Below are 72,089 nucleotides of genomic sequence, written 5' to 3'. Positions count from 1 at the left end.
TGTGTGTGTGAGTGCGTGAGTGTGTGTTTTCGTATGTGTGTGTGTCGACTTGCCCACGCACATCCCCACGTGTGTGTGTGCTTCCATGTGTGTCATATGTTACATGGGAGAGCTTAGCACTTCACAAAGTGGGCACCTTGTTCCACTCTCTGAGTGATTCTCCTCCCGAAGAAACAGGAAATTACACAAATCAATGTAGCTTTGAAAGAGTACAAGAGAATGTTATATAATAGCAAAATCCAATTTTGTTGTTTTTGTTCCAAATAAATGTGTTAGATAGATGTGCTATAGGGTGGAGAGATGTACAGTATTTTGTAAACATGGCACAAAGGAGGATGGCTCTGTTTTCAAAAAGGGAGGAAATGGAAGGACACGAGAAGGGAAATGAATTTGTAATTTGTACTGAGTGCAAAGAAAAAAGGCAGAGAGGAAGGAGGGGTCACCTCAGGAAAAATGGGACTTACAGCTGGGGACTGCCCCCCTCCCAGTGCGCTCACATTAATGTCCCTGTCGAACAACGTCCACCCACATTACTTCCCCCGCAGATCACTCAGTTACACACAAACACACAAACACACACCACACACAAGTATAGAAACATATACGATAAACAGGAAATTGGACACACGCCAGTAGCCATGCTGTATGGACATGGACTGATTGACAGACACGCAAACACACAAAAACAAACAAACGCTGCAATCAGAAGTAACCGTGCCGTCGGGGCAGAGCTACGCTGTTGCCAAGCAACCAGGTGATTCCTCTAAAGAGCCTCTCCATGGGAGATTCCCTCGTTTGTGTGAGGGCATTCACACGCCTGTGTGTGTGTGTGTGTGTGTGTGTGTGTGTGTGTGTGTGTGTGTGTGTGTGTGTGTGTGGTGTGTGTGTGTGTGTGTGTGTGTGTGTGTGTGTGTGTGTGAGTGTGTGAGTGTCCACTAAGTTGTGCTGACACAGTTAGTGTACCATGGTAACAACCCAGCAGGGTACAGAGGAGTTTTGTTTATGGCATTTGTAGTTTTTTTTCTTACTCTTTTCCTCTTGGTGTACATTTTATTTATTCAGCAATTATGAATTCATATTTTATAGAGTACACAGAGTGCTGACGTTGGCAAATACGGACATGCATACTAGACAAGCGCACAGCGACACACGCATGCAGAGGAACACACACACACTCACACACCCAGTCATAAGCAGTGGAAAATGTTCAATTTGGAGAGGCTTGACAAATCCCTGAGGTGTTGCTGACGTTTATGCATGCTTCGGAGTATTCATAGCTACTCACACACACAGCAATCCAGCGCTGATAACAGACTTACACACACTCACACCTTCACGTCATCAGCAGATGTGGATAGAGGCTGAGACGGAGAGTGAGAGACAGGGAGGGGAATGGGAGGCGAGATGATGAAGACAGAAGCAGAGCAAGGTTTGGGAGGTGATGCGAGTTCTTACTCTGTTGTGACTCTTTCTGCTGTATTAACGGAGGCCGGTAACAATGCTACTGACAGGCGACTGTAACCCTGGAGATTCATTAGGGCTTGTTACTATGGAAACCTCCAATCAGGGACAAATGTTACCCATATTTTCCTACAGCTAATGGGTCCAAGGAAATAACTGAGGTCTTCCATCACACACACACACACACACACACACACACACACACACACACACACACACACACACACACACACACACACACACACACACACACACACACACACACACACACACACACACACACACACACACACACGCACACACACGCACGCATACATATACACACACTCACAGAGCTGCACAATTCAGACCTTCTTCCTGTCTCTCCTGTGTTTAAAAGTAAAGTAAACATCTCAGCGCTGGGGCCTTGTAGGTACAACGGCTTTGAGAAAGGACAGAGCCGAAACACAAACAGACAATGTCTCTCTCACGTTATAAACAGAGTCTCACACTGACACACACACACATGTTTGCAGTGCTTTAGGTGAAGGATATGGGTGGCAGACAGCTCGGAGGCACCAGGAGCGGGGTGGGCTGGTTTGGGTCAGAGCCAAAAGAACCACTGGTGCTAGAGTGGGGTACGGCAGCTCCTCTTTTTCCTCCTCCTCCTCCTCCTCTTCCTCTTCTTCCTGCTCCCTCTCATCTCCCTCAACTGACACATGCACCTTCTCCCCCTCCTCCTCCTCCTCATCCCCCTCCTCCTGCGTTGGTCCTCTGTGCTGCTCATGCAGGTCTGGGTCATGGGTGCCCGTCATGGCCGTGCTGTGAACAGCCTGAACCTGAAAGAGGGCACAGGGGCAACGGCAAACTGCTCAGGACACGACAACATAATTGATGCATCATGTGTGTGTGTTACCGTGTGACTGTGTGTGTGTGTGTGTGTTTGCTGTTTTTGCCTTGTGGCTGGCAATGCAGCTACTCAAAATAAACCCGAACTGCGCTCACTGTCAAGCCTGCCATCCTGTCCACGAGACCCTTTACCCTCTAGCGAAGCAGCAGCATAACAAAAAAAAGATCCTTCTCTGTGTTTTCTCTGAAACAATAGGCGACCTTCAGGAGAAGACTCACAGCCAGCAAGCAAACCTGTACAGGAAACATAAATCTAGCTAAAGGTGAAAGCACAATCAGTGCAAACAACAGGATGCACTTAGTCCACTTCATTATAATCCTACAGTTGTACAATTCATGACAACTGACCATTACTGCTGATGCTTTTAATCCATACAGGCTTTAAGCAATCTGGACATTCAGAGAGAGAGAGAGAGAGAGAGAGTAGCTTAGACTGCTATTCCATATTGCAATAAACAGATTAAAGCGTTTTTTCATTTGCAATCAATTCCCACTCATGGTGATTAATGTAACTTATAGCTCTTGGAAATATAATTTTTCCTTAAGCTCTAATTTAACAGAAAACCTCACGACATTGTCGAGTTACATCAGACTGTGGTTTATTTTTATAAGCTCTGACTGGAATTTCTCGCAGCATGGACATCATGTAGGAAATGTCAAATTGTATGATAATCTCAGTTTTAATTAACAACGTGATCACAAGAGCAGATTCACTTATTGGCTTTTCATTTGTTTTTACTTTAATTTCTTCACATGTACTGCTGTAAAGGGCAGTATGCAGTGGAGTTTGGCAGGAAGGGAGTTGGAGCATGTGACACAGTCCACATTGTCTCGAGTGCACAGCAAACACTCTTCCCTCTGGTCCACCGTGTGCTCATCACATTGGTTATTGATCCCCAGAGATTCTAATAAATGTATTCCAAAGATACCAATTTCTTAGGAAGAAACTGATTATTTGGAAAACAATCATAAAGAAGGATGAGGATAATTGTGTTGGCAAATCATGTGTCTTTGCATGCATATACATATATATAATAATACATTGCCTACAGTGTGACAGGACAAGAGGAGAGCTGGCACACAAGTTCACAGCGTGGAGAGGAGTGTTTGTGTGTGTGTGTGCATTTGATGAAAATAATGAGATTGAATCAGCCAGCATCTTTCTTTCTTTTGTATTTCCAATATGGGCACACAGCCTGGATTGTGTGAGGAGTCCAGGGCCGAACAGTTTAGGCTTTTTGTTGTGATTCAATAGTAGCTGATGGGCGGACATCAATCAGTCATTGAAAAAAAGAAAGGCATTCTTCTGCAAAACCTGCTGATGAATCCTTTCAAAACACTTAAAAAACTCATTATGAGACTCCCTTGCTGACAACCAGGCCATGCATGTGGAAATTACATCATCCTACCAAATATCAGTAACCTGAAGAACATATATATATTTATAAGACCTCTGAAACCCATTAAGTTGTTAACCCTCATCACAAATTCATAAATTGCCTCCAATCTTAAACATGAATGGACTACGGTGGCAAGCACAATAAAAGCAGAAGAAAAAACTAATATCCAGAAATTGCAACATTTTCCTTTAACTCTAAGTGTTATAAATGTATATTCATCATCCTTCTGAAGGCCAACAAATGGCATATCAACGTCGTCTATGAGGATACAGCATTTCCAAACATCAATCTGGTTTAGAAAGCTCAAAAGAGAACCAGTGTTATTAATCCTATGATTAATTGCAGAATAATATAAATCCAAACATCTCAAAATGAGTCTTATCCTTGAAGTGATAATGTATGATGTAAATATATAGGCCTACAATGAAGTACTCTAAGGTCACTCAGAGTACCACACTTTATAACTGCCTATGGAAATATTATTTTAATTTCTTCCTTTTTTTGAGGAAGACACCGCCATTGACAGAGAAAGCGTCATCATAGGTTCTGGACATTTTCTTTTGTGCCACGGACACTCACCAAGCGCAGTGCATGGGACAGGAGAGCAAATGTAAAAAGTATATTATAGCAAAAAATCCCAAAACTTTGTCTGCATTCCTTACCGGGGAGCAGCGTCCATCCACCGGTGTCATTCACTCCGGGTCCGCCGTGCGCCCTGAGCTCCCGGAGCCCTGGTGCTCCATCTGAGAGCAGCCCGCTGGTCCTCTGCCTCCTCTCCCCCCTGCCGATATCCTAACTCAGTCCGTCAGTCAGGGGGATCAAAACGAGGAAAAATAGAGAGGAATGTGGCGCAGAAGTTTTAATAACCGGGAAAAGTAAAGTTAAATATAACAAAGCGACTCCCCGTGCGTCTGCGTCCCCTCAGCCGCCGGACGCGCTCTGCGGTGTTCAGGTACCGGAGTTCAGGCGCACCGGGAGAGGCAGAGCCGCGTCAAGCCAGCCGGGGAGAGGCGGTGCGGAGATACTCGTCTCTTACCTTCAAAATAAGACAGGGTAGTCCCGGAAGCCACACTATACGGTGTAATACAGTATTGAACGTGACATTCGTATAATATCGGTAGAATAAAATACTTTAGTTTACTTTTTAGGCACGTGTGCCGGATTGCAATACAACTTTGGCACATGCAAAGCCTAAAGTCTGTAAGAAAACAAATAATGTTACGCTGTTAAGTAGGCTAGTATGGCATTCTTTGGGGTTTTAGCTTGTCATTTGGTGGTAGTAAACATGGTAACTTGTAAATGATAAGAACATTAATAAACATTAAACAAAAAACACAAGAATGGTTGGCTCTAAAAAAAAAAGCATTAGCAAAGTAATCTTTTGTTCCCGTAGAAGCAATTTGTCTTTTCTAATATGTATTTTATTTTGAAAGATTTGGCTGGTGTTATCTATTCTTAATACCGGATAACTTGACACTGACAGAGCAAGTCAAAGCATGTGACTGTTCCCTCTCCTCCGCCTCACAGTGCACCCCCATCCCAATATCCCCCTGTCTCTATCTCACCAGCCAGCGAGCCCGGACACTGTGTGTGGGTTTGGGGGGGCGAATCCTAGGGTGCTGCTGACATAAAAGAATGATGCTTCCAGTCACCCTCAGCAGGGAACTCCATTCACTGAATTCAAAGGTGTGGCAGAGCTCCAACAACTTATATCATATTTAGCTATTTCAGGTTTTAGAGAAAAATGTTTGACTCCAGAGCCTTTATGTAAGTAAAGTAGCAACACTCCTGGGTCCTGCCGAGGTGCCCTTGAGCAAGGCACCAAACCCCCAACTGCTCCCAGGCGCCGGCGAGACTGGCAGCCTCTTCACACTGGCCCTCTCCAGATGCATGTGCATGTGTATTCTGTATAGTGTGTAACTGTATGTGTATTGCATGTGCATGTGTGCACCTACCTGTATACTGCGTGTGTATATTAAACAAAAACAAAAAAATGCAAGCCAGAGTGAAAAACTGAATTGTCCCCTAGGGGCATTAATAAAGGTTCATCTTCTTCTAAAAGGTAAAATTACTCCATTACAAAGTTAATGTGTTGAGATTTTTGAGAAGTAAAATTGCAAAGGTTGAGCAAAATGAGCAAAATATCAGAGGACTTTGGAATTTGAGCCTTTCCAGACCATTTACATGCACACAAACCTACAGTATACAAGACACTACAGGAAAGGAAAAACCCCAAAAATCATATTGGGCCTCTTTAAAAACACCAAAATCCCCCTTCTTTTCAGGACATACTTAGCCTACAGTGTTTCGCCAACGGAGCCCCGCGCCCCCCCTGAAATTCAAGGTGTTTAAAAAAATTTAAAAAAATATTATAATTCTTTTTTTTTATTTCTTTTTTTTATATATATAAATAGCACCAAATTGCAACTAATCTATATCTACAGTCACTTTTCACATTGAACATGTGCTCTTTTATTAAATAAACTAAACGCTTTCATTTTAAGTTGTGAGTTTAGTGTTTTTGACCAAACACTGATGCATTAATCAATAACAATAATCCACAGCTCCTCTCTCTGCTCCAGAGGATTTAAAAAATATATATCCCAATGATCCCTGTTAGCCCTGAAATAATTTCCTCCAAGCAAATAATATTTTGTATATGGACAGCCTATATAAGCAGGATCCAACTTCTATTTTGTTATGTTTGCTATGTTTGTTATGAAGTCTCATCAGTTAACGGACTAAAGTAGTATACAGTTTGTGATACTGAGTGAAAAAGGCAGAATAGGCATATTCAACGTCTTTAAATAGAAATGAAACTCAACTACAGCTCCTTTTTCCGGGGGCTACATCCAATTCCCAGAGGCTCCCTGGCAGTCCCAGGATCCCACTTTGGGAACTAATATTAGATCTCAGTGTGCAGCAGGTCTAAGCAAACAGCTTACAGGGAGCACTTGTCTTAAACGCTCTCCTGCTAATTTTTTAATTTTCACATATGGCCTCCAAATAATTTTCTGGGGGTGTTTGTTTGAGGTTTACACTCCATTAGACAGAAAACAAGAGTCCCGCAGCAGCAGCTCTGAGGGGCAATAATGCTCTATACACGCTAGAAAACATGGATGTATTAAAAATAGAAGGACAACTTTTCTATTCTTAGGCTCAATCAGCCGTGACTGTAGTAATGCAAATCTTTAAGCTGACATGTCACATGTCATGTGTTATTATCATAGTAATATGGTATCCAAGCTTGTATAGCAGGAAGTTGTATTAATAATGTGAGCTTATCAGCCTGCTGTTGTAAATGTTGGCATGTTAGCATGATAACTTGCTAATATTAAGCATGTAAGTGTAACATGCTAAGCATTAAGTTGTTAGCATGCTCACTTTGGTATGTCAAACATTTTCAAAATCAGTCAAACCTTTTGGTTGTCCACATGGGACTGCTGTTTTCATATATATGTTAAATTATATATGGAAAAAACTAGTCCCATGTGGCCAAATACTTAAAGTATGAAAAGAAAATGTCTGTATCTCAAAAACGACAAGGCGTACAATCGAGGGTTTATCTATGAACTCATAACAAGTTGAATATCAAAAATATGCACACATAAGCAGAGTAAAGGTGTTATTTCGACTTGTTTTTACATTTTAGATTGAACTCATAGATATTTTCATAATCAGATTTATGAATCAGATTTCAAGACAATACCCTTTTTCAATATTTCCTTAACATACTAAATATAGTCTCTGGGCATAAATGGGTAATAAACCCAAGGCTGAGGGGAATGTGGTCATTAGTTTACAGTGCAGAAATGTCACGAATAACTATCCTATATAACCGTTCGGAGAACCATACGTTTTCTCTTACAGGGCGCAAGGGGTCACTAAAAGGTTAAATGAGAATGAAAAGGGTTTTGCTTTGTTTTTAACAATTTTATAACATGTTAAATACCAAAATCTGTAACTTATTTATCACTAAAATAACAAGGAGATGATGAGATAATGAAAGTAATTGGTGGTGACAGCTCTACTTTGTAATTCAACTATTGCACAACAGTATTCCTTTAGAATAAATAGAGACGTCTAATCCATAGTGAACAAGTGGAAATTGTTATCACTGTTAGGCTTTAGAAATAAAGTCAGGAGATCACCTTAATCATCATGATTGCAGAATGTCTTCAACAAACTGTGCAGGACTTTTGCTCTGACCCAATGTGTAGGATTCTCAGACCCACGGATTCACAACAAGTGTGTCTATAAACTAAGATTAGATCTTCACTCAGAGGAGGGAAACACAGTGCTATACCCAATCGACGCCCACAGCAGACAAGACTCCTTGAAGCTATCATAACTGTTACAGCAGCAGCATGAATCAAACATTAAGTGTATCGCAACAACACAGTTAAAGATAACCAGGACACATCAAAGCACACAAACACTCAATAAGACTTATACGGCTAACATCTTCCTCTCCCCGAGAAGGACACTGATGAGCATGGTAGGAAGCCTCTGTGTGTGTGTTTTGAGTGTGTTTGTGTGTGTAAGGTAATCGGTTGTTATTGGTTCTCTGTGGCTGTGTCTCCACTCCCACTCCCCATCGCTTTCCCTCTCCTTCCAGCTCGTCTCATCCTCCTCACACTTACTGTCGTGTAACTCATGCAAGACTCTTTCTGCTCCACAGGATCATTTCATGCATTTTTTACTTCAGCTCCGTCACTGTGGTGTGTTCAAATTATGCTTTACATTAGTCACTGAAATACACACACACATACCCACACACACGGGCTGAAATACATTCCCTCTGCTATCGGTTGAGGATGGGTATCTAGGCCAAACATTATTATCAGTGAGCGGTAGGAGCCCCTTGGGTGTGTTTCCATGGTGACCATCACATAACATTATATACGGGGAAGTGTTTTTATTGTATGCCATTGTCACAAATGCAAACACACACACACACACACACACACATCCACATGCACTGTCCGTGGGAATTCGATTAGGGATCAATAATCCTGATCAATCACTGAAATTGCCATGACAACCACCTGAGGGCACATCCTGATACAGAGCACAACGGCACACACACTGTACATGTGCACAAACACACACAGCAGTGTGACACTTAGCAGATACTGCACAGTTTGACCTGCTAACAGTGGTAGTGTATGAAGAGGTTAAAAGATCACACACCATGGTCAGTGGTGTCGATGTCATCTTCCTAAAGTTTCAGTTTTCACAGCAGCGGTTTGAAGAAGACAACCATAATTATCCGTCTGTTGTGTAAACATGGCTTTTCTGCCTCTTTACCTAAATATGTATAATACGCAGTATATCTTAATGTTACAGTCGACACATGACAGTGTCAAATATTTAGTTCATAAAGATATCAATAAACAACTTATGAAGGATCACAGCAAATACGGGTCAAACATTTGCATTCAGGAGGAACCTTGAAATAAATTAAAATTGAATGTGCCTGGCACATATGAAGGTAGAAAAGTGCACTCACTAGTGCAGATCTCCACCAGATGTGTTTCTCTCTCCTCCCAAAGAGTTGAATCTATAGCTTGATTGTCACGCCGGGCTCCCTCACAGTCAAGATGGCAGTGGAGAACACGAAAACAGGGATTTATTTATCTTGTATTGTGCATTACTTTGGTGAATCATACATGATTGGGTAAAGAATTAATCTGCAGATGCTGCAGTTCAGAATGAGAGGTCAGAGGTCTTTGAGCAAACTGTCATAAATGAGCACAAAATGATTGGGTAGATGGGTCAGGCAGAGTGCCAAATTAACTGCGGAGTGACAGACGGTTACAGAAGAACAAAAACACACACACACGACCAAGTACATTATCTCCCCACAGGCTCAGCCCCGCAGATAGAATAATGACAGGATACATAGCAGGGATCAACAGGACGTGTAGAAAGAGCAGGTTGATAGCACTTATATTATAAGGAAGTGGTAATGGTATATATATAATTTTAAAATAGGCCTATTTGTAAAAAACGTACACTATAACACGTTTTTAAATATAAGATGCTTAAAAACTACACTCTTCTTGGGGTTCATGTGGTGTTTGGGGATGGCAATGATGGTCTTTGGGCACACATTTGTGTCAAGACTGAGAAAAGACTTTCGTTGTGCCCATATAAATGTCTCAACAACTAGCAAGAGAGCTTTCACCTTTCACTTCTCAGTAAAGTACATCACCATTTTTTCATATTTAAAAAGATAAGTGATAGTGCACACATGCATTATCTTTAGATCTGTACATCTCACTTAAATATGGAGTTATGAATGGTTGTGTAGGGAACATGCATTAGTGACAAGTTGCCCCATCACTGGGTAATTCATCACACTCTGTGGGCTGCTCAGATATTTTGCTGTATAATTTAGAAAAACAACTGGAGGGATCCTGCCATGCATTAACAAAATTCACTTTCCCTTTTTACAAAAATCTATCAGACGATACATTTGCACATTTCCACATCCCACTGTCTCCTCTCTCCTCAGCTTGTTCTGTACCGTGTTTGCAAAGCAGAAATGCACAGTGGTCCATACAAACGCATGGGCAGCCAAGCACACTCAGCCAGCATCTTGCTCAGACATTACATTTATGACAGCATAAGAGAGAGTTAGGTTGTGAGCCAGTCAGCGGAGAAGCATCTTTTCTGACAATCGGCAGGAGTGAAGTTGCTTAGCAACCTTTAGCCTTGATGACAGGAAACGATGTCATGCTATAAGGCAACAACACAAGCAGCAGACACACAAATACACAAGCAGCAGACACACAAATACACAAGCGGGTAACAGATGCACACACACACACGCAGACACACACATTAAGCTTGCAGGACAGTAAATGAGAAGAACAACGTGTTGAGATGATTATCTGGGCAGGGGTTAAAACAAATACAATATTAATCTCCTCTAATGGTCCCATCTGAGTCCATTAAGGATAACCTTAAATATATAATCACACACACTTGCGCGCGCACACACACAAAAGACATGCACTAAGCTGAGAAGGTGCTCTTATGTGCAGCTGATTATGAGGAAATACATCTGCTGCTGTCTCATTTCTCTCTGTTCTCTCTTCAGTCTGTGATCCAACAGTTACGCCATCTCTCTGACCCTTTCAACGTGCACTAACAAAAACATAATGAACCTTATTGCCGTGTGCTCTTTGAGCGTCATGTGGGGTTGTATTTTGGAGCTGAGAGAAGATTTGTATTGTTAATCTGTTTCCCTCCTATGTGAAAAGTTGCAGGACTCACAGCTCCACATAGTGTTCAATCTGTGTCACTGCACTATCTCCTCATGGGACGTTTACTTTAATTATTCATGTTTGCAAAGGGATGAGCTGCCAGAAACTCACCATTGTGTTTGAGGAACTGCTTTCGAGGACATACTTCATCCTCTCTGCAAAATCTACTTATTTCCAAATATATCTGATACTCCATGTGCTGCAATAAGTCTTCTTTTTATTGCCTATATTAAGAAACTCCATGAATCAGCCTGACATAATAGCATTTATAAAGGCTGGATAAAACATTTCCACTGACCCCAACCATGTCCTGAACAGTGAATACAACATCATACATTGTCAACATCAAATCAGAGAAACATGGTTCTTCAATTTAACAGAGGCAGACTGAAGCACTCTTTGTGCACCAATCAATCTTAAAATAAATATGGAGCCATTGAAGGGTCTTGAATAAACAGTGATTGTATGTGTTCTTGTTTCTTGTTGGGGGTTTTCAGTATGTTTGTGTCTTTGTTGGCGTTGTTTCTCGTCTTGCTTCTTTTTCTTATATTTATTTTTGGTGTTGAAACTAAGGCTCCAGAGATGCAATATAAATGTAAGACTTGATCTGACAATAAGGAGTGGTCCATGGGGCTTAAACTGCATGGGAAATCAAGAGAAAAGTATATAAAAACTATTTTATTATTTCATGTAGTTTCTAGAAGCCTTCTTTTGAATATTTGACTTCTTAATGAACCCAAGTAAATAGATATTACATTTTAAATAGAGCAATACACTGGTTTACATATTCTTAGATGATAGGAGCACAGGGGAACCAAAAGGAAAGCAGGTAACAGTTTTAGTTTGATCTCCACACAAGCCCAACCAATTAAATGTACGTCTCAGCTAGTAGCAGTATTCTTCTTCTTTTAAGTAAACGGAACTTTTCTTTTTAAATTTAGGTCAATTCGATTTGGATCTTGCGAACTATCAAGTCAATGCTGAGGTTGGGAAGTGGAACAATTAACATAAACTCAAATTAGAGTAAAGTAATCCCTTTCAATCAACGTAAATCCCTTTTGATTGACAGATCAGTGCAATGCTTGTTTTCATTTAACTGTTGTGGCCTGTTTGTTGTATAACTCGTGGATGTATACGGTAACCTTTGATTACTTGTGTTATATCTACTGTATTTAGAGTCCTTGTAAAGTGGGTTTGATCTCAATGCCATCCGCTGTATAAGATGTTATTTATTTCGGTAAGAGTAATTCCACATTATTCATTCATTGACACCAACAGCACTATATTGTACCGTGCAATGTTTAAGTTTAAGCACATGGTTAGCTATATACGTTTTTTTACTGAATTCATTTTTTATATTATTGTGGTTTTTGCACTTTTTAATAAGAAATTGATAAAAAAACCTCCTTGTACCTTATCATTTTTTTTTAAACACCTAAAATATTCAGTTGGTGTTCCTAATAGTTCAAATGTTGTGAACGTCGTACAACAAAGAACAGGTGACCTCCATCTGTGTGGTCATCACACAAAAAGGGGTTCAATGATTGATAAAATACCACTGACACATTTTCTTCAGGTCAAAACATTTTAATAAAAAAAAGAAAAGTAACAACTCGTCTGTAAGAACACCTGTCCTCCACTTCGCCTCACTTCTGTCACATTTCACTTTCACACCGACACATTCACTCACTCAAGACGAATAATGTACAGCTACTGCACCTTTGGAACAAAAACATGCCGACCGATTTGACATTATTAATAAACACATCCTAGATTCAAACAATCCACTGTGGCATGGCCACATAATGATTTGTTTTAACTTAAAAAAGGACCATACCGGCGATTCTGCCGGCTTTCGCACATCAATAACAAATAAATGCTAACCATTTCCAAAGAATTACTGGATTTCTTTCTTATTACGTTTGGTAAGAAATGTTAACCTTGCAAGAAGGTTTTGTTGCCTCCCTTTTACATCTGTTAAGTACCAAAAGAAAAACTACTACAATGATTGAAACCAACGGCTGCCTGAAAATGAGATAAGGCTTGAAAATGGTTAGCAGTCATGAAAAGCATAAACGATTTTGAACTTAATCTGCTATAACAGACAAAACCAAAGTACAGTCCCTAAACAAAGAGCGGCCCTCATTACAATGAAGGTCATTCAGTAAGTTAACCTTGAACAGCACACAGGGATGTGAGCAAAACAAACCGAGCAGAAATGATTATTATTAGAAGCAATAGTTCATCTCTATTTACAAATTAATCAGAGGCGGAGAAAGAGTGATTCCTCGTCTACAGAGAAGCAATCACATCCCTGAGTACAGTGTTTGTTATTCCTATCGTTTCAATTCACTGCTGTGTGATCAGTTATCTCCATAAAAGTCCTTTCTGGCGGGCGCTAGTTTGATCACAATAGTGCAGCTCAGTTTCACTCCAGAGTTTTGACCCAAAGTCACAAAGAAGAGGCTCACGTTGAACATTAAAGGAAGGGGTCATAACGCTGCCGTGACATGAAGTGAAAGACAGCCAGCGTCAGGGACAAAGACTCGTTTCATCCATTTCCTTCAGAGTGGCACAAGGAGCAGCAAGCCAGTGTTAGCGGATATTTCTAGATGCATCATTATCTCCTCGTTAACAAGGAACGTCACAGAATTTGGGCGGCAGTATTAGCCTAGCCCCTGTTAGCAAGAAGCCACTTCCTCTGCTTTCTCCATCTTCTCCTCGTCTTCCTCCTCCACATCTTTGTCCTTGCTCTTTTTGTGTTTCTTTTTCTTGTGTTTGTGCTTGTGCTCCTTTTGCTCTCCTTCTTTCTCCTGGACGCTGTGCTTCTTGTGTTTCTTGTGTTTCTTATGTTTCTTGTGTTTCTTCTTCTTCTTGTCCCCGGTGGTGGATGTTGCCGTGCCGCTGTGGTTGCTAGGGGTGGGGGTGGAGGGTTGGCTGTTGGAGAGGCTGGCGCTGCCGCTCCTCCCTCTCTCCGCCTCTGACCCCTCTCCTTCGCTGTAGTCGGGCACAAAGGCGGCCTCGTCTGTCTCCCGACCGAGGTCCGAGCACAGGCGCTGTCTCCTGGGCTCTGGTCCTCCCACCCCTCTGCCTTCTGCAGCCCTCTCCTCCTTCCCTGTCACTCCTCGCCCCTCATCTCTCTTTGCAGCTCTGCCTTCCTCTCTTCCTCCTCTCCCCTCCTCCCTCCCAAGTTTGATTTTGGTTGGTTTGTCAGAATTTGTCTGTGTCGTCCTCCCACCTTTACCCTCTTCCCTGGGTGCCCTCGCCTTCTTCTCTTCCCTTGTGACTCCTCTCCTCTCCTCCCTGGTTGCATCCTGACCCTCCCCCCTGACGGGTTTAGGTGCTTCGCTCTGCCCCTCCCTGCCTCGGCTCTTCTGTGGTGCTGGTGAGGGCTCCTTGGGTGCAGTAAGTCCGTTTTCCTGGCCTTCTTCGTCCTCTTCTCTCTCCCACTTGGAGCGAGGGGGGGGCTGGATGACCGGCTCCTCCCTAGCGGGGCTCGCTGCCGGGCTGAGGCTCGGGCTGCGGGCGCCCACAGGGCTGGAGGGAGGCTGCTCTGCAGGTTTGGAGGAGGCACTCTTCTGATCTTTGTCTGACTCTCGCTTTGTTTCTTGAGTTGACCTAGTGTTGAGGGAAAAACAGCCAATGTTTAAAAAGGGTCATTCACAAATGTAGCATTTCATTGGTACAGCAATGTCGGATTTACGATCAACGGTTTACAAACTAAACCAAATGAACCAGAGAGATCACCTTTTGTATTCCATGCATTCTTCTTTCTTGTGAAAACATGTCGCCTACTTTACAGATAAATCAACACCGCCGCTGACGGTTTGGTCAGAGCTTTGGCTGTTTGAGCTAATAGCAGCTAATGTAGAGTCCGGCCGCTAGTCTCCCGTGCGGCTACATGCGTCTGGGAAGAAGTCTTGACCCCCAAAACAGACGCAGACTCAAGTGTCATCACTATCTGGCTCACTCTTTACACACATCAACAACGCTGTGTAATCAAAACACTTTTTCCTGAGGCTGCAAGGAATATATATTGTTTTATAATCAAATAATTGGCTGCCATCTTCAAACTATTTGAAAAGCAGCAAATGGCCATAACTGAGAAAATGGAACCAGTCAATCTTTGGAATGTTATTGATCGTCAAAGATGCAAGTTTATTTTCCTAGCTCCATTGGTTTTTATTTGAAGATGGAAACTTCTTAAAATAAATGGCTCAACATGTTGAGAAATGTAATTTTACATTATAGACTTGGAGAGGATTGATACCAAGTATCCATTAAGTAAAACATGATAGTACCCATCCCTGATAACAAAATAAACTATCGACAATTTCAAATAACCTTTCTAAGAATGTCCAAGGAAATTTGATATATAGGTTGAACCAATGACAATGAACAATAAAACACTAAGGAATTATACAACAACAAATTATGAAACCTATAAAAACATGAAATTGTTCCTGATTAACAGACAAAAATCAGACTCACTTTGTGGAGCTGGTCAGGACCTTCCTGCTGATCTTCGGTTTGCTTTTAACAACTGGCCCCTCACTGTCTTTAACCGCTGCGAGAGAAAATGGGAGGAAGCACAGGTTCAATAAATGCATAAATAGATGTAAAAAGTGATCCTCTCTTAAAGAACAAAGATTACCTTCTCTGTGAGGAGCAGCAGCAGCTGGCTTCTCTCCTGCAGGGACACTCCTCTCCGCTCTGTCCTTTGACACACTCCTGGGAAATGAGATCAAGTGACACACATTAACAGCTGTGTTTAAAGAGCCACTGTATCATGTTTTCTTTCGTTAATGGATATGAATAGTGGTCTGATGAGTAGCAGAGTAACACATGTACAAACCTGTGAGATTTAGCCGATCGTTCTGACCCTTCGCCTCTCTCCTTGGAGGATGTGCTCGGCTTCTCCTGAGGCTCTGTGGAGCTCCTGGAGGTGGACGACTTCTCTGCGATGGTCATTTTATCCAGAGAGACAGACCGCCCTCCTGAACCGGAGTTCTTTCGCTCCGTCCTCACCGACCTCTCAGCTTCAGGGTCTCTCTCCACCGTGACTGCGATCTTCTGTGATCCCCTGTCTCTCTCTCGGTCTCTGTCGGACGGTGTGCCTCTCTCTCGGTCTCTTTCGGATGGCGTGCCTCTCTCTCTGTCCCTCTCAGACGCAGTGCCTCTCTCTCGGTCTCTGTCAGACCCTCTGTCTCGCTCTCTGTCCTGTCCCGAGGTTCTGCTCTGCTCCCTGTCCGATCCCTGAGGTCTGTCTCCAGCACTTCCTGGTCTCTCTCTGGAGACCCCCCTCTCAGCAGATGCAGACCGCTCCTTCCTTCCGGCTGCTTCTGCTGCACTGCTGGCTCGGTCTCCTTCGGACACGTTAGCCGCAGCTGATCGGTCCGAGGAGGAGGGCGTCTTCTCGGGACCCGACGGGGCTCTGTCTGAGGGTGGGGTCTCAGTGCTGCCTTTTCTCCCCAGATCTCTGTTCAACTTGATCCTCCTCTGGGTCAGGGGCTTCACCTGGATGTGGATGAAAACACATACAAAAATGTTACAAGAGAATTATAAGTCGATTAATGAGAGCAGTTTACATTTTGGGTTACGGAGTAGAAGGGAAACTGGAAATTGTGATTTTTCTTATTTAAATGTTTTAGTTTTGTTCCATTTTAAACATTATTATGTAACTGATGAAAAAAAAAAATACACTTAAATGTAGAATTAGAGTTGTAACAAACTTAACAAGCGAAGAGAAAAGATTGTATAATAATACAACTATTTTAAATACCCTCTGTAAAACAAATCTTTGTACCCTGGTGTTTCTGACAAACCCACCTGAAGGTCCATGAGCGGTCGGATGGACCCTCGCTCTGCTTCTCCCCGGCCCATCTCGCGGCTCCCTGGTATGGGAAGAAGACCCGGTCTGTCTGAGTGGGGGAGTCTGTGGAGGGGGGGCTGGTGAGACATGTGGGAATGGGACATGACATCAACTCCACCTCCACCCCCGAGCCCATCAATTCTCCTCAGCTTTCCAGGAGGGGGTCCGAGAATAGAGCGGCCCTCGTCACCCATTCTCCTCCGACTGTCAGGGGAGGGAGGGCGGTGGAGGAGGAGAGGGAGTCCGTGTTGGTGAGGGAGGGGGAGGAGACCACCGCCCTGGGGGAGATCCCTTCTCCCGTGGATGTCGTGGCCCTGGCGAAGCCCGTCATGAAGAGAGGGATGGTGTAGAGAGGACAGTGGAGGGGTCTTTAGCAGGGGGGGCCTCACTGCTGAGCTTTTACTCTTTTCCTTTTTAGGGGTAGTTGGGTTTGGGGCATCTTCTTGTTTGGGTTTAACGGTCTTTAGCGGCTTAGTGGCAGAGGAAGAGGAAGAGGAGGAAGAGTCTTTCTTTTTGCTAACAACTGCCTCCACAGTCTTTTTCTTCACCTTCTCCGTCTTAACCTTCACGCCCTCTGTCTTGACCTTAGCTTTGACCTTCAGTGCCTTGTCTTTCTTCGTCTTATCGGACGGAGTCTTCGATGTTGACTTGGTTGAGGGTTTGCTGGCTGCGCCTTTAGAGGATGCGGCTTTAGAGGATGCGGCTCCAGCTGAAGCCTTTGAGGAAGAAGGAGGAGATTTAAGGAGTGAAGGCACATCGTCCATTGGCTCGTCTCTGACAGGAGTAGCGTCCCCTCTGTCCACTGACTGATGGGATGACTCAGACTCGTCCCCAGTCCTCTTCTTCTTTACTTTCTTTGTCTTTAAGAGTTTGGAACTGGACTTGGCGGCCGAGGAGGAGGAAGACTGAGGATGATGAGGGGGGGCACCTCTCTCTTCACGCCCTCTTCTTCCTCTCCCTTGGGGGGAGTAGTCTCTATTTAATGGGGACATTCTGTCCTTCTCCCTGTCTCTGCTGCCACGACCTTTGTGATGCATTGAGGGATGTTGGTTGTCATAGCCTTTGTAGTACTTGTTGTACCAGTCTGCATATTCCTTCTCCCACTGTCGATACCTTTCTTTTTCCCAGCGGTCATTGCCACCAGGACTCGGACCCTTCATTTCATACGGCGGGAGCTCCCGGGGGGGCGGCTTTCGTCCTCCAGGGCTGCGGGGACGGAAACCAGCAGGGCCAGGGCCAGGGGAGCGAGAGCGTGACCTGTAGGGTACGGGACCGGGACCGGGACCGGGACCGGGTCCGGGTCCGGGTCCGGCTCCTTCTGCTCCCTCCCAGCCTCCTGGGCGGAAAGGGGGAGGGGACCGTGGGGAGCCAGAGCGCCGATATCCATAAGACCTTGAGCGAGAGCGGGACCTTGAACGTGAGCGTCCATAACTACGTCCATTACGTCTTGAATAAGGGGAGCGGGGATAGGAGCGGCCATGGGAGCGTGAGCGGGATCGACTCGGGGAATAAGAGTAGGACCTGGATCTTGATCTGGAGCGAGAGTAAGGAGAACGGCTGAACGGAGAGCGACTGTAGGACCGGGATCTAAAAAGAAAGTTAAGGAACCAGAAGAAAACAAGGGGAGAAAGAAAGGAGATCAGGAACACATAGTAACAAATGGCTTCAAGGAATATTCATCTGGGATGAGTTCTAGGAACTATAAACAATTTGTGATATGCTCGCTTGATGAAGTTACCTTGAATAAGATGGTTTTCTTCTCTTTGGTGCATTTCTGTACTTCATAAGCTCTTTGTGGAAGTCTTTAGTAAATTCATCTAGTTTGGATGTGACACTGTGGATACAAAGACAAAAACACTTGTTGAAAATCTGCAATTACTAATTCAAGATTCCAACCCTGAGTGATTGTAATATTCTTTCTGAATGCAAATTGTTTATGTGAAATGAACACAGAAAAAGGTAAATGTCAAGTAGGTCTTCACATAAAAGACATTTGCTTTGGGTATTGGTACATAACGTAAAAAGAATCTGAAGAAAATACAAAAATCTAAATGTGTGCTATAAACATAAATCAAAATGTAAGAGCTTTGTAGTTTTTAGAAGTGACGTAACGAGTTTGAGGACCCAAAATGAAAAAGAAACCACTTACTTTTCTTGTCTGTGGTGTCGCTGTCTGTAGAAATCTTCTTTAGAGAGGGGGGGCTGAGGCATGGGGGGCAGGGGCATAAGAGGGGGCTGGACACCAGGGGGAACCCAGGGGGGGTTCAGCCGTGGTGGTCCGGGGACATACACAGGCTGGGGTGGGTAACCCATGACAGGAGGGAGAAGGCCAGGGCCAGAGGAGTACGGAGGTGGGTAGGACTGTGGTGGGGGAGGGTACATGGAGGGTGCGGGGTACATTGGAGGAATAGGTGCAGGGGGTGGGCCTGTCTGGAGGTAAGGGGGGGGGTGCTCCGGTCTGCCTCTGTTAAACCTGGCACAAAGAGATGGACACAAATCATTGTGAGGCCGACATATTACAAAAGAAACTTGAAACAGATCAGATCTATGGGGTCTTACCTCTCCCAGGGCCTGCCTCCCCCCCTGTGAGATTGGTGGTGTGGCCGGGACTGGTGACCTGATAAAGCAGTGACAAGAATTTGTTATTTCCAGGTAAAAAAGTTGATTTCAAGGTTACTTAATCTCCTTGTATGGCCTAAATTGAAGTTCTTACCGGGAAGATGAGGAGGATGAGGAGGATGAGGAGGAGGATGAGGAAGATGAGGAGGATGAGGAGGAGGTGGCCTTAAAGGTGGCGGGTGGCCCATTACAGGTAAACGGTAGTTCTGCTGGGGAAAAGAGAAGAGAGAAATGCTGTTACCCCGATGGGAAGTTACCAATCCTCGCAATCATGGATGCAAATGCAAGTAATGCTTCATTTATTTTGCATTTGCGAGAGATTAGTCATCAGCTCTGAAATTCAATATTTGCTGGTAATCTTACAATAATACATATAAATACTTTTTTATACAAATTTGACAAAATGTTTTGTTAGACGCTTTTATCCAAAGCGACTTACATACTCAATACTGTGGACAATCCCCACAGGAGCAATTTGGGGTGTAGTGTCTTGCCCAGGGACACAACGACATGCTGACTGCAGTGGGGCTTGAACCTGTGACCCCCTGATCCCAACACCAAGGCTCTATCCACTGCGCCACACGCCTCCAATATGATGGTAGATAATGTGCACATGTTGAATCTCATGTTGCAGCGAATGCGTTTAAAGGCAGTGAGACGGGATTCATTCAGGTGTTCAAGGCAGACTCACCGGTGGTCCACTTTCCGAGGGTCCTGATGAGTCTGGTCTCACATAAGGTTCAGGATCCACCTCACTAAAACATAACAGACACATTATGATAAGTTACAATTATTATACACTTCAAAAAGTCAACCTTTTGAGTAGGTTGGCGTAGGTGAAATCATTTAATCCAAGAGGTAAACTTACCCGCGTGGGGGTGGTTCACTGTGGCTGGTGGAGTGCATAGGAGAGTGGTGGTCAACAACAGGTTCGGGGGCTGGAGAATCAACCTCCTTCAACAGTTCTTCAACAGAGTCAGCATGAGGAGGGGTAGGAGCAGAAGGAGATGCAGGGGCAGGAGCAGCAGCAGCAGGTGAAGGAGCAGCTGCGGGAGACGGGACCCTTACTGGGGGGGCAGTGGGGGCAGTGGGGGGGGTGATCGTAGGAGTAGGAGGAGGAGGAGGGGGCTGAGGGATGTGAGCCATCAGTGGGTCCTGCTGCCTGGACTGCCGGAGCAGCTGGAGGCGCGGTGGAGGCGGGGCTGAATTTTGGACCTGCTTGCGCAATTGTTTGGTGTATCCCGTCTCATTCTTAAAGTTATTGACAGCCTGCATGAAGAAAACAGATGATACATATTGTTAAAAGTATAGTTTTTCTAGTTTTGCTATTAGTTCAATTGAAATGCACACAGCAAAACGCTTGCATTTTCAGGGGGGGGGGGGGGTTACCTGTCTAAGAAACTTGTTGGCGATAAGATTATCCGGTGAAACGTCTGACTGTTTGCATGTGAAGCAGATGTGCTCCTCGGAGTCCAATAAGGTTGTTCTGATACCTGAAACCAAACAGTTCTTTATTAGAAATAACAATATAAATAACAAATACATATCTTGTTTACACATTCTTTTCACATTTATGATAGGGTGCCATTTTTGAGAAAATATGTTCACTAAACAATTAGAGAGCATAATTAGACTTTCAAGGAGATTTAAAAATTCCCAGACATTGAATGTAAAATAATTCCAAATACACTTGCATTAAAATGAGAGTTTAAAAAACGACACAATGACATGTCGCTGTGCTGCGGACTCTAGGGGCTACTGTTGATTAAATTAGTATTACTTCCACTTTCCCTTAAACGTCCACACAGTGCGGGCATATGATTATGTAGCGGGACCTTAAAACAGACAATCAAATATTTGCTTGGCATAGACCAGCTTTGACTTTAATTCTGTATTACTAATGCCCATTATGAGTAAGGACTCACAATCGTCACAGTAACTGTTTCCACAGCAGGGTATCACTACGGCATCCGTCATGAGGTCGTTGCAGATCGGACACAGCAGTTCGTCGGGGATTGGGTCTGTGTCGTCCTCAGATGATGACTGGTCGTGCGGAACAAACGGAGGCCGCTCCTTCTTTCCTTGTGCGTATGCCTCCCTGTATCAACAGAAATGTGTTTTTGAGTTTCGAGGTCAACATGTCACTAGCAAAAGAAAAAAATTACTGTTTTTATTGAAGCAACTACAAAATGGGAAATGACAAAGACACATGTGACTCCACTCAACGTGCTTTAAAAGTATATTATACAGTGTGTATTTGTGGGTTGACATACGCATCTATTGCAGGTATGGCGTATTCTCCGGTGCTGGTTAACATGGCTCCCTTAGTGCCTGGCTCTGCTTTCACCATGAAGCTCTGAGGAATGCCTTTACTGATCCTTACTGGCTTAGGACCCTCCACGCTCTTATCCTGGATCTAACAAAATGATCATCCAATCATCCAACTGTCACAAAGTAGAGATGAACCCTATATACTATGAATAATCAATAATTACCAGGAGCAAGGGGCATTGTCGAATATAGTGGCCAGCCTTTCCACAACGAAAGCAGGTATAGTGAGCAGGCGGAGGTCCAACTGCCTTCTTGGAGTAACTATAGAGAGAAGTTCAATACATTTATTAAAAACTAGATACAGCTTCAGAATTTTTAGTACACGGCTATGAGCTTCAAAGAAAAACACAGAAATTGTGACTTTAATCAATTACAAGAACACAATGCGTGTACTAACTGTATTGGGTCATATTCATGATTGGACTGAGACATCATGGCTTTAATCTTGTCGTCCTCTGATGCATTAGCGTCAACCAGGTTAGCCGTCTAAAAAAACAAAATGGGAAAGCAGGGAAAGCAAAAAAGATAAAAGGAGGTTGTCGACCTCACAAGATAAGAGGAAACATGTACTCACTACAAAACATTTTCTAGAATTACAGCCAGCATGTACAAGAACAGTACCTTGGCGAGTTGGGCAAGTGACATAGATGGAGAAGAATCAGTCTGCAGGAGAATCAGAGTACAGATATTAAAGGTTATAACATCATATATAATATATTAACACTGGAAGAGCCCAGATAGTTCCCCACCACATCTGTGTCCAGTCCCTTAGAGCGTCCATCTAAGTCTTTGTTGAGTACTCGTTGAGATAATGCAGGTATACGAGTGAGCATTAAAAAAAGAAGATATGGCTTTTCCCCTCTACTGAAAGCATTGAGTCATATTCAAAGACAATTAAAATAAAACTGATCTTGTGAAAGTCTCATTGAGGGTTTGGTTTATTTTTAAGCCACTTTTAATTAAAATATTAAAATTGTTTGGATATTAACCAAAATATAAGGATCTACAAAAAAAACGGACTTTTAACAATTAACAGTTTGTCCTTTATGCAAACTCACTTTTAGAAAATGGTTACCAGGCAATATAAAAGTATGACAGCGATCTCACTCTTGCAATTTACTATCCTGAAAAATTGAAATGATAGACCTGCTGAGTCTTTAAGTTATAACTATGGTTATTATGTCGAACCGCTTCTTCATCACTTCAAACGGTCTTCACTGTTTGAGCCAAATCAGCATATTCTAAATATAAAATACTGTCACATCCCTCCGTTTGAGACAGTAAAGCTTCTTCTGATGCAGAAGTAGAGGGCAATTTTCTCAAAGGAAAACTTGACATTTAATCTTAGCATGCCTTTTCCCTTAACCGGCACACAGCGATTTAACTTTTTGCACCGACTTGTCATAGTTGTAAGAGCTTTCATTAAAACCAGCTCAAGACTTCTTCTGTAACTTAATGAGCATGCAGGGACTGGTGCCAAGATGTTTAATGAGAGCGGCAGGCACTGTTAAGTGTCAAATATTTCGAGCTGACGAGACACAAATGTAGAAATGCTTCTTTTAAATGAAAGGGCTAGAAGAAGAAGAAATGTACAAGTCAAGTGTTCCTTCAGAAGTTACCCTTAAATAACCCATTAAACCACTACAGAGTGAAGGCTAAAATCCAACTGAAGGGATGTTTCAAATGCAGGTCAGGAGTCAATGAGCGATGAGAATTAAGTCTCACGCATGGTCAAAAATAAAACGTAATTCTTAGCAATAAACAAAATGGCTGCTCTGCCTCATACTTGCGAACAAGTAAATAAAAAGTAGACAGGATGGGTTGTCCATCATGATTTGCAGGGCTCAGAGGAAAGACTGGGTATTGCAGAATGCTGTGGAGGGAACACACAGGGATCTGGTGCACGCGGTTCTGACACGGAACCACTGAAGAACTTTATTGACAGGTTCTGCAGCTTACAGCTTACAGGACACACTACACCAGTATACTTCTCACTGCAGCAACCTTGGAAAGCCTCCAGAGATTGACAAGATATTTACTGATGATGTGTCAAAGTACTTTGTGATAATGGCACAACATTATACGCCAGTGGCTAAGGCACAGCATCTCACGTATCAAAACTAGCTTTTAACCCATACCTGGTTCTTTGTAAAAACAGACACTTAGTTATCTGAATTAATTCAAAGCATTGAACTCATCAGGATGAAATATGTGTGCCTCTAAGGGTTATGTGCAGTCCATATTCAATGCAGAATAGAACATCTTAATGGTGAAATTGTACAGGACAAAACAATTGACATTGGCAAATGTTACTGAACAACAGATTTAGGTATTAAAGTTTAGCAGGATGAGCGTTCAAAACAAAAACCACTGGCGAGTCTTTTCCACCCACACAACTTTAGTCTTGTAATTGTAATCAAAGTTAATTACAATCAATCAATCCCAGCCACACTGTACTTCATTGGGTTCTTAACCACATAAGGATTAAATATTTTCACAGAAAATAAAATGACAATTATCAATACAAAAATATGATATTTTCCCTTTACAAACCCCTTTAAAATACATTTGTCTAGCCTGAAGCAGGCTACAAAACCATTTCATTATGAAATACAGTCATTAACAGTTTAAATTATTTCTTCAGTCAGTTAAAAAATTGTCAACAGTTCAACAATCGTTAGGTTCAGAGCATAAGAAAAACAATGGTGGCTAGTCTGTTGTTTCTCATCTTAACCTCATCTCTTTCAGTAATTGTAAACTTTAATCTGCTTACTTCAAAACAGAAACCCAGGGTTTTTAGAGAAACAACAAACTATTTTTTTAGCTGTGTTGACTCCAAGAAACCCTCCCACAAAGACATCAAATAACACATAGAGGTTGAGATCTCAACACAAATGTAGCCAACACACAGTGAACAGAGGATACACACAACGTAATCATTGCTGACAGAATGTTCTCAAGAAAGGTGACTAAAGCAAGAAAAAGGGGGAGAGAGAGAGGTGAGAGGAGAGTGTTGAATTGGGGTTTGTTTTACATACGGGTCTAGAAGATCCCACCACAGCTGTGTCAGAACGATCTCTGCAGAAACAAAACGAATAAAGACATCAGTTGTTGACATGACTCAAAGGCAACTTGTGACTGACTACAGGATATACAGCTATAATTAGTTAATAGAACACCTTGTATCGCTGCTTTAAAATGAATCAGGAAATCGAACAAATCTGTTAATGACTTCAAATTATAAGCAATCATACTGCTCAATCGTGACTCAAGTAATAGTATGTACACTTACACAATGAACGTCCTGCCAGCAGGTTTTACTCCACCAAGCGGAGTACGGCGAACGATCACGGACGAGTGCTTCGGGATGTGGATTTCATCATCTGTGTATTCTGCAAAACATGACACAAATTATAAGAAAACATAGAACATTGTTCATAAGTTATGTTCATTAGTGTCTTAACATATACTGCTATGACAATGGCTTGAATCATCTCACAACTTAACTTTAAGCGATATAATATAGCATTACAATAAGATCATAGAAATGGATACAAACCTACGTTTTTTAGTATGAATTAGGAAGTTGATAGCCATAATATTATGGGTATTATAATTGATGTATACAATAAATTAATATATGTAATTAAGACAAATGGCACGGAGTTAAAACTATAGATTGACAAAAAATGTGTTTGCAACTTTTGTCACCATCAATAATTGGTCATTATTAATAGTCATTTAGAAAAGAAGAATCATAGACGTTCATCGATTCAATCATTGTTTTGGTTCTTTTCGTTTGGTGTGATGTAATCTAATACTTTTGTTATGATAGCTGGTGTATCACAATATAGTTTTTTTTAATTCGAAAATACTACGGTCCTAAAATGTAAATGATTCTTATACCGTTAATTCCAAAAATATTGGATAACATTTTCGTGCCAAGTGTTGTAATGCGTCAGCTGATCACATACCTTCTCGAGTCTGCGCATTGGTGATCTGCAGGTCGCAGTCTGTGGCCTTGAGGCGCTCTCGGCCCATAATCTGCTTTTTAAGCTCGTTGAGGGTGATATGCAGTCCATCGAAAGTGACTGTGTTGTAGTCCAGTTTGGAAGAAAACTTATAGTGAACACACGACATTTTAACAGATCTAAGCACTTAAGTCAATCAAGCACAAGAAAAAAAACACAGGCCTGGTATGATAAAATAAAACAGCGTCAACACTGAACACAGCTAAACTGGTGACTTTAATTGATAAACCTTCTTTATATTCGCTGAAACACTGCAGACAAATAAAGTAGTAAAATGGGGGGGAAGGGTTCAGCTCGCAAATTACGAAAGAGTCTTTGTTATTGCAAAAGAAAAATAATTGAGATGTGAGGCCAGAGTGCCATTGAGCGGCACCGTGTGCCTGTTCAGTTCTTTAGAGTCCGATCAAACATAACAAAGTGCCACCAAATCCAAGAGCGTCCATGCAGCACAACGTGAATCTATAACAGGGTGTGAATGAGCCCAGGTCCGCCGTGAATTGTCTTTGGTGGAAAGCCCGGGCCGCCGAGCTACAGGACGCTGGTGTAGCTAACAGCGGGCCTGGGGTTTCCAGAGCATCAGTCCTTAAGTGTTTTTGCCTTGTTGAAACAGTTCTTATTTGTCAAGTCAAGACAAATCCCACCGAGCTCCACAAAAAAAGTCCACAAAAGCTTCCGCAACGAGTCCACAAATGTTACGTTATCGACGTGAGACCTTGAAGAGAGTATTCTGAAATCGAAATCTACCGTTGAAAAGCGAAATTAGCTAGTTAGCTAATGCCAAGGCTAACATGCTACACCTCGAGATTAGCTAACGGTACCACAACATGTAACATGCCTAACAAAAGCTAACGTTGCTATGCTAACAATGTTGCCCAAATTAGCTATCGAATAATCTAACAAATCCACCAGTTAGGCAATCATGATGCAAGGGTTCCTCTTCAGTGCGCGGTTATGATCCATCACGAAAAGTTGAAAGTTGTGTATCCAGATGAATCTTCAGTTTAAATCCATAAAATCCATATCTGTGTTCCAAACGGCTTCTACCCTCGCTGTTTCATCAAAATGGCGCAGGTCGGAACCGGATGCATCCAGGGTTCTTCCAAAGAGTACACATGAAGGCAAGAGGTTGAACTTCCGTCAGAGACGAAGCTTCGGTTTATGTCAAAATGGAAGCACACTTTCGTCAGTGGATGACATCGCATATTTAGGTGTATGCATATTTGTCTATGATCGCACCAACCCATAGGTGCCATTTAAACTGGGGACGCTGGGGACATGTCCCCAACACTTTGCATTAGGATCATTTGTTTAAAATGTTCTGAAATTAGCGTGCACATAGAATTGTACACTTTGAGAAATATCCAAACTATTAATAGATGAATTTATTTTGTGTTAGATTTATTTTTGGCTTTAATCAAGCATGCGAGTCCACTACTGTTTTATTAATATGTATTCATTTCATGAATCAATCTATCCATAATGTGCGTTCATCCTAAAGTCACATGAAAAAAAAACGAGACGAACTATCTTGTTTCCTGTTGCTCTTCGACATTGCCTTCTATACAACATTTATCCGCGGTGATTGGTCAAAGGTTGGAGCAACGAACGTAATTGGCCAACAAATGTTGGAGCACGCACTCTCATTGGCCAATTTTCTCTACATACATACGGAAAACTACGTAATCAGCCTTCTCAAAATGGCCTCCTACGGGTAGCGTGGCCGAGCGGTCTAAGGCGCTGGATTAAGGCTCCAGTCTCTTCGGAGGCGTGGGTTCAAATCCCACCGCTGCCAAGGTTTTGTCATGACATTGCAATAACAGACTGGCAAGCAATACCAGGATTTTAAAATATAAATTAGGTCATCCGTGTAAATTGAATATGCACTGTAATAGACGACAAGTGTGAGTGCAACATTTTGTTTTATATTTTTATATTGAACAAGCTAGTAAAAAGGCGGACTATTTAAAAACGGGTAGCATGGCAGAGTGGTCCTATTTGCTGGGTCAAAGTACCTGTCTCTTGGGTTCAAATCCAACCACTGCCAGGATTTTAACACAAATCAACCTTGGTTGAAAATCATTCACACTGTCTAAAGGAAGTATGCCCAATTCCAGAGAATATTTACTCTGTGAGGTAAATTGTGGGTTGTCTTGTACTGGTGTTCTTAGTACATGATGGCACTGTTTATGCGTGATGCTGCTGCTGCCATGGTAACCCATCACCCTGCCTGCTGTTGTAGATTTCTTTAATTTGTTTATGCTTTACCACCATCGTCTCTAACACAGCTTGCTGATGCATGTCCACATACAAGAAGGCCTGCATGTTTTTCAGCACAGAGGGATCAATTATCTTTGATAACTTTTTTTTTTTCTTCTAATGGCTTGGACATTTGCTTCTGTATTTATTTATGCAAGGGCAGACAATTTAATATTCTCCCCTTTCCCAGCTTAGATGTGCCTACTGCATAAAAGCATGCATAAATCAAAGATCTCAAACCTGATAGAAATCCTATCCCTAACACTCCTGTTACTGAGTTTTAGGTAGTAGCAAAACCTTTAATGGCAACACCATTTTTGACACTAATAAACATTTATATCTGGCTCTTGAGGGCTCTGAAGTGAAGTGTACTTCTTGCGCCAAATCCATCAATCAAATTCAATCAGAGTTTATTTATTTAGCCCAATATCACAAATTGTACTTTTGTCTCAGGAGGCTTTACAGTTTATACAGAACATGAATACGCCGGAAATTCACGGTGTTGTTTTTCAAATATTTATTGAAGAGAGGAGAGTCACTGTGTTTCTCATGGAGCGTCCAATTAAAAGTGGGACTGGTCAGAGGAAGTGAAATAAAATATGATAGCAACTCAAAGATATTGTTAAAGACACGTGCACTTGTTGAAACTTTCAGAGAACTTGAAAGTACATATGGTTTAAATGTTGTCGTATCCACAGAATACAAGGCTACCAAGCAAAACAACATTGTGCGAAACACAGACACAGACACAGAAATGAATTAATATATACATTTAAGTGAAAATAAATGTAGAAATACATTAAAGATATATAATAATGTGTGTTCTGCTTTATTCTCAACTTATAATTTGTTATTTATACATTTATTTAGTTATTCCTATATTTATTTATTTTTGTCTTGTGTTTATACATTTTCATATTTATTTATTCTTGCATTTTTTCAGTCCTGTACTGATTCCTGTATTTCTTCTGTATTCTGTATTTATGCATCTATTTATTTATTTGTTACTTGTGTCATGTTCTGTATACCTGCTGCTCTTTGTGTGTATAAAGGTACAAATTCACTCAAATTGCATCACAGCAAGACCTATATTTGGGCGTTTGTGGTTTTAAAAGCACATGCAGGTGCTCGAGGTTCAACACCCAGGGGAGGGACATATTTCGTTTTCTGCTATGATGATCTGGATAAATTGTCCACACCACTTGTTATTACAAAGTGACGACCATGCATCAAAGTAACAACCTGAACCATACTTACTTCCTTCCCACGGACATTTTGTCTTAATTTGCTTTATTTAATGTAAACAAAGACTTGATGACAAAACTGTAATAAGGGCAACACGTTTTGCTGACATGAGATACAATACACTCAAACCTACAAACCGTGAGAGACAGCTGGAGAGAGATCTTTGCGTTCAATGTATTTGATTACGTTTTCCCTTTTAATCTAAGGTCCACAAAAAGCAGGACAGCATGTCATTCCCAGATGTATGTGTCCTATCATTTCTATCTGATAGTTTCTTATTTCAAAAACAGCTCCTTCTCTTCGTCTCTCTCTGCATGACTGTCTGTCACATACATACGTTCATAATATTACACCCATTTATTAGCACACACACTACATATACACTGTGGATATAGCTACTGTAATAGCATAGCAGGATGACATACAAAGAACATTTTGTAAAATGAATATAAGTTATTTTCAACTGGTCAGACAGGACATTTTGTGGATGTCACGCTGGGCTCTGAGAACTGTGATTTCACAATTTTCTGACAGATAAGTCTATGCCGGCCTGTTTTGGTCTCTAAAGCCTTTTCTGTTTCCTCAAAAAAAAAGTGAGAGGACTTTCTCTTAATGTTCTCGTCCCAGGAAAGTTCCTCTTGTGTTTCATCTCTGTACACCTTTCACTTCCTCTCCTCTCACACAGGAGTTGTCCTTCTATTGGAAGCACAGTTTTCAGGCAGCATCTCTGTGTTGTTGAGGGAAGCCAGAGAAGTCAAATCATCCAGAGCCATGTCCATCTTATCGTCCTTGAGAGACGAGTTTAAGGAGTAGATCAAGAACTCTGAGTCCACTATGGGTAAACCTGCCATGGATTTGGATTCAGCACAGATGGACGGCTCCCGGTCTCGCATTAAGGACGCTCTGAAGGAGTGTGAGATGGAGTCCCGTGCACTGTGGGCGCTCCTGCAGCTGTATCTGCTGGAGCGTCTCTGGTAGTAACGGTTGCGGAGGTAAGACGAGCTGCGAGAAATGGGCGGCTTCTTGAGTGACGGCCGGCCTTTGGTGCGCAGTTGTCTGTGTTTTTCTATGAACACGTGCACTGCAAGGACGCCCACCACCTCAGCCAGCACGAAGGACAGAGCCCCAAAATAAAAAGACCAGCCGTAGGAGTAGCTCTTCTTGTTGTCGCTCTGGCTGGGGTCCCCTGAGTTGGCTGATATGTACACAATAATGCCAATAATGTTACTGAGACCTGGAAGAGTTTAGAGAGATGGAGAGGGTCAGACGGATGGTAAATGCTGTTCATATTTGAAAGACTGTAAATATGTTAAACTTGAACTTAGTTGAAAATGTAACACAATTTAAATGTTTGTATTTGGGGTATTAAACAATGGCTAAGACTAAAACAACATTGTTTTCACATCTATTACCCCTGTAGACAAACCTGTATTTTGTATATTTTGTATCTATTTGTGAACGTAATCTTTTGGACCTATTTTTGTGTGCATGTATTTGTAAATATGTATTTGTATATCTGTGTTTTAATGCCTCTTTATGATTTTATGTTTGTTTGTATTTGTGGTCATTGTGTACATGTATGTCATTTTGTATATGTTTTTTAAGTATGGCTTTTTGTGGATGTTTTTGGGGACGTATCTTTGTGTATGTATTTGTGTGTAATTGTCTGTGGATGTACATGTGTGTATTCGTGTAACTCTCTTGGTATGTATTAGATTTGCGTGTGTTTCTGACCTGCAGAGACAAAGAGTAAACCCGCGCAGAGGATGACGTTGTATCGTGACTTGTAGAACTCGCTGGCCGCTACACACACACCTCCGAGAAATAATAATCCCACACTGAGGATAGGGAAGAGGCTGGAGGCTCGAACTGCTCCTGAGAAAAAGTTGAGAGAATAGGATATTTTTACATTTGAACACCTCAGTTCATATATTTGTTAGAAGTAGTCATGTGTGCATGTGTTACCTACGTAGTAAATATTCTGTAGCATCCTGCTCATAGTCTCCATCCTCAGCAAAGTGATCAATGTCTTTGCAAACGCCCCGAAAAGACCCTGTAGAAAAAGAAATGCATTAAATTCATGTGATAACTACCACGTCTTTGTGTCACTCTGCTCTGTAATGTATTATAACATCACATTCAAACTACAAAATGAACAGGAGTCACAGGGTCTCTGACCTACAGTAGCACACAATTAAGACTAAATATGTTGTTTTAAAAAAAAAAGTGAGGGTTTTCTATATAGAAACTCACATAAGATAACGTATAAATGTTATCAAATAACTTCCATAACAATACTGCACATATTTGATTTTATTATTTACACATAGTTTTTTGGTATATCCAGATTTCAAGTACATTTTCTATATCTTAACGTATAGTAGTTTCAATTGTTTTTAGGTTGTTTTTTCTGACTTTTGATCTCTTTTAACTGTGTTTATGTATGCACTATGTAAACCAAGACTGGCACTATATATTGACAGGAACACAAACCATAAAACAGAGATAGTCAATAGTCCAACAAATCATAGCACGACCACTACTTTAACTGTGTAGGCTTTGATGTATTTTAAAGTGAACTTGAATTCATCTGCCTGCTCTCAGTAACCTCTGGCCCAGTGACGGCTTTTAACATTTGCACAAACTGGGGTGTATTGATAAATGTGTCCCTGTGTGCTGCAGTGATTGACCAGTATTGATGATGTGACTCTGTTGCTGTGGTAACCAAAACAAAACTCGTTCAGCAGGCCATAACTCGTTCACGGTGAACATGTCAAAGAGAGAAGACACAAAGACTTTATTCAAATGATCGTCAAAACAAATTAGGTTGCATATTTTTCTCAGTCTTAGCTGAAATAGATGCTTTCTTAGCACTTATATTATCAGCTATAGTCTCTTAAATGTTGACTATTTTTAGGACAATTGTCATTAAATATCCCAGAGATATCCCAGTATAAATGTCTGTCTGTAGTGCACACAATCAGTCGTCAAACTTGTCTGTCATTGTGCATTTTTTATATCTGTCTCTCTTATATGCTGTCATGTCACTATTTATTGTTGTTGTCACACGTTATCCCAAATAAATCAACACATCCTATAATTATTTATGGCACAGAATACACAGGGAGTCTTCAGTGTCCCGTTCTGTTGTCTGTCTGCTTCTGGCTTTGTGTGACACACACACACACACACACACACACACACACACACACACACACACACACACACACACACACACACACACACACACACACACACACACACACACACACACACACACACCACACACACACACACACACACACACACACACACACACACACACACACACACACACACACACACACACACACACACACACACACACACACACACACACACACACACACACACACACAGTTAGCAAAGCAAACAGAGGATAAAGGATAAGAGAAAGAGGGGTCTATTAAAAAGCAATGAATAATTGAAAATGTAATTTCCATACATCACATATCCAAGACTTAAACTCCTCTCCCTCACCAAGATGTGAACAGCAATCTAAATCAAACCATCAATTCATTTGAGCTGAACTCTAACTTTGAAGACCTCCCATGCTTATTATTCGACATGAAGAGAAACAATTAAATAGCTTAAAATGTGTTTTTGATGTTTCTTTAATGTGCTTTTTGTTCAAAAGGGTGGTTGATAAAGAATAGTTAGGGTCAGGCTTTGGAACAGACTTACCTTCACTATCACTGCTTTTGAAAATCTGTTTTTTTGCTCTCAATATCAGCCAAATGTGTATTATTCAATGGTGTGAAAGTTACTTTGAACTCTAGTTTTGACATTTCTTAAAGGAATGCATTTAACTTACCGACTGATAAAAGATGTACAGTGACATTTTATTAATAACTTGGTATTTTGCTTGTAAAACCAAAAAAAAGGATCTTATTCACCACTGTTTGTGAGCTAAAGGCTGAACGTCACTCAAACTCAAGAGATAGGTTCACATTACTCAAGTAGGCTGCTGTTCTTCAGTACACTTTCATGCATTTTTACTTTATTTGAGTGTTTGCCTTTCACATGCTATTTCATATACTCCACTGCAAAAAAGATATATACATTTTCACCTCAAACTGGTCACTTTACAGATAAGGATTTTACATGTAATTGACTCATCATTAAATAAAACAGTGAACAACTTCTCCAAATCCTAGTCAAAACTGAAAATAGTAATATAACATTTACATTGGCCATACTTTTGATACTAAATCACAGATATTCTGTACTTTTACTTTCATGTTGTTTAAGTATCATAGTGTATTTCTTACTAAATATCAATACATCCACTACAACTGATCATATACTATGTTTTTGTATTATTATGTTGTCATCTGATATGAATTGATGTACTGACATAAAAATAATGTTGCTATACTGAAAATAATCCTATGACTTTGAATACACTTGCGAATGCGTATGGTTGTATATAATCCAATTCCATTTAAATGTAAATACTGCTATATCTTTTTATATTTTGTAATGTTATTATAGTTTTCTTAATATAGTTTTCTATCTGTGTTTTAACTTTTTTTTAACTTTTATGTATGCACCACGACGCCAAGTCAAATTCCTCGTAGGCTACGTGTCAACCTAATAAACCTGTTTCTGAATCTGATTCTGATCAATGTGAACTTGTGTTGAGTTAGTTTCCTACCCTCGGTGCAGCAGGTCCTCCACAGGCCGGAGTGGGTCAGCACCTCCTCGTTCTTGCGGACCGTCTCGTTGTCGTTCAGGTTCTTGGAGCGGCACACCCCGCGGGAGTACAGCCAGTAGTCGGTGCCCACCGCGATGGTCATGAGGCTGAAGGCGCAGAAAGCTCCGGCTGTGGTCAGCAGCATCATCATCCCCCGGTCAAACAGCCTCATGTCGGCCCAGCCTCCTCCTAACCGAGGAGTCCTCCAGCGATAATACAGGCTTTATATCCGCTTAGAAACTTTCCCCCGGTGTTTTATCTTCGTGTAGATCCAGTTTGCCGAAGGAAACTCAGTTTTGGTGCACATTTTTCTTCAGCCTGAATCAACCTACTCGTATAGTTGGTTAACTCTGCAGCTTTTTACTCTAAGCTACACGCAAAAGACTCAGTGCACTGAGTTGAGGTGTTTCCATGTGTTGTCAGAATCAGAAAAAAAACAGGAAAAGCGGAAAAAGCGATAAACAACAGCAGCAGCTCCTTCTGGCACATTCTGGTTTGTTGAAGCTCTCCTCTGTGTGGCACTAACTGCACGATGATCCCACCCCTCCAGTGTGTGTGTGTGTGTGTGTGTGTGTGTGTGTGTGTGTGTGTGTGTGTGTGTGTGTGTGTGTGTGTCACCGAAACCTGTAGCCCTTCAGCACCATGGACAGCGGCAAAGTAGTTATAATCTGAGTGACCTTAAAAGTGACTGGTTATTATTTAATTAGTTACCTTGCTTCCATACTAATGTCAGTATGAGTTGTTATAACTGTACACATGCATGCCACATTACTTGCTATAACCTATAAATACCCACCTTAGAATTTCATTAAAAAAGTAATGTCAGGTTAGTTCATTTTTAAACCTTTTTCCTTTACATTTCTGAAGATTTTCTTTTTGGCTGTTTACTCAAATGTGGTTCATATGCTTATCAGGGTCACATCAACCAAATGGGAGAGAAGCTTTCCCCCCTCAGTGAATATAGAAGTAAATGTAAATATGAATATTTAAGGCTCTAAATATGAAGTGAGTGAGCATATCTAAAGAAAACAAAGCAATCAACGCCAACAGAACATTTGGATGAAAAACAAAGCTATTGAAATACAGTTCATCAACTTAAATATTTGTGAAATATATATATACTGTATATATTTGAAAATAGCTTATCAATCTTTGAACTACTTACATACTGTATATTCATTTTATCGTAAAATATGTTCAACACTGCTCAAAATGAAAATAGTTTACTACAAATATTTCTGAACTGACCAAAGTCTAATGCCTTTAAAGGTATTTTAATAAACATTTAATATGTCATTCTGTCCTATATGAAAAATGCAGGTTCTGTAGTAATATGCGATCTGATAACAGAGTAAAACACAAGAGCCAGAGTTACTGAAATGTTATTATGATAATTCACTTTAATGTAGGTATCATACTTTACGCGTCTCTCACACGTAGGGTTAAGACGGCGCATGCAACACATGTATACTGTCCTGCGGTTACACAATTTCTTCAGGTTACTTTATAAAAGTTGCCCTCTTCTCCTTCTCTACTTCTTCTTCGCCTGCCTTTTGCATAGTAAACACTTTATTCTCCCCTCTGTTCCCCCTCTCCCTCTTGTCTTATTTCCCTAATTGTCCAGTTCCTTCAAATTGCACTGATAAAAACGTGAGTTGGGGACAAGAGAGGAAGAGGAGGAGAAGGGGAGATATAAAAATAGGGTAACAAAGTAAAAGTGACAGCTGAGTGTTGGCAGGGAGGAAGAGCAGAGAGAAAGGGAGATATGAAGAATAGTATAGAAGTGTTTTATAACATGAAAACCTTTTCTAGCTATAGATCCATTCTTATTTACACATACACTGGAACACAATTCATACAGAATAATTACATCTACTTTATATAGTCATTTCACATAATCTCATATTTTCTTGTCAAGGACAGCAAAACAATGTCTGCTGCTTTGTAAAGCAAACTCTTTAGCATATGTCAACATTATTAGAGAAACAGCATTCTGAGAGGAAACTCAAATTTGAGCATGGGTACTTCAAAACTGACTTGCATCGATAAATTCAAGACACCAGAGGTATTCGCTTCCTCGTTGATGTCCAACATAAACTTAAGGGAACTACTGTACCAACAAATATGGCATGCATAGAGGAGCAGCACCACAAAGACTGTATAGGCCTACACAGCACTAACCCACTGCGCACACAGTGCCATAGAGAAAAGAGAGAGATTAAGCAAGAGAAAAGACACTTTTAAATATCTCTGCCAAACAGGCATCGGGGGGGGGGTTCTTATTTTTTGTTTTTTTGCATCGATTCGGAAGACGAGACGTGCTTAAGACTAAGTTCAGGACTAACTTAGACATGAGGTCATAAATCAGGACTTTCAAAGACCTTCCTTCCCTCCAAACCACAGCCTGCAGATGTGTGTGTGTATGCGTGTGTGCGTGTGTGTGTACGTGTGTATGTGTGTGAGTACATGGAATATTGATCATGGAATGTTTATGACATAACTTTTACAGGCCGGAGAAGAAATCAAGTAAACAAACACACACAGTTGTTGATCGATAAGAGCATGTTCACACAGTTACACATTCACTAGATGATCTTTGTATTGACCTGCTCACCACTGGCTCCTGTGAATACTACACATGCCTGAAGTTTTCCGCACACTGGCCTGTTGGACCACATGGTGACTGGTCAAATTTAGTCCCAGTAAGTGTGAGCCACCAGCAGAAAAAAGCCAGTGTGGTGGTTTATCATTATTGTCTGGTTTAGATGCTGGTAGGTTTGACGATGTAAATGAGACTCCAGTGGGAAGAGATGCAGGATGAGTCCTTGATGGATGTAACTGAGCTGTACGGGTTGGAGTAAAATCATGTTCTGGCTGCGTCTAACCAACAGGATGTCATCAGACTTGAATGATGAATTCGGGGTTGGTGTAAGAGAAGCCTTGAAACTCCATCTGGTCCAGATTCATAATGAAGAGCTTGTCTGTGGGTGTCAGCTCCACCGCCATTTTAGTGAACTCCTTATCGAAGTTGCCAACGTCACGGCGAGATTTCTGTCAACCGGAAAGAGAGGAAAAGAGAATGTATTAAAAAAAAAAGAATTACAAGTGAATTAGCACAGCGTTAAAAGGGCAGTTTAGAAAGAAGTTTGGCAACAAGCAAAAATAACAACTATCCCATAGAAGCACAAAGATGAATGGTAGAGAATGAGGCATGAGAGGTTTCATGGATTCAACACATGGAAAGACAATACTCTGCAGAGGTGGGACAAGGTCATTGATTTACAAGTCACAAGTCTATGAAGTGTAGACTAACGTCCCAAGTCAACGTCTTAAATGTAGAGTTAAGGGTGCTAAACAATTCATTATGTGCCCTTCTGCACTGTCTTTTTAATGTCTTTTCATTCAAGTATAACATGTTTTCCTATATTTCAAAGCAAAATGATCAGGTACATCTTGGGGGTTTTATTCTGTTTGACCAAATCATAGGATACATGCATATCATCAATATTTTTAATAATTGTTTCCTTAAGAGGAGTTGTGTCATTGGTGTTAAGTTGTAATTTGAGTCGCATTTATATTATTGTATTGTTGACTCTGAATACAGTCTAGTCCGCACCTCTGATCATCTGTAAATGGTGGCACCACAAAAAGTTTAGACTCAGCCAAACACACCACTGTTTCTGTACAGGACAGGGGGAGCAAGTCAACAAAAAACAAAAAACACACCTTTTAGACAAAACCCAGAGACACAGTCGAAAGATGGAAAAAAAGACCCACCGAAACATTTCAACAGCACAAATGCAGAAAAGTCCAAGACAAACTTCCAAAGCCAGAGAGAGGAAAACGTTCCGGTACAGAACAGACAAGGATCGATAAAACAGACCAGCTGCAGACCAAACCACGACCAGAGAGGATTTCACACAGGGAAGTGAAGCAGTGAGCCCCAGGCAAGACACATGAATCATGAATCACACACACACACACACACACACACACACACACAAAGCGTTTGGTCTCCTACCTCCTCCTTCTGTCTCATCACAGGGCTTCCAGCTGATATGAGGAACGGATGGAAACTTTTCCCACCTCTCACAGGACCAAGAACTGCCCACTCATTGAGCTCATTTTTTTTAATAAAGTTATTTAGAAAGCTGCATATTTTATTTTCTCTGTAATGTGTGATTGTTTTCTTTTTGACATTTTATTCTAGCCCTATTATATAACTTTCATATGCAGGATTTAGCTATTCATAAATGGTGGATAAGACACTATATGTTGATTGATGAATTGGTCAAGCTTTTTTTAAGGTTTTATTACATTTATAATCAGTTTTAAAAAAAACTGCCTGTGAATAGCGTGTACATGTTTGTAAAGAGAACATTTAAAAAACCTAAAATGACCACTTATGACCCTGATTAGAGATTAGTCTCAGGGTAAATATATTTGAACCTCAGTTTTGATTGGAAATGGTCGTTTTTAAGCTATGTAATGTAACTAGCTAAATTTAACGCGTAAGGTTTTCCTCCCGTTTCCTGTTTTAATTCACAGCTAGTTGTCTCACAGCTATATAGCTTAGCTTCCAGTTATTAAAGTGGAATTGTCGACAATTGTCAAACCAATAATCATGTGTCCACGTTCTGGGTGCAGCGGCAGTAACAAGTCGGACACAGCAGAAGTAGTCTGGTAGGCACCAGTGAGTATATTATCAGTTTCCAGTCATACAGGACAATTATACAATCCACAGAAGCATCTCTTTCATCCCGAACTATTTATCCATATATCCCTCTTAATAAAGAACTCCATATATATATACATTTCTCTGTCATATCGCTCCTTATGTGACCATGGATTTATGGTCTGTCCACCTGGCAGAATCAAACGTCTTGTTATCAGCGAGCATCTTTCTGTATCTATGACGTCAACTTCATGCCGCCTCCCTTTTTGATACGAGCTCAAAGAACAAGATTTGACACATTTGTTACAACCCTGCATCGTTACACAGTTACAAAAAGATAATACAACCTGCCTCACAATGAAACACACGTCTTCATTCACTTCATATATGAAAATGACTTTCCGAGAGTATTGTTTTGTTGGAGAACAGATGAGCTATAATGCATATTCTAATATTTATACATGTACTGAAAAATGGCACTAGATGGCTGCCCTTCATCACAGTAGTTGAGGACAATACGTTTCCACATCCTCATGATTCTGAACACAATGTTGGCACTTTTGGACATCCTAACAAACTACAAGCTTCACAAGACTCGTCATATGTGAAATAATCCCCTCAAAAAAAGGTTGTTTACAAGCTAAGAGATATGTCGTTAAAAACACAGTGTAATGTGCCTAATGCTTTCGGTAATGACTCAGGAGAAAGGTGATGAGACTTCAGTCAAAAATCACTATTTTGACGCAGACACTCTGAATGCACGTATAAAGTATTATATCCTCTGGTTTAAAATTATCAGCAAAAATCTTAAGCTCACCACAACACCGACTGAACAGAAGTATTTGGTCCTATAGACAAAATAAATGTAACATTAGGAAACTGATTTAGTACTCAAACAATCATAGCAAAGCAGTTGGTCAGTTTTCACTTACACTGTATGAATATTACCAAATAATGTGATCATAGTACACTCATCAATATTACTGTTAGGTCGTCAATATGCAATCACAGGGAGGGCGACACAGAGAGCAGCCGGTCGGCATTCAGGAGCGAGCAAACATTTCTACACTAAAGATAGAAATACAGCCAGTAGAGCTGAAATGAGAGCAGCAAGTGTCACATGACGTGCTAAACTAAACCACAGTCAATTGAAAACAGTGTCACCGCTCGTCTCCTACTGGCAACTTGACACGTGAATATGTGATTATTTCTCCTGATTGTTAGCGTTTGAGCACCTGTCTGCATTTCCATCTGAACATTTTGTAGAGGAATGTTAGTGTTGGGATGTACGCTTGTTTGATTTCTTTCAGAGCATTAGATGAGAGGACTTCTACCACTCTTATGTCTGTACTCTAGTGTACGGGGCTGGAGCTAGGAGGCAAATTGGCTTAGCTTAGCATAACAAAATGGTGGAAGCCAGAAGTGAAATGTATTACCATAAAAATACAGCTCAAATACATAACCTACATTTACCAATTGAATACATTTAATCTCATTTCCATACATGAGATACTGCATGTAAACACAATGTATTTCTTTGTTTGCAATCTTGCTTGTGTATTTATTAAACAAACTAGATGCAAATATGTCAGTTTGGCTGATTTAGATGAACTAGTAAGACTATATATTCTTTAATGCTTTCCACCTGCTTCCAGTTTGTATGCTAGGCTAGGCTAATCACCTCCTGACTCCAGCTCATTCTTACAGACATGAGATTGATACAAAAATAATCTCTCCTACGTCTCAGGGGGGGAAAAGCGTATTTCCCAAAATGCTGAACTATTTCTTTCATGCTTCACCTGGATATGACATCATGGTATTTTTTTTGTTTGTTTTTATTATGTGTGTTGAGGTGTGGGGGGTTGCCTTGTGCAGCCCAGTGATGTGTGGCATGGTCATTGAGTGCTGTCGGGGTACTCAGGGTTAACAAATGAGAAGCCTTGGAATTCTTCCTGGTCCAGGTTGGCTATAAGTTCCGAATCTGGGGGGGTCAGCTCAGGGGGGTGGCGCGTGAAAAAGCGATCAAAGTTCTCCGCATCACGCCCACACTGCCGTGGAGAGGAGAGGAGAGAGGTGGAGATAGAGAGAGAGAGATGGGGAGGGTGGAGTGAGTTGGATGAGGGATGTGAAGAAAAAAAGAGACAACAACAAACGAAGAGAAAAAAGAGAAATACAACTAAAACATGGCATCAACCAATCAAATCGCTCACAGCCAAAACTGTGGATTTCAATTGGTCTGCATGTGAGCCACTGATATCTCAGCTTCATCATTGGTGACTACACTCACAAATCTTAGCTCAGCATTTGTCCGAGTAGTGACCAATGGCAGGTGATGGTGGGGTTTGTGGGATGAGCGATCTAAACTGTTACTTACCTTGAAAGTTTGTCTAAGTCTGCTATTCCCTTCCTTACTGTGACTTATTTCTAAAGTAAGCAGTGACATCCAGGTAATATACAACAGCTGAAAAAGATGTGCGTGTACTATACTCACAGCTTTTGGTTTGAAAGGCGGCTGGACCTCCATATTCTCCAGTTTTTCCCAGTCTATATAGCGGAAGAAGGCGTGCTCCTTGATGTCTCTCTCGCCCTCTGGACCGCAGCCCAGACGCTTACCTGGGTGCTTTGTCATCAGCTGAAATCAAACCCAGACAAAAAAGGCGAGAAGGGTTGGAAAATTGTTGCGAATTCTGTGACAAATACCTTGACACTAGCATCCGTTAAATGCAGGGACCGGCATTAAATGGGAGGGGTTAATGAAGCAGGTAAACTGTACTATTTAGTTACAAAAAATATTACTGTGTTACATTCCTATACTTGAATCATAGTCAGAATCTTCAATAAATGTATGTTAACTGCCAAAAACTACCAGCCCATAAACATATTGTTAGATTTAAGTGTTTCCTCTATTCACCGCAACCCACACTTTTACTATTGCTAGTGAGGAAAGATACAGTAAGTCAGCTCTGGTATAGCTGCAAAAAGACTCAGAGTGATATGAATAGGCCATACATGTTATAATACAACATTGTGCATTATAAACTTGTATAAGTTTCACTACAGTCATCCTGCAGCTACTCGTTTGACTCATTTTTGTATAATGTTGCTTAGCTTTTTATCCTTGGAATGTGTCATTATTATTTGATTTTAAAATTTGTATTAGTGTGTGCTTGCCACTTTACTAAATCCTTTTTTATCAGTATTGTCTCTTTGTGTAACAATGTAAACTCCCCTCTGTGGGACTACTAGAGGAATTCTTATTCTGATAGACCCAGACTGAGTGTTTATGTGCATTCGAGCGTGTGCCCTCACCCCCTTGCAGATAGCAACAGCTTCTTTGGACATAGATTTAGGGTAGGAGACGTGATGCTCCATGATGGACTGGAACAGCTCATCTTCATCTTCCCCGTCAAAAGGCGGCTGGATGGGCACAAATATACTTCCTCATTATTCTTGTCACAATTGTTCTTAAAAAAAGTCAAATAACAGCTGCAAATGGATACACACCTGTCCAGCAAGCATTTCATAGAGTAGTACTCCGAATGCCCACCAGTCCACAGACCTTCCGTAAGGCTGATAAGCTATGATCTGTAAGACACACCAGTTGAGATGTGAGGCTTTTTCAGAAGTTATAAGATGTCATATAGAAAAAGAGCATGTGAACACACCTCTGGAGCGATGTAGTCTGGTGTCCCGCAAAAGGTCTTTGTGGTTATTCCATCGTACATGTTCTCTTTGCACATGCCAAAGTCGGCTATCTTTATATGGCCTTCAGCGTCCAGCATAACGTTGTCCAGCTTCAGATCCCTGACACACACACACACACACACACACAGGTATTAGTCCCCCCTGTATTCTGAAATGAGTGGTAACTGCATATGCAGGTTCACAGACTGACTCACCGATACACGATGCCTTTGGAGTGGAGGAAGAAAAGTCCAATGGCAATCTCTGCAGCATAGAACCTAAAACACAGACAAATACCAGTTTCTAAACAAATTTGAGTTTCTGTTTTCATTGATTATTTAATAATAATTAAATTAATTTATATAGCTCACTCGATGAAATGTCTAAGTTCTTCAAACTAAGAGAAAACGATCAAGGGTAAAAACAGGTCCAAAAAACGACAGAACTATTTGATAATAAAAGTAAAATAGGATAAATGATATAAGAGACCAAAGTGTAAAAGCAAAGCATGTTAGAAAAACTAATATTTTGGGACATTGTGAGCGATGATATGAATAAAATATTTGACATTTATAATGTCACAATTGCATAACAACGCTTGATGTTGATAAAATGAAGTAATTTGAGGTTATGTTATTGTGAAACTAAAAGCATGAATAACGATACTTATTCTGCCCAATAAGCCTTTTAAGGACTTACTACAGCTTCGCCATTTAAATATGAGTACAGTTAAACGCAAAGCATTACATTTATGAACTAATACATGCAAATAGACAGCCTCTGCCTCACTGACTGAACATTCACCTAATACTTACACTATACCGCTATAAGCACTCATTCCTACCTATGTCCATTAAGCTTCTTAACATTCACATGAAATGAAATGTAGTCAAATGTAATGAAATGTACTTTTTAAATGTTGGCCATGAGGGTTGTGCAATAGGTCTCCATTGTCAGTATGTGCGTCTGTGTATTGTGTTTGTTCAAACGCTGTATGACTGATGATATGTGTATGTCTCTTAATGTCTACTATGTTTGTATATGTACATGTATGCGGAACTGCAGGACGGAGTCCAGAACAAATGTCCTTACGGGGACAATAAAGTATATCGTATCGTATACACACTCTCACAAATAAATGTTATAGTATGTTATAGTATTTTGTACTTTTTGTGTGTGTGTGTACTCACACAGCATGCGGCTCCTTGAACTTGCCGACCTGTTGGATCTGGTACATAAGGTCTCCTCCATTGATATACTCCATGACAAAATACAATCGGTCCTGAAAAACAAAGAGTAGGAGAATAAATACTCCCAAGTTTCTGCATGTGCTCATCTTAGTTCATTCAAGATGTTGTGTATCTTTACCATCGTCTGGAAACAGGAGTGCAGCTGAGTGAGGAAAGGAGGTTTTCCAGCCAGAGCGAGGACTCTCTTCTCCACCATGGTGCACTCCACATCGTCGTCCTGGATCACCACGTCCTTCTTCAGGATTTTGACGGCGTACAACTCATCTGTGCCCTTCCTCTCAGCCAGCATCACCTGTGCAGAGTCATCGAAATAAAAGGTAATACATTAGCTTCATAGTAATAGCATTTCTTTCTTTATATTGGCAGCATACATAAGAAATCTGATTGTATGTTCCTTTTATTGACTAATAAATCATCTACATTTTCTTCAAAACTACACTAAGGTAGAAGAAAGAAAAGACTTTCTCTCACTCACTCAAATAGAGGCAAGTGCTCCAATTTACTGGATAAATAATATCAGACTGAAAATAATATATACTTTAATATTTTACTTTCCCAGAAGAAAACAGATGCAATATATTGACAACACAATGTGCGTGTGGCTGTATCTTTACTCTGTGCCTCTGTGTGTACAATGTAAAAATATTATGCAGCACATCAATGTCAACATTAACGAAAACAAATTGGATATGTGAGACTAAATTGTCAGTCACAGTCCACCAGCTGCCAACTGGCCTATTTGAAATGCTGGCTGGTCGATTGGTACATTAAAACACCACTAATGTGCATCACCTTGCCAAAGCTGCCCTTGCCCAAAACCATGATGAAGTTGAAGTCTGAGAGCTTGACCCGGTCCTGGTTGCCATTGCTGTCGTACTTGCACACCGAGGATGAAGAAGAAGAGTCTGTGGACTTCCCTGGACCTACCCTCGCCCTCTGAAGAGAAGCAATAACAGGAGAAGAACAAGATTATAAAGGGAAGAGTAAAAAGGCCTTATTAATAAAACAAGGACAGCACAACTAAAATGTGTCATTTTGTGCGACTCACCTCAAACTTTTGTCGTAGCTCCTCGTTACCGTCTTCTCCGTCTGGCTGGACGGGAACATTAAAATACTCTCCTTCCTCCTGGGACAGCATCTTAAACCTAAACCCCGGAATAAAAACATTAAATCCAGGATTATCACCAGACTATGACAATAAGTCCCTTAAATATGCCTTTGTTATTTTTATAACTCCATCTGTGTAATTTCCCCAATGATCCACCATCTCTTACCATCCATCTACCCCTTGTTTCTGTAGCTCTGAGATCCCGAAGGACAGGGATCCCATGAAGTCGTTCCTGCTGGTCAGGTCCCAGTCCCAGATCTCCACTGACAGACGGCGGTCTTTGTCGCTGTCTTTTAGTTTGCTTAGAAATGAGAAAAAAAAGGGAGGACAGTAAGATGAATGGCGCTCTAAAAATAGGTAAAAATGAAAAACCGAGATCAGAATTTGCCTTCAAAGCCACAGTCCTCACATCTCTCAAACTAGTGAACACCGCAGCGTGTGACAGGTTTTAATGCCTGTGCCTTTCGTAGCAGTCACACAGCAACCCAGAATAGCTTGAATAACAACAAGCAAGAACAGGAAGAAGAATGGGGACAGGGTCACTTGCATGAGTTCCAGTTAGCTTTGTGCTGTGGTGACTGCAAATGGGGCCAAGAGAGTATGCCAATAACGGCAAAAATAAGTTTGTTGAAGCCTCAAAAATCTGCCAAATGTTGGTACAGAATAGGGTTGAGCGTTTGGGTTTAGGTTGATATAATGGGGCAATATTTGTTGTTTTAATTTGGAAATGTAATGGTCTGCATCTGACAAATGAGTGAGGGCAGCTAAAAGAGACAGTGGTAAGACACAGTTTGTAGATCCTGCATATTTTAACATCTCACTCTGTGAATTATGGGTGTATTTTGACCAAATATTACGTTGGTTATTGTGGCAACAGTGGGAAGATAAGCTAGACGGTTTTAGTGAGTTTAATTTAGTTTAGATTTTTCTTTAATGTGATTGACAATGGATTAACAAGCCAATTAAACAAGTCTTAACTAAGTGAAAGAATACAACTTGAATTTAGACAGTTTATAGTTGTATTTTCTGTTAAATAATAAAACTATGCCTAAGAAAAAATCCCTTTCTTGACACACGGTGGCCGGGTGTTATTTTTAACTTATCGACCGACTCGGTGCTGAATTACTCACAAAGTGAAGGTCTCATTCCAGGTGGGGTTGAGGCAACATTTGATGGTCTTTGTCTTCTGCTTGCTCTCACTCTTGGGATCTGGGATCAGCTTGAGCTTGACGTAGGGGTCCGACAGGCCGTTGGGGTCCATGGGCACCAGGTTCCTCGCCTCTCTGACTGCGAGGGGTTGGGGAGGAGGACATGGTTACAAAAAAAGTTTTAGAAGGAGAAAAAAACCATACCATGAATAGACACTTTTAGACTTTTGGAAATTGTCCTTGGCAGAGGACAGCGGGATGTGAAGCTCTAAGTGTGGCTGTGAGTCCTGCCCTAAATAACTCTTGCTACATTTCACAACACTTACCAACAGTTTAGTTTGTGTTCCATAATCAATGTACAGCCGTCTGAGAGAGGGAGCACTGGCACGGGGGATGCGTGTCCCAGTGGCGATGTGGGGCAATCGTTGGATCATTGATCAACTAATGGACTTTCACGTTTTAGTCTTGGGCTGATTGAGAGCTTTGAGAGGCGCTCAATGTGTGCATTTGTGTGTGTGTGTATGTGTGTGTGAGAATTAAGAGACCAGAGTGCACTCACTGGTGACGGTGAGAGCTTCGTCAGCGATCTGGGCAGTGATCTGAAGGCGTCCTCTCCTCTCCGTGTGATCTGTCCCACACAGGCTCGGGACGTTGGCCACACACCGCTTGTGGATGTTCATCAGACAGTCTGAACACAGACACACAAAAATGCACAACTTAATTATATTCATGGAGCCCAAAACCACAAAGTAAACAGAGTCGAGTCGATTTTGAAAAGCCATTATCACCATGCTGCTGGTATTGCTAAATTATAGACTTTTAAGTGATTCAGTGTTGTTTGGTAACTCACAGGAGAGAGATTGAAATATATTATTGGGCAATAACAAAAGCAACAAACACGAGTCATCTGAAATATAAGCCCCAAACTGGATCCTACACTTCCACTAATGCAAACTTAATTCTAAACCCAGATTAGATTGTTTTAGATTTATTGAGTACAGCAAGACATGTAAATATAACCACCAATAGTGCATCTCTTCAGTTTAATTACAGATAAGAAATAGCCAAACACAATTTTGTAACTTCTCCGTCTGTCCACCAGATGTCAGACTGCTCTGATGTACAAAGCTCCACTTTTCACACTCCTTAAATGAGGTGGAGGATGGAGATTGAGTAGGTAATCTCATATTTTTCTGTCCATGATAACACATTTTATGATTACTCTATTTCTTCTGATATACGTCCTATTATATCTGTATCTTTGACATGTTCTATCTGGCTCCACTCACATCAACTGTTGATGAAAACCATATATGGGGATGACCAAAAACAATACAAGTGGGTTTGGTATCGTTTGGATTTCAAAGATTCCGGTTCTGCTTTTCGATTCCGGTTCTTTTCGGTTCTTGATTTTGGTTAAAGGGTAAAAATAAGTCACATGCCAATTTCAGCGGGACCATTTTTTATTTATTATTTTTTACAAATCACTCATTTGGTTGCTGTTATTGAATTAAATAATTTATCAATCATCCGTGCATTGTTTTTGCATTCACTAGTAAGTGGTTTGAGAATGTACAATCCCCCACAGTCTCCTCCTCTGTTACACTGCAACCGGCCTGTGTGACACAGAGTCCGACCATGTAAAACTTATTTTATTTTAAATGGTTTACTTTTCATACCCTGCTTCACAAACAACATACGACTTCCCTCTCCCCGAGTCTGTCTCACTATCTGGCCACGTGAGAACAGAGAAAAGGAGGCCTGTTTACTTCATAGAGTAAATTGGCAGTCCATAATATTATTAACAACATAAGAGCTAATGTGCTTAATAACCTTCATTGAGAGTTAGAGAAAGAACATATGATGGGTTGATAGAGATGAAGGTGTTTTTGTGTGTGAGAGAGAGAGAGAGAGAGAGAGAGAGAGAGAGAGAGAGAGAGAGAGAGAGAGAGAGAGAGAGAGAGAGAGAGAGATCACAATTCTTATTAATCCCGGTACCGGACAATTGTTATATGTTCTTACTCGGAACCGAATTTCGCTTCCCAACTGGACCATCGTTTGCCAAAGCAAATACGATAATGAAGACCCACCTCAATAACATCACTTAATTGCCAATCGTTAGTGCAGTCATAAACTCTTAGCACTGATTTTTTTCTTTTTGTGAATTTCCCTTAAAATACATTCTTGACCTCACGTTGTTTTCCATTAGTCATAAAAAAAGGTGATTGGAAAATAAATTGGTCTTTTTTACAATTTGACCAACACGTTTTTCTTTGTTTTGCTAATTAGAAAAATAGCCAAATCAAGAGGTTATAACCAAACTTTTCTCATATCTAAACAGTGATGTACTTATCAGATTGTCTTACACGGAACCAGAAGAATATCGAAAAAGGTATTAATTTAACCATAGCCAGTTCATTGCAGAAATGTTTCTCTGTATGTGTTTGTGAATTTCCACTATGTCCTGTGTAGTCCAATACAAACTCATTTATTACATTTGAATACAATTTGCAAGAGCTCTTAGTCAAATGTTGTTTGTTTACGTAAATGAATAAACCCCAATAACCTCTTTGTGAACTGTGCTGCCAATGTATTTTTAGCATCAACCGTGTTTCGTTTCTTTTATGTGAACATCTAATGATCACATCTAAATGTATGAAAACGAGTTTAAAGGCCAAGTTCATCAAACAGCGTGGACTGCACACAGGTACAATGAGGAACTGTCTACCCACTGCATGCTAGTGATGGCTGGAGACAGCAGAGATGTAACCCACTTCCTGTTTGAGTCTTTGTTGCCAACAACAGCCAAATGGTCAGCAATAATATGACACAACAGCAGGAATGTAAAAACGATTCACTCATTGTTATGAGAAGCTGATAATATCTCTCCAACTGTCTGAATTTAAGCTGATACAATATAATAAGCTGTCAGTCTCATCATCATGAGTAGCTCAATATTTGCAAATGCTGTGCATGCAATATTAATATGTTTTCATTTAACTACAGTTCACAAACCACACATTTACCTATAGTAAAAACAATTTTAGTTGGATTGACAGAAAATACATTTTAAGCAGTCATTTCCTACAATTCTGACTAATGGCCTCCATGTTGGCCAAATGAATCGAAGCAGAAATGGTAGGCTGGTCCCAGCTAACAATGGACAGGAGAAAAAAATATAATGTGGGCCACATTTCTTAACGATTAAAATGTTCACATTGAATAAACCGAAATGTGCAGTTGAAATGTTCTGCTTATGGCCTCTAGAGCTTTCCTTTGTGCCACATGCTCAAATGGTGTGATCATACACACACACACACACAGACATTTGTGTACTTACGGTCGCATTTCATGCCCTGGTGTATCAGCCCGTAGAGGAGCGAGCCGCAGTGGTCACAGAAGGTCGGGCTGGAGTAGGTATGGACCTTAAACTTGTGTTTACTACGAGGATCCTGCAAATGCACAAACACAGAGAGGAGAGAGAAGATATGTGAATTCAATATTAAAGAGTAATCCAGGTCACTTCAAACTAGGCCCTGCATCTGCAGTTAGCTCAGACTCCTTTAAAAGATTCTAAAACAAGTTCAGTTGTTCTCAGTTGTCTTGTAAGGCTGTATTTAAAGGGGCGGTTCACCCCAAAATTACATTGTCATTTACCTCGAAGTGTTATCCAACCATGCAGAGAACTTTGGTCTTATTCACACATGTAATAAGATACACTTTATATCCAAAAGTATGTGGACACCAGAACATTTCAGCCGTATGTGAGCATTATTTTTAAACTATGTCAATTATAAACCATATAACGTCCACTCTTATGGGAAGACTTATCACAACATTTTAGAGCCACATGCAGGGAGGGGCTCCCATTGTATTGGAGGAGATCAGAGAGGTCGGCCACTGATGTTGGACGATAAGTCTCAAACTCATCCAAAAGTTGTTGAAGATGGGGTTGAGGTCCGAGCTCTGCATATGTCAGTCAAGTTCTTTGTCACCAGCCAGGGAAAAACACTTATTTACTACAGGCCTAAAACCTGTCAACACCCTGGAACCAAAGTGCATTTGACTTTTAACCATTAAGTATATCTGTGGCAAACCATTCATTTGAACATTGCTTTCCTCATGACAGAGGGCTAAAGAGAAATTATTAGAAGAGAGAATGCATCACTGAATTTGGAGAATGCCTAAAAATAGGAGGAAACAAATCAGCTGTGGTGATATAACAAAAACAAAGAAAGACCAAGGAGTTAGAGATGAATAAACATCAGTTACATGGCTTTAAAATCCTCGCTGACTCACAAAATGTGTGCTGACTTTTGTGTGTGTGTATGTGTGTGTATGTGTATGTGTGTGTGCTAGGGAGTAAGTGAATGAAAGATTTCAGCTCATTAACCCGAGGCAGCCAGGCAGCACATTCTGTCCTTATTGACATGTCTCAGTGTGATTTGGGGCTAACAGCTCAGCAGAGTGCAAGAGGTAACATCCCTGTATGTGTGTGTGTGTGTGTTCATGCATGTGTGTGTGTGTGTGTGTGTGTGTGTGTGTGTGTGTGTGTGTGTGTGTGTGTGTGTGTGTGTGTGTGTGTGTGTGTGTGTGTGTGTGTGTGTATATCTTGCAGCAAATACAGGAACCACACACACATACAGTGCTGACCTTGCTAATGTTAATAATAAACATAACAGGAAAGAAATCACTAACTGTGTGTTTAATAAATATCTAACTTGAGCACATGATATGAAAATGACCTCCTATTTTCTTTACTCACATCGGATGCCGGTCCCTTGTCGGCCCCCGGACAGGAGAAGGTGACAAATTCATGACAGCGCTTATGGACCACAAAACAGCACACTGGTGGAGGGAGAGAGAGAATAAAAAGTGAATGTCAAACTCAGGCTTCCTTGCGACGCCAAAAAAGGCAACATAATATCAACAAAGAGATGAATCAATATGTCAATTATGTGGCATTAGTCATTGCACAATATGCTGCTCATATTTCAGCAGTTCCCATTTGTTCCTTCCTTGCTCTGTGTACATCTATTTATAGCTTTTATTGCTTCAGTTGAAGATGATATTAAATAAATCGCAGCATGGTGGGACATCTAGTAATAATCGCGCCGCATATCATTAAAGCTGCTGCAGGAAACGTGTGACAGGCAGCAGGCTGCACACACCTGGTGACTGCATGTTCCTGCTTTCTGCCTCAAGTTGTGCTAAATGTGTTCATTGAAGTGACAGACAAAAAAAAAAGAGCACCCTGCATACTTTGAGCCGAATATAGCACATGGTTTCTGATCCTCATTCCCTTTTTATTCAGTTTGTATGTTGGAAGATAAATGGACTGTGCTTAATATCTTTGGGTGGCTGTTAAGACAGCAAGACACACACAAAGAATAGTTTAGATTTTACTGCAAGCACTTTTCAAGAACATGTTGGACAAAGTTCAGTTTATCACTTTTATAGTACAATGAAGTAGCAGGTCTGCTCAAAAGTAAGTAATGACATTGAAGAAGTGGGATGGTCGGTCTAAGTACATTCACTTGAGTAATGTACTTAAAGGTGGGGTAGGTAAGTTTGAGAAACCGGCTCGAGATACACTTTTTGTTATATTCCATGGAATGCTCTTAACATCCTGATAGCAATGAATATCTTAAGTGCTTTGACAAAAAATCCATAAAGAAATGTCAGCTGTGGAAGCCGTAGTACTGTAAAAAGCACGACCAATCATTTTAGCCAGCCCGGCTAAAATAACTGGATGGCCTACCTGCCTGTCAGCTTTCCATCTGTGCACAAACTTATCTCGTGCCCTCATTGGTCATGTGCGCGTTCGTGTGTGTTGGAGGAGGGGCTCTGTAAGGAAGTGGCAGGTTTTTCCGGCTGTGTATTTTCAAATTCTAGCGCACTCGAGCTGGTTTCTCCAAAATTACCTACCCCACCTTTAAGTGCTTTTTTGAAGTACTTGCACTTTACTTGGGTTATCCAACACACACTATTGTTCTTTGTGTTCACTTTTTTACACACCTACATTTAATAGTTCGTTTTTTCAATTAATACATTAGAATATATTGTTATATAATACGGTATCCAACATTATCCAAGTATTTAAAAAAAACGAAGATTTGTCGTATTCAGTTTCCTGCATTGATTTTATGTGAATAAGCGTTTTACATTTAATACATTCAGAATTCAGAAAGTAATCAAACCTTCTCTCTTTTGCAATTTGTGTATTAGTTGCAACACAAAGTATACATTTTAGTCGAAGAGCAGATATTTAAAAGGCACATATGAACATCTCAGAATTGTGATAATGAATAGACTTTTATCTGCTGCAAGCAGAGATCTGAATTTCTATCAGATACCAACATGTTGACAGGAGTTGAGTAGGAGAGATTGACAAGCTGGTCTGATCCATCGCTGCATCTAACAAATGTTCATTTCCCAAAGCCCAAACTGACACGCTTACACAGCTCCTTTTGTCCAACAAACAATCCCACACCAAATAAAAGACATGCAACATATTAACATTTCAGAAGTTAAATCAGTTAGTTGTGTGCATGTTTTTTATTAACTGTTAAAATGTGTTGCCATTTTATGTTTATATATGCTTGTATGTAGCATAAAAGGTTGCAGGCTGTTTCTCATAGTTACAGGTACAATGGAAAGATATCAGTAACCAATATAAGTACTTGGCATCAGCATATTATTTAACGAATAACAAAAGAATAAGACTAAATCATTTGTTTGATCCACGTTTACTGTATAAAAACAGCCACAGAAGAAACCATTCCAATGTATACGTAACTATTAAGGTTTTTTAAAAAATGTGTGTCAAAAAGAAGGGCTGAAAATATAAGATTTTTTCAGATTTATTTCGAATGTGTAAAACAATAATACAAAAATGTAACATGAGAATTATTATACAATACAAAAAATAAGCAGTGTCAAATTGATATACAAAAATATCAATTTGACACTAAATACTAATAAATAAATAAAAAGATGATTAATTATTTGTTAATATATAATGATATTCTTTAGTACTCTTTACCAATCAAAAAACAGCTCCTTTTTTTAAGAAGTTTGTAATTTTCCCAAGTTTTAGTTTAATATTCTGTTATATTTTTAGACTGCTGGTTGGACATGCAGGCAACTAATAGAGAATATAATCGGCAGAACAACCGATGATTTGTTAGTTTCCCAAATGAGTGAGTATTAATAAACCTTCAGAGGTGGAGAAGGTATGTTTAATACTGGATCTTTGAGCATTAAGCTGATCATCAGTCAGTAAACCTTCAAACTGCATACTTTGGGTGGGACGGAAATAAAGCGCAATTCATCCCTTTACATTTTGATCAGTCCCTTCCTAGAGCTGAAGACATGAATATGACCAACAGCAGAACTCCATTTAGATAAATAGGGCAGATCAGTGTTCTGTACTGTAGCCAGACTCTGTGGTTCAGCTTCATATCACTGCTGGTGTATTTTTACATACAATTCTCATGAACTTCTGTTCAAACCACTTCCACATTACTATGACTTGCAGTATTGACCAAAAAATAGAATTAACACATCAATACGGTTTACATTTCAACATTATGAAGATATCACCACACGTTACAACAACAGCCATAGCGAGAACAACACACTCACACACAGTGACATTACGCTCTGGTTTGATCTTAATTATTCACATTGTCGTTACATTTTCATGAGGCACTGTGGCAACTGACTTTCCACGGCTTTCTAGCAGTTAAGCAACAGAGTGCTTATGTGTGTTCATGCGTGTTTATTTGTGCAGGAAAGTGGCCGGGTCACGTCAATGGACACCTGGACCTGCCCTCAATTTTCAAGTATTAGCTCTGAACGTGCAAAGTGAGGTGTCAAAATATCAGAGATTCAACAGCAACTGAGAACTGTATAACATCAATGCAAATGAACAGACATGCTGTGAGGCATGAGGCTGTAAAAAGGGAAACGCTAAGAATAAGACGAGAGGAAAAGAAAGACTGAAAGAGAAATAAAGTCAAACAGAGAGTGGTGTATGTATGTGTGTGTGTGTGTGTGTGTGGGGGGGGCAGGGAGGGATGGGGGCACAGCTGGGTTTGAGGCGATGTGAGGGGGTGGAGGATTCATTTGTGTGTGTTTGCAGTGTGTGAGAAAGACAGAAACAGAGAAGTGGAGCAACAGAGAGCACAGTGAAGGATGCAGCACACTTTATAGCTTTCTGTTCATAAATCTGCTCTGTCACTTACACACGTGTACTACGGAAAGACAGGCCTAGTGACCTGCCGAGAAGGTCTTTGCTCTGTTGCCTAGCAACAACACACACACACACACACACACACACACACACACACACACACACACACACACACACACACACACACACACACACACACACACACACACACACCACACACACACACACACACACACACACCACTACACACACACACACACACACACACACACACACACACACACACACACACACACACACACACACGGCTGCCAGGATGACAGCGGGCCGACAGTTTCACATCAACAGGACCATCAGGGAGTTCCTCCATCTTGGATGAGAACCAGCCCACAGACAGTGACTCTTCAGATCAACATTCAGGCCTCAGCTTGCCTGAACAACCTGAACCAGAAAGATCCTGCTACTGAGTCCCAGAAGACTCTGATTTTAACATTCACTTGTATTTAGTTTAGACCGTCAGCAACGATATCTCCAACTGGTTGACAAGAACAACAGAAGGGTAAACAAACGGTTGACAAAAACCGCCATCGCTTACATCTAAAATAAAGAAAAATGCAATTATAATAGTAAAATAATAGACTCAGCTAATTTAAGTGGCATTATAAAAGGTTTGTTTGAATTTGGTTTATTTACCTTTTGTTGGCTGAAATACTTGGATTTTTTGCTGATAACAATCAATTATGTTCACTAGTTGGACATTCACTTCTTAGTGGGAAAGGGCATCGCACCAAACACACACACAGTTACTACACACACACACTAACAGACACCTCCCCGAATATATCAGCAAATGCAGGTTGTTTCGTTAGACGTTAGATGGTTAAGAAATTATTATCATTCAGCCCAACCCTAGTGTACGGTGGGTTTTTGGAGCTTTTCCCTTAAAACAGCGGAATGCCGAAAACTCTCAAAGAGCAGTGAGCGTGAACCAATCAGTGAGGCAGAGGGTCGCTGCAGATTCAGGTGATAATCTGTTCTCACATTGTGTCCAGTTTATTCTTTATATTGTTAGTATCAAAACATATATTAAATGATATAACAACAATGTTAAGTGTGGGTAACAATCTTGTACAATGTGTTAACTCTTCCAAATTGGGGGTTTTACTTATGTTCCCGTTCTGCCGACTGTGTGTATGGACCCTCGCCCACAATCTGTGAAGTAACCCAGCCTTTGACCCCAGGCTTTGCGATGCAGCCAAAGAACAATATGCCCTTTTGTTTGACCAAAAGTGTGTTTTTAAATCATGCTTTTGAGGACTACCTGTACAGCACAGTTGAGTGAGAATAATAAAATACCTTCATGAACAAATGAAGAAACAAAGCGGTCATTGTTATGCATATTTCAAAAAATAAAAGGTTATTCCAAACAGATGCACTGTTAGTACCGGAGGCTCCGAGTTAGTAGAGCACAGACCTTCACTTGGCTCTACAGTCACATTGTGCATCCCTTCAAGCATATTCTGGCTTTTAAAGCTTGCCAAATTTTCTCTGAACAGTATTCAGTATTAATGGGAAGCACTTGCTAACTCTATGCTATAAAACATGCAGAGCGCTTGTAATTTTGACAGTTACATCAAGTGAATCACTTCTATTGAATATCTGCCTGTTTATGGTACAGCTCAAACTACTTAAAAATGTCAGAAAGATAATTAGTCAATTATACAATTGTTCAAGCTTTCTGTGTTGTACTGTATCCTTTTATATGTGATACTTTATGACTGTTTGTTAGGCACATCAAGCAAATAGGAGAGAAATAGATAAATATCAGTCTTCTGATAACCCCTCTATCCCTAATTTAGATTTTTTTTCTTTATCCTATCCTTAAAAACGACTTTAAAACGTACTGAGCCTGAAAAACTGGTTCATGTCGATCATCATTCTGTTGTAATTTGCTGTGATTTGTTCATTTCATGTTCATCTCGCCACATTCTGTGTAGTTTTCATCACATAGTATCAGCCATCCTGACATCTGCCATTTTCAGAGCACTGACGCTGCAAAGATCTGTCAACTATAACAATTCCTTGTGAATACATTGATACTGACAAGCAGGCTCTGTGGTGTGGACAGGCCTACTCTGAAATATGTGTTTGTTTTCTCGGACACATCTTGTAATCAATATCTTTAGACTGGCTGGCCCTTTCGCACAATCAATAAAAAATATACTACTTCAACCCCTGATCAGTCAATAATCAGGATTACAAGTCAACCACAGCCTTGATCCAATCAATAACAATGACAGTTCAAGATTGGAAAACAAGCAGTATTTGTTAAACATTTTGGCATTATTCCTGTTTTTGAGACCTTTCAGTTGTAGGACCAGAGGCAACCGAAACTCATTAAATATGTGCACATTTGATCTTTCACTTGATTCTTATTTCTGTTCAGAAACATATTTCCTCAGCTACCAATGACTAGAGGCCAGTGGAGGGAGAAGTGAAAAAAAAAAATCAGAGAAAAAATCACTAGCTTCCTCCATGAGACATAGACATGTTTTGCTTTAGTCAACTCATGGTGAAGTCACAACACAAGTCAGAAGTGACACCCTGCAACACAACAGAACATACTGGGTGATAAAACACTGATGGTTTTCCGTTATTCCCCTGATCCTATTTTTAAAATCTCTTGACTGTCCTGTCGATCTGTTTACTGAAATGTCTTTGGTCCGTTCTGAAACAATTATAGGATGGAAAACCATGACATGTGGTTAAAGGAGAGGTGTCATGTTTTTCCGGTTAATACCCGTCCCCTTGTGTGTTATGAAGGTTTTTATGCATGTAAACGGTCTGCAGAGTCAAAAACCCTCAAAGTACACCCTGTAGGGAGTAAAACTCTGGAACTTTCTCATGTTCTTCCTGGGCATTGTGACGTGTGGATACCCAGTAGCCACGCCCAGAGCTATGACGCGATATGGTCATGCGGTACCCGGAACCAAATGGACCAATCCGTGGAGCCGTTACGTTAAGCCCCCGCTGATTGACGGACTTCCTCACACACACTCAGTGCAGGCAGCTCTGCTGATTTCTCCTCCCTGGCTGCAGGCTGATAACAGAGAGTTGGGATCGCGGCGAAATTCTCTCTGCAGACCCATTCTCACAGCGTTTATCAACCTTTTTCTTACTCAATATCAAGCCACACTTATTGTTTTTACTTCGGTTGTGAGTTTGTGTGTGCTCAGGATGAGTTTGGTTGTGTTTCGCTATGTATCGCTATATAGAGAGGCGAAGTCCCTCCCCTTCTGGTTGAGCTCCATGGGACCTTATTTCGGAAAAGTTATGCATTGAAGTCAATGGAGAGAGAAAGATTATCTTTCGATCCCGTTTGAATTGTGCCACGAATTACACATATGATGTTTGTCAATTTAAAAGATAATTTTACAAGTCAAAAAAATAAAAATGTGTCGTAAAACTGTGATGTAACACTTTTTTTGTGTGAACTGCTCAAGGAACTACATCTCCCGTCTCGCACCACACACAAAGACGGCCGTCACATTGGCACATTTCACTTCTTTCTTTCAGAATGAGGCGAAAAGTATTAAGAGAGGTGAAAATCACTACAAGTCTGGGCATGTTGAGAGCTGTACATACACAAAAGGGGAGTTAGTCGGTTCCGTAAGAGCCAGCATGCGGGACCGGGATTCTGGGATTTGTTGTCTTTCTAGTTGTGTATTTTTCATAGTCTTACATTTCAACAGTTTTACGACAAACTGTGACTTTTTTGACATGGAAATTATTATTTAAGATTGACAAACATCATATGTGTAATTCGTGGCACAATTCAAACGGGATCGAAAGATAATCTTTCTCTCTCCATTGACTTCAATACAAACTTTTTCCGAAATAAGGTCCCATGAGTCCCACCGGAAGGGGAGGGACTTCGCCTCTCTATATAAACAAGGAAACCACACCTCCACGGAGCTCAGCGCGATTCACAACGTCCCGACCAATCAGAGCACACTGGGCTCACAGGGAGGGTGGGGGCTGGAGCTATTGGAGCTACAACGAGCCCTTTAGTGGAGAGAGTGAATACTGCTGAATACACACACTTTACAGAGATGCTGTATGCGAAACCAATGTGAGTTTGGAAAAATGCACAGTATAAATCTATTTTAGTATACCTCAACAATGGAATTATGATCAGTGGAAATGGCCATGACACCTCTCCTTTAAGAAATTCATAGTCTCCATAGGATTAATACTTCTGAGTTTGGTGATCGTCTGATTTTTTTTTCTCAGCATCATCTTCATTGTGGTTCCAGTCAGCAAGATCATTTATTATCATATTAAGAATAGATAGTTATTTCATTGAACTACACTAGTATTGGTTAATACCTAATTAGTGGTATAGTAATAATAATAATAATAAAGCTTTATTTATATAGCACTTTTCATACAACACGTGCTGCTCAAAGTGCTTTACAAAAGGACACATCACAAGTTAAAAACAAACAAAGAAATTCCCCTCAGATTATTTGTTAAGAACTTCAAAAATGTACATGCAGCAAAATATAACATTTGATCAGGATAATAGACACAACGAGGTAAAATGTATGATAATTTAAATAAAATAAAATAATTAATGGTTTCTCTCTGACAGATTAGACACAAGACAACTGAGTCAGTGCAACAATATAAAATATAAAACCCCATAAAACAAAGTGAACATATAGGTACAACAGAAATAAAAAGATTAAGACCTATAAAAGAAATAAAACAATATAAAGTTAGGTAAATAGTAAAGACTAAAAGAACATTTAAAGTGGGAGGTTGCTAATAAAAAGCTAGTGACATCCTCAGCCCTGTGACGTGTGCGGTTTTCCAACAATGCTGGTTAAATGTATGTGTTATGTTTATGCATGGGGTTTTTTGTTGTCGTGTTATTTCCTGTTGTTTGCTCCTTTTACCCCCTCACTACTCTGTCTCTCCTTATCTGCAGGGCTGGTGTGTGACAGGGGGCGTGGCTGGTATTCTCCTGGCTGCAGATGAGGCACACCTGTTCCCACTCAGAGCCTGGCCCTCACCTCACTTCTCTGCCAGAGAATGAAATGCTGTTCGACGATCCAGAGTGCCTTTCTGCAGCCTTGAGTCTAGTTTTGTTCACTTTGCAGTTTTTGAGCAACTTTTTGAGTTTCGCCTGGGACGTTTTCCCTCTGCTTTGTTTTTGGACCTTTCTGCAGCCAGCCAGCCAGCTCCCTGTCTTCAGTACCTGCCTTGGCCTATTATTAATTAAACACCTTGAACTTTACTTGTGTCTGTCTCTGCTTTGGGGTCCAAGAATCCATACGTCACAGAATGTTGTGAAACATTGTCCTTTGTAGAAATGTAGACAAACAACACACCACTAAAAGCTGGTTCCTTGATTATATAATTTTGTTCAGCACAGATTCTCAACTCATCTGTTATGACGAACATAGACCTGATAACCTGAAGTCAAAACTGTAATGATCCCACATCTGGATCAGGAAATTACACAAGATCAACTTCCTCTTTTTGCTGTCAGCGCACACAGGTGTGAACACATTACACACAAATGAACACCAATAAAAAGAAGAGCTGAAAGCAGGAGAAGAAAAAATATCTTTACCTGCAGAACAGGTATTCAAAAACACACCCACGATTCAACAGAAGATACCTTTGTCACATAGAGACACATACAAATATACAACACACAATTTTCCTTGCGCGTCAGAACAAGTCTAAACCACATGTCTGAAATTTCTCCTGACCGAGATGTGTGAGCTGATGATTTGTACTTGAGAGTTTGAGAGTATTGCACCTCCATTCATGCTGAAGTGCATTTACACCCTTCCTGTTACTCTAGCTCTCTTTTAGACACCGCTGTTCACACAACTATCAAACTTTTCTCCCTCCCTAGGTAAAATAAGGACAAGAAAATCAACAAACTGCATATCGAGGCATATTCATGTGTGTTGAAAAGTGGAGATTTGTTAAGTTAAAAACAACTCTTAACCGATTGAACTGTGAAGTAAGTCTTAACAAGCTGAAATACAGTTATCAAATGCTGTTTAAACAACGCCTATGCAGACAACATCTACCCAGTTTAATCGTGTTCTGACCTGAAAGTCACCAAACCAAGTCTTTCTGCAAACATGTTCAAACAAACCTCGCCATTGAGTATACAAGTGTAAAGCATTCAGGACAAACAGCAGTTGTGATCATTTAAAGCTCCAGATCAGCTTCTAATGGACCTTGAAGTAACACTGTTTTACCAACATAATCATTATTATTTATAGTTCACTTGTGTCTTTACCTGAATCAATTAGGAAAAATGTAAGAAAAGAAAACCCAATAACACTGTTTTCTATTTGTCGCCCCAGTGGGGTCAAAGTCTTTTATTTAAATGCTGCCTCAACAGCATTTAAGGGTTAATATTTGAATGTAAAGTAGGGCTGCAACTAATGATTATTTTTAACTATAGCTTTATCTATCATTCAGATTTAGAGTTGTCTTTAATAAGAACACTGAACATAACAAGACCCATTCACAAAATCCTCAAATCTGGTACATTATCTTTTTACTTCTTGTAGCTTCAATGAAACCAGTGATGACTAATTTACAACAAGCAACCTTTTAGCCTGTTTTCTCACCATTCTCCCATTGACTTATTTCCAACTATTTTCTTAGGAAAGGTCCAAAAAATTATATAATTGTGAGAAAAAAAAAGCTCAAACAACACTTTGAGATAGACACTGCAGTAGCCATTCAAATGAAATGTAAACAAACTCACAATTCAACCATTTTAATTGAATTAAGTTAGCCAAATTGCAACTTTGTGTTTTCGATTAATCTGCTAATAAAACAAATAGTTTTATCAGTGTTATAATTAACACATTATAATGAAATAGTTGGGCCTCAATTTTTTTTCAGAGGTTGCTGCATGGTCCATTTACGTGAACTGTTCATGCACTGGAAGTAAACTGGAGGCATTGTGTACTCGTCATCAATGGTCCTATTATTGTTAAGCCTATGCGCACACACACCGTTTATTTTTTTACTTACTGATGATATTTAGTCAAATACAACGAACAACGGAGCTCTTTTTCTTGCCGTCAGGAGGTTTCCAACATTAGGTTTTCTAGCGGTCATGTTTGGAGTATATGTAAAACCTGATTTTGTTTTGCTGCTATCCGAATACAAGACTGCAGTAGACTGCTTCCATCCTGCAGTATGACCAAGGTCTAACAAATGTAACCACATTTTTACTAATTATTCTCCAATTCATCGTAATGACAGAAATCAAACTCTATACATAAGAAGTGTTTGAAAGTTCTGAAAAGTCAGTGGTTTCTGAGTTGACCTTTTTGATTGATTGAATCATTCCATCCCTGATTAGCTCCTTTCTATATTTGCAATGTGATCAATGATCACTGACTCACAAACAACCGTTGTTGCTTAAGATGTCGTCTATGAATTTAAGAGTTATCACTTAACTGTTGGAAACTCACTACGAAACCCGAGCCGACAGCAGCTCTACCTGTGCAGGGCTCAGATTGGTCTGTGCTCTCTAAAGTGTGTTATCTGCTCAGGTTCATTTACCACACACTAGATCACTACAGACTCAGAGGCTGTGTGTGCACTCACTCAAGCACATAAGATCATCTTTTCTACCCCCAATGCATTTCCTGTGAAACCACCAGTTACTGACAAGCCTGTAGCCCCGTGAGAATAGGGGACTTTGTATTGCTTTTAAATTACACAACTCTTCCCAGTCAATGCTGTCTGAATGGCAAAATGTTGAAACTTGTGGTCGTTTTCTTCTTAAAGGAATACTTCACAAACAAAATGACCATTATAATATCAATGACTTTGCATTGCTGTATGAGGACTAAAAAAAAGTAACAGTTTAATGGTAAAACTAGATCTTAACATCCATGTACAAACTCTCAAACAACTCCTGCAGTATAATCCAAGCCTTGTCCATGCATGTTCTTCCCAAACAAAAAAATCACCTGCGCAAACATGAGATTTCTCATGTAGGAGTGTTATAAATAGTACCTTTTTAGCAAAAAGCATGTGTTTGGAGAGAAGTAATACATAAATGAGACTTGGATAGCACTGCAGTTGTTGTGAGACTGTTTGTATAAAGATGGTTGGATATAGCTTTGTTGTAATCGCAGCACCTATTTCCTAAAAGGCCTTTCTCTGATTTTCTGACTCTCCATTTACCATGGAGGCATGCAACTAAAACAGTATTCTTAAAGAATTCAACTTACACGGGTAAAGACATTATATATAATTGATCATTTAGTAGGTGGAGTATTTCTTTAACAAAGAGCACAATGTGGAAACTGTGGTAATTCTGTTCCTGACCTCACATGGTGGGTCACATGACTGCAGCCAGATGAGTTAGGGTGGGTGTCTGAGATGGATGAGTGAAGAGGAAGAAGTGATACCAACATTTACTGCATTACTGCAACATGCATGTGGTTGAGGGGGGGTCACTATGTTGCTGCAAGGGGGCTGTTTATGAAACCATTTTGTGTAGAGGTCCGTGTCTATCCCACCCGTTACAACAACCAGCCGCCCACCCACACACACGCACACACATCACATCCCACCCACACACAAACCCACCATCTTACAATTCCAATCAGATGTCAGGCTCGATGTAAAAAGCTTGAGAAAACTAACTTCCTGGTCTGTCTTCCTCCCATTTCTCCTCGGCCAACACCAGACATCTCAGCTTTCACTCCGCCGACTCTTCTACTCTTACATCTCACACTGACTGTCTCACTGTTGGCAAGCACCTGCTTTGAGTTTGACACCTGCCTGCCAACACAGCATGCCGTCAACGAAAAAGCACAACAGGTCATTCTAAACAGTGTGCAGACCTGAAGCCCTGAACACAACAAAACACACACACACACACACACACACACACACACACACACACACACACATATAGCAACACTCCTTCAGACAGGGAACATCCGTCCACACACCCACAGCCATATGCAGCAGAGGGATTTGTGAATGAGCCACTGCTCTTACCTTGGCACTGGAATCCCTGCTTCCCAAAGCCCCTGTGGACAGAAGACAGGGATGTGAAATTCAGGGAATGCACAAGAGATGCACAGACAATGACGTATGCACACACACATGCAGATATCGAATCACACATGGACACACACATCAACACAGACACATTAGCACACACACACAGCTGCAGCCGCAACAGTGGGGCCCTGTGTCTCTGTGTCTCCAGCTGCATTCCTCCACCAGACCTCCAGTTTCAGAGATGGGTCGATGCGGTAAACGCCGCCGAGCAGCAGTGACTGCTCTGCGGCTGCCGACAACACATCCCCCCCTGAAAGGCCCGCGGTGCTGTCGCATTGTGGAAAACTGGGGGAATGGCGCATCGCAGTGTTTGTGACAATGACAATGAATGAAACACTGCGGTGTCTGAACACTGTCAGTGTGGAAGGAGGCCGAGCAGAGACGCAGCAGCAGCAAGTGAATCACCTGTGTCCTCTCCCACCTATCTCACACTCACCAGATGAAGTCCGTGCAGTGGCTGCAGAAGGTGGGCTGCTTGAAGAAGCGCGCGATGAACTTGTGGTTCTTCACCTCGTGCACATTCTTCTGGCGGAGGGCTCCCTGCCGGGCGAAGCCGCGCGCGCTCTCCGGTACCTCTCCGTCGCTGCCGGGGTCAGCCATCTTAACGAGGAAGCGGCGACGGTCCGAGAGGAACGAGGGGTGAGGGGAGCGGCGAGAGAGAGGGAGAGACGAACGAGTCGCCGTGCAGGTGCCTCCTCCTCCTCTCCGCCCCGCTGTGCGCCTCTGTGTCGCTCGTGCTGCCGGTGGATGGTCGGTGTGCGTCCAGTGCGCGCTATAGCTGCTGCTGCTGCTGCTGCTTCTTCCGGCGGGTCCCCGTGCCGCGCGCCTGCTTCCCTGTACTAACCAGTATATGGTTCTCACCAGTGTGTTTCTGCTCACAACCAACTCTCTCTCTCTCTCTCTCTCTCTCTCTCTCTCTCTCTCTCTCTCTCTCTCTCTCTCTCTCTCTCTCTCTCTCTCTCTCTCTCTCTCTCACTCCCCCCCTCTCTGTCTCTCTCTCTTTCTGAAATTCAAAGGAGCTTTAATATTGGCATGGCCAAATCAGAAACCTTGTTTTGCCAAATAATGTTCCACAAGGTGTTACACAACAAATCAACCTCAGTCAATGTGAAGTAAGTAATGCCCTCTATGGCCCAGAGATTGTGGCAGACCAGAACATATTGCCAGACTGCAGCTCTCTGTGGGCTCTCCTAACAGATTGGAATGTTGTGGATGTTTGTGATGTGGTCAAACTCAGGGGGAATATTTTGTTAGGATTGTCACATGAGTGAGCAGATGTTTTTCTTACAAACTATTAAAGCAATCGTTGTTAACCAAGTCAAACCACAAGTGCTGCATACTTTCAGTGGAGTATGACTTTAGGGGACACGCACACACCCACAGGGCTGGATCACTAAGATAGTGCTGCTGACTGTGGTTTCATGTTTATCCTTCAGAAATTAGACTAACCAAACCATCAAGGCACCTATAGATAAGCAACTTCTTTGTTCTGCGAGGTAAAATTACAGTTTTTTCCCATAAACTGGTGGCTTTGAAGAAAGTATAAGGATGTCAGTAAAGTGTACATGTATACTGATATTGTTTCTTTTAAGTGGTTTAAATATAATTTGGTGCCGCCCCCACCAAAGCAGTACATAGCTTTGCCATGCCATAACTCTGGTCTGTTTCTCCAAACAGTGGGCATGAATGACAACTGCCATCTGCTGTTGGTAATACACTAGATCTGTGCCTCATACAATCCCACTTCTAGACTATCGCTTTGTTTTATTAAAAGCTCTGCCGATCCAGGTGCTGTATGTGTAGGAGGTTGTGTGTGAATGATCTGAACCTGTTATGTTGCAGGTTTAATGTACGAAAAAGGTGTTCATCTCTCACCTGCCCACAACACCAAGCATTCCAGCATTCATAGTGTTTAACTGCACAGATGCATTTTAGTGAAATTAATTGACATTACACATATAATGGTAACATTATATGCATAATAAGAATCATATGCAAACGTTTTAATTGGTAGATCAGACCCACTTTTACTCCTTCAATCAATGCTGTGACTATAAAAACATTTATCACTGACTATCAGACTACTATAAACTTTATTTTTTTATTCATAAATCTATCCAATTGTACTGGTTTTTTTCAGAAATTTAGTATCAATATTTTTCAAATCATTTGAAAACATTTGTTCTGAGGTCAGATGATCATTATACAACATTTACAACAGATTTGTGTTAAATATACTATACTAAAAATATATTAAAATATAGGCTAATGTATTACGTTTCTATCTTAATCTTCACAAACATTTTACAGATATTTCTGGGATATTCTTGCTAATTTATATATTTTTATAGTTTGACAGTTTTCTGATCTGATATTTTACTAATTTTTCTTTGGGATATTTTACTGATAACTGATTTATTGAAAAGTATAAACATTTTTGAACAGTTTGAAATAAAACGCAATATAAACTTAACAAATGACAGAGTTACTGAAGATAATGAACAGAAAGAAAGACTCAGGTGGGCTTGAATGCTCTTTGCTGACCAAACCATCAAATGTATCATTACCGATGTTGAGCTATTTATATTTAATTGACTTCTCAAGTTTAAAAACAAGGCTGAGTCAGTGTGAACCTTTTTATTCAAAAATATTTGTATTAAAAAATCTTATCATCTTATTGTACCACTCTCGGGACTAAGAGATCCTTACTAAGATGTTTGTTTTTTTAAAGCTGTGAGAAACTTCTCCTAAACTAAGAGAAGAGGAGGGTTAAGATCATGTTTTCATGAATGAACTTCCTCAAGTGGATTTGTTGCCATGTGACTGTAGTGTGCCAGTAAATGCAATAATAACTTTACTGCCTTTTAAAATCTGCTTTTAGAAATAATATTATGCAAACTACTATAAACTTCTCTCAGACTTATGAACTATGTTTTGTGAATTACTCTCAGACCAAAAAGGACTGCTGACAAAAAATGAAAATATGTTCTGCCTAATAAATACTATAGGAGAAAAAAAAAAATGTTCACCAGATATGTAATTCATTAGAAACATTATTGATTTTGATGCATTTTTAAATAGCATTTTTGCCCCATTATGGCAAACTTGAGAAAATAGCTCAATCTAGTGGAAAATAGATAAAACTACAGTTTTGAAGCAAGGGCTCAAGATTGAAAAACTAATGTAATACATTGCATAATTTATGACCTTGCCAAAAATATATGTCACATGCATCAACACAACCCAAAATGATCATCAAGTTAAAACATTTCGAAGTCAAGAAATGTCTTTCGTGCTGCATTACAGTTATGTAAAGGATCTCAATGCTACAAATTGCATATGTCCTTTAGGAGGATTGCCAAATGAAAAAGGTACTCTCCTCTAACATAAATATTAAGAACAATTTAAAAGAAATTATAAGACACCTTTTTGAATCATAAAACATAGCGTCAATGTTAATAATGTAGTTCTGCTTCTAATTGACTGGGGGCCATACCTTCTCCTTAAAATGTGATTAGATAAGATTACTTTATTGTCATTACATAATGCAAGCAGAGTGTAACGAAATTAAGAGGGTCCAACCAGAGTGCAAACAGTCAGTTATATACACATCTATCAGCAGTCTGTACAAAATAAATGATACATTGCGCCCTCTTGTGGCTGAACAGATGAATGTCAGGTACTGCAGTTTTGTATAACCAGCTGCAAGCCCCGCCCACCTGACCGTGTTCTATTGGTCAATACTTTTCCATATACACACCTGATTGAACAGCATGGGCTGTTCGTCACAGTTTCCGGAACTAATGAAAACATTGTGTAAGTGTCCTGTCTTCATCTAAACAGTGCAGTAAGTACCTCTAAATGTTTATTTAAAAGAAGTCTGAGACTGTTGAGTGAATGCTTGAGGAAGGAATTTCAATGATACGTAACATTTGCATTCAAACTGTCTCCAGATATGCCGGTGTCTCCTGTTAAAACGCGCATCCCCCTCACCAGTTTGGGTCATCTCATAACAGAGGTGAAGGTAAGCAGAGGGTTTGACTTTTGCATGTCTAGCCTGAAGTGTTGGGATGAAATCAAACAAGGGCTGTGAAGTAATGGAACGAAAATGCATCTGTTAAGATTGACAACTCGATTGACTTAGCAAACATTGAGTTATTTGCATTCCCCTCTTATCGTATAGACCTGTGTGTTACCATTTGCTCTTGCATTGTATTTTTTATTTTCCTCAGATTTTTAAAACAGAGTGGAGCCACTTTCACTACCTGAAAGAAATATCCTTTTAGATTATATTTAGCTTGATCATAAAATCTTAGATAAGATAAAGGCCTTTTGATCTCAAGGAACGACATTGAAACAGTCTAAAGGTAGGAATATATAAAGTATAATAAAACAAATGGTTGTTCAAGAGTGTGGACTTTACAAACTTTTAAAAGAACGACATGGCATTATAAAGTGTTATATATGCACACTTTAATACAGGTAGCCTATAAACATTGTATTAAAAAATAAATTAAAACATGGCTTTAGTAGACCTACACATTGAAGTTCTAGTTGAGACCAGCATCAGTCTGTCCACCCTGCCTGGGAAGATCGTATTTATTTCAGGAATGCAAAGAAGTCATAAAAAACTAATTTCTGTCTACATAATTACTGTGACAAAAGTAATTGTTAATACTATATATTAGCGTGATGTCTCTAGAAGATTTACTAATAAAAACTGATATCTGTCAGATTCATCAGAGGGATTGCTGAGGGAGGGAAAGAAAGGAAAGAAACAAAAGTGATTTAAGAGGCATTTATTACATGATATTATCACATGTGTATTTTTAGCATCCTATCAACAGATTTTTTTTTAAAGTATCACGTTGTCCCTCTGCAAACGTGTGTCAGGCTCACTAACGCTACCAGCAGATACGTGTGAGAGGCTCTGGTAGGTGGAACACTTCTTAACATTTGGACAGAACCGGTAATGCAGCACTCTTATCACCTCCAACCTACGTTATGCTCAGTGGCGTTTTTATATGTACAAAAGTGGTGGGGCACAAAAAACTTAGATGTCTATATATAAGCTTCTGCAGTGACGTGCAGTGAGGTTCATGGCTGGTGAGGCACTGGCACTGACTCTTCAGGTTTACAAATATTATATTTTGACCTAAACCAAATATAATATTATTTTCAAAAGCTTTTTTTGTCTGATGCTTCGATTAATTTTAAACAGACAGTTCAACAAAAGGATACCCAAAAAATGTAATTTTATCATTTAAATATTGAATTGTTCTCTCTTAGTAAGATCCCATTTTCAATAAAATTGCGGTCTTACCTTGACTTGAAGATGAAGTCCATTTGCCTATCCTTCTGGACAAAAATTTCTATAACTTTTTTGTAAAAGTCCTCTTTATCTTCTTGTAGTTTCAAAAGTCTATCATAAATCTAATCGATAGATTTATGATAAAAAAATTATAAAAGTAGGGTAGACATGTGAATGTTATCCGGCTGATCAAAACGTGCATTTATCTAACAGGTACGTTTCCCACAGATCTTATTTCGAGCTATTTTCTAAAATCCTATGGAGAAATCTCATTGCTTTTTTGTGCTTACTTCCTGGTTTTAGGATGCGCCACTGCAGCTCTCTCGTCTCCTCTTCAAGCACCACACTTTTCGCGGCACACGTACTTACAGCCAATCAGCTCTGAATGATTTGAGATGACGTATGGTGGGGATGGTAGCTCCGTGCCCCTCTGGTCATTATTTTTTTGCCACATACATTACATAGAAAAATACTCTGAGCATGCGCAGTGTAGTTTTTACAGTCACCGTTCACTTCACAGCGAGAGGAAGGGGCTTGATCAGGTTTTGTCCCACATGGCTCTAAACAGCTCAATAGGCACACACTGTGACTGTAGACACACTAATTAGAAGAACACAGACTAAAACAGCAATGTACAGACGAATCAAATGATTAAACATGATCTTAAAATATATTTTATATATATATATATTTTTTTTTTTGCATTTTTGTAATCATTATTTGTAATACTTTCTGCTGACACTAGGTGGGGCTGTGCCCCACCTGCCCCTAATGACCAGTCGCCACTGGTTATGCTAAGCTTATCCTCCACTGTCATGAGTGGCATCAATTGTTCCATCCAGCCTTTGGCAACAAAAACAAGGTAGCACATGTGAGCTAATTTTGTATATTTTTGCAAACATATTCTGTATTTACATCCTAAACCAGCAAACAATGATGTGATTATGTTTAAACATCTAGTTCTTCTGTAAGAAATTCCCTTGATCAAGACTCTAATTTTCACTCAATGTGTGTCTTCTGCATTTGTCTGCTAAAGTTGTAAATTGATTTACAATTTAAATTCACAATAAAAAAAGAGTACAGCTGCTGTTTTCTAAATTATTTGAACAGCCACCTTCCAACTCAGCATGCTCCAGTCAACAACATAGTTTTAAATAGTTGAATCTTTTTCCTCTCTGCTCTGATAATACCCACTGCAGAATAATTCAGCGTTACTGAGCAGAGCCGCCTCATCAGCACTCTGCTGGCGCCCCTGGCACACTTCATGCAAGTGTAATGTTCATAATGGAAATTATTCCTCTTTTCACACGAGTCCTTATAGTCTGCATTCTCCCCCTCATGTGCTGTGATTCACTTGTTCCAGATGAACACTTCACTGCATGGATTCAGTGTCCTTGCAGTGAAGTGTAAGACAATGTTACAAGATGACAAGCATAAAACTACATTTTTACAGAGGCTACTTTTTTAGTTTTTATTTAATATTGTTTATTGTCGTGTAGCAAACATAGATATCCTCTAAAGCAGGGTACTCTTCTGTATAAAACACACCTTTTTTAAATATGCATTCAACAAAGTTACTTGACATGCTAAAGAGTCAGCTTTAGGGGTGCTGCTGGTTTGGCTTATGCTAAGCTAAAGGTCTCCTGTTGCAGCTTAATATTTACTGTAAGGACATGAGAAAGTAATCAATTTTGGAAGATAATAGGCATTTTCCTGCAATTGTCAGACCAACATCCACATAGTACCAAGTCCATTTTAAATGCTAGCTTGAAAGAGGAATACACTTTAAACACATTAAAGGTCCCCTATTATACTGTTTTACATCAATATATTATAGTTCTCAGATATATACAAACATGTCTCTGAAGTGTTTGGCTCTAAATACCAAACAGATAATTGCAGCATCCCATAATCCCCTCTGTTTCAAACCTGTTTCTAAAATGCTGATTCTCTGTCTGTTACTTTAGATGAAAATAAGGAGCCACTCTCCACGCCCATCTGTGAGATATTTGGTTAAAAAGAACACAATAGTGCTCTAGGAGGAGATTCAGGTGATAAGGTGGGGGGGGGGGGGGGGGGGGGGTTACCTTGGTTGGTTGGTTGGTGATTGGCTAATGGTTACACAAGCCAAAAAAACGTTATGACATCATAAAGTGGCCAAAATCTGATCAGCTCATTTTCAGACAGGTTTTTATATAAATGGATCAGGACAAAAAGTGAGCGAATCTTTTCTCCTGAAACTTTCAGAATGTCTTTACACAGAGGGGACACATGTTTCTGTATAAAAGACATGAAAAAGTGGATTTTTCATAATAGGTCACCTTTAATGTTCACATGATTGCCATGCTTAAGATGAACATGTGTTCAAAAGTCAAGCTTTATTGTGTTTTTGTTGCATCTATTTGAGAATTGAGATATTGAATTAATAAATAAATATTTCAACTCAGCATTTGCAATCAAAGAAAAAAACTACAAAAATCTTCAGCTAAAGGAAATGGCTGTGGTGGGTCTGGAGAAGGAGCTCTGTGCTGCCAGCAAGTCCAAAAGATTAGCTGGAGCTCCGGCTGATGAATAATTCAGTTTATTATAATTCAAAAGTGTTTGTTGAATGTGACTTGAAAGAACATAAACCAGTTTTCCAGTCCTTTTTCACCATGCCACTCAACAAACCGCTTGTTTCAACATGCAAAAGTATTTGTCTTAGCATCTCAAATGTCACTGACACTTAATAGAGAATTGTTTCACATTCGTTTTGACTCTGCACAGCTCTCACACTATCTGATGGGCTGGCATAATGGTGTTATAAATAAACCGCATTCATGAAGCACTTTTCTTCCTCATTGAACAATAGTTTGCATTGTCACCTGGCAACAAAAACATTGGAAAAAAGCCCATTGGGGGCGACTTGTGGTTCAGTCTTGTGATCATAAAACTACAAACGACGTGTTTAATGGACGACCTGTTATTTCTCCTGAGCCACATGCAACCCAAGGTTTATTGATGTTGTATTTGGTTTTGTGGGTTTAACTGCTTTTTCCTTCATTTTGACTTGTGGGTTAATTGACTATATTATTTATGTCTTTGAATGTACATTGAGCCAACTTGCAATGAAATGTTGTTTGCAAACTACTTCACTATGTCTTTAATCTTTTCAAAACTACATTTGTATCATTATCCTGACAAAATGTGCAAACACATCAAGTATTCTGGCTGCAGGGCTTCCTCTTATTGTCTTTTTTCTTTTGTGTGTGCGTTTCAGAAGCAGCTGTTTGGTATTGAAGCCCCTGCTTCTTCGGAACTGACTGGTTTGAGGAAATACTTTAATAGCTACACTCTGCAGGGACGCAGAAATGTACGTAATACACACATACACTGCACAGGCGGCATTCAATATTAACTTTTTAAAGTTTTTGCATATCAAGTCCCTCAGTCAGAAATGTGTCCTTCTCCTCTCTCTTGCAGTATGTCT

General features: G+C 40.4%; 4 protein-coding genes and 1 non-coding gene across 7 annotated transcripts in view; 1 reads left to right on the top strand and 4 right to left on the bottom strand.

The window, feature by feature from the left end:
* LOC117482306 (voltage-dependent T-type calcium channel subunit alpha-1I-like) overlaps positions 1-4,550 on the bottom strand; it is a 47,574-nt gene extending 43,024 nt beyond the window's left edge. The window contains 2 exon segments of the mRNA XM_034130389.1: positions 1,996-2,279; positions 4,412-4,550. Of these exon segments, the coding sequence (XP_033986280.1) occupies positions 1,996-2,279; positions 4,412-4,441 (314 nt within the window). The 5' untranslated portion in view covers positions 4,442-4,550.
* Positions 4,551-12,595: 8,045 nt separating this feature from the next.
* On the bottom strand, positions 12,596-26,963 carry LOC117482304 (E3 ubiquitin-protein ligase RBBP6-like). Of its 2 annotated transcripts, none has more exons than XM_034130386.1 (20): positions 25,820-26,963; positions 25,138-25,237; positions 24,884-24,923; positions 22,467-22,508; positions 22,243-22,331; positions 22,010-22,106; positions 21,788-21,930; positions 21,440-21,612; positions 20,904-21,007; positions 20,383-20,783; positions 20,206-20,269; positions 19,609-19,723; positions 19,455-19,512; positions 19,045-19,368; positions 18,634-18,729; positions 16,853-18,482; positions 15,879-16,540; positions 15,678-15,754; positions 15,515-15,590; positions 12,596-14,641 (listed from the first exon to the last, which is right to left on the bottom strand). In XM_034130386.1, the coding sequence occupies exons 1-20, from the start codon at positions 25,983-25,985 to the stop codon at positions 13,705-13,707; spliced, it is 5,394 nt and encodes a 1,797-aa protein (XP_033986277.1). In that variant the 5' UTR covers positions 25,986-26,963; the 3' UTR covers positions 12,596-13,704. The 2 variants fall into 2 exon arrangements, with proteins under 2 accessions (XP_033986277.1, XP_033986278.1); XM_034130387.1 differs by having other exon boundaries at positions 19,609-19,720.
* A 623-nt stretch (positions 26,964-27,586) lies between these two features.
* trnal-aag lies at positions 27,587-27,668 on the top strand. Its single transcript has one exon. It is a non-coding gene; the product is annotated as a tRNA-Leu (tRNA).
* Positions 27,669-29,015: 1,347 nt separating this feature from the next.
* On the bottom strand, positions 29,016-34,600 carry LOC117482305 (voltage-dependent calcium channel gamma-3 subunit). Its single transcript, XM_034130388.1, has 4 exons — positions 34,074-34,600; positions 31,347-31,430; positions 31,112-31,252; positions 29,016-30,611 (listed from the first exon to the last, which is right to left on the bottom strand). Exons 1-4 carry the CDS (start codon positions 34,282-34,284, stop codon positions 30,055-30,057), a joined length of 993 nt encoding a protein of 330 aa, XP_033986279.1. The 5' UTR covers positions 34,285-34,600; the 3' UTR covers positions 29,016-30,054.
* Positions 34,601-35,647: 1,047 nt separating this feature from the next.
* LOC117481636 (protein kinase C beta type) lies at positions 35,648-64,203 on the bottom strand. Of its 2 annotated transcripts, none has more exons than XM_034129406.1 (17): positions 63,746-64,203; positions 63,244-63,275; positions 50,743-50,825; positions 49,318-49,429; positions 46,537-46,665; positions 45,960-46,116; positions 44,996-45,130; positions 44,770-44,866; positions 44,514-44,657; positions 43,840-44,013; positions 43,662-43,753; positions 42,687-42,749; positions 42,453-42,591; positions 42,292-42,372; positions 42,097-42,204; positions 41,279-41,419; positions 35,648-37,163 (listed from the first exon to the last, which is right to left on the bottom strand). In XM_034129406.1, exons 1-17 carry the CDS (start codon positions 63,907-63,909, stop codon positions 37,011-37,013), a joined length of 2,004 nt encoding a protein of 667 aa, XP_033985297.1. In that variant the 5' UTR covers positions 63,910-64,203; the 3' UTR covers positions 35,648-37,010. The 2 variants fall into 2 exon arrangements, with proteins under 2 accessions (XP_033985297.1, XP_033985296.1); XM_034129405.1 differs by lacking the exon at positions 35,648-37,163 and adding an exon at positions 38,785-40,835 and having other exon boundaries at positions 63,746-64,199.
* Between the last annotated feature and the right edge of the window lie 7,886 nt (positions 64,204-72,089).

This window comes from Trematomus bernacchii, unplaced genomic scaffold (genome assembly GCF_902827165.1).
Source record: "Trematomus bernacchii unplaced genomic scaffold, fTreBer1.1, whole genome shotgun sequence".
In the NCBI taxonomy this organism is placed as follows: Eukaryota; Metazoa; Chordata; class Actinopteri; order Perciformes; family Nototheniidae; genus Trematomus; species Trematomus bernacchii.
The sequence above is the reverse complement of the archived record's forward strand: the minus strand, read 5'-3'. Positions and strand labels throughout refer to the sequence as shown.

Coding starts and splice junctions, on each gene's coding strand:
- LOC117482304 (XM_034130386.1), bottom strand. CDS start 25,985: ATGTCGTGTGTTCACTATAAGTTTTCTTCCAAACTGGACTACAACACA. Junction 19,724..20,205: donor CCTCGGAAAGTGGACCACCG/GTGAGTCTGCCT, acceptor TCTTTTCCCCAG/CAGAACTACCGTTTACCTGT. Junction 15,755..15,878: donor CGATCGGCTAAATCTCACAG/GTTTGTACATGT, acceptor CTCATTTCCCAG/GAGTGTGTCAAAGGACAGAG.
- LOC117482305 (XM_034130388.1), bottom strand. CDS start 34,284: ATGAGGCTGTTTGACCGGGGGATGATGATGCTGCTGACCACAGCCGGA. Junction 31,431..34,073: donor GAGGACCTGCTGCACCGAGG/GTAGGAAACTAA, acceptor CTTTTTCTACAG/GGTCTTTTCGGGGCGTTTGC. Junction 30,612..31,111: donor TTTACTCTTTGTCTCTGCAG/GTCAGAAACACA, acceptor AAACTCTTCCAG/GTCTCAGTAACATTATTGGC.
- LOC117481636 (XM_034129406.1), bottom strand. CDS start 63,909: ATGGCTGACCCCGGCAGCGACGGAGAGGTACCGGAGAGCGCGCGCGGC. Junction 44,867..44,995: donor AAACAAGGGGTAGATGGATG/GTAAGAGATGGT, acceptor TCCGGGGTTTAG/GTTTAAGATGCTGTCCCAGG. Junction 42,750..43,661: donor TTCAAGGAGCCGCATGCTGT/GTGAGTACACAC, acceptor TCTGTGTTTTAG/GTTCTATGCTGCAGAGATTG.